General features: G+C 38.4%; 1 pseudogene; it reads right to left on the bottom strand.

Annotated features, from left to right (window-relative positions):
- Positions 1-25279: 25279 nt before the first annotated feature.
- On the bottom strand, positions 25280-54254 carry LOC125104365 (cAMP-regulated phosphoprotein 19-like; annotated as a pseudogene).
- Between the last annotated feature and the right edge of the window lie 17835 nt (positions 54255-72089).

Here is a 72089-nt window from a genome sequence, read left to right as displayed (position 1 = left end):
AATTCTACCTTATCAATAATTACTTTTAATGTGTATTACTAAACATTTCAATCAAAAGACAAGGGATGATGGGCACCTGGATAGCTCAGTCGGTTAAGCATCTGCCTTGGGCTCGGGTCATGATCTCAGGGTTCTGGGATTAAGTCCCATGTGGGGCTCCCTGCTCAGCGGGGAGCCTGCTTCTCCCTCTTCTCCCCATCCCTGCTCTCTCTCTCATTATCTCTGTCAAATAAAATAAAATCTTAAAAAAAAAGAAAGACAAGAGATGGCAGAATGGGTATAAAAACATGATCCAGGGGCACCTGGGAAGCTCAGTCAGTTCAGCATCTGACTTTTTATTTTGGCTCAGGTCATGGTCTCAGGGTCATTGGACCCTGTGTCTGGCTCCACACTGGGCATAGGGTCTGCTTGAGGTTCTCTCTCTTCCTCTCCCTATATGCCTGTCTCTCTCTCTTTCTCTTCCTAAAACAAAAACAAAAACAAACAAAAAAACATGATCCAACTGTATGCAATCTACGAGAGACAGCTTTAAAGACACAAATGAGGGGCGCCTGGGTGGCTCAGTGGGTTAAAGCCTCTGCCTTCGGCTCAGGTCATGATCTCAGGGTCCTGGGATCGAGCTCTGCATTGGGCTCTCTGCTTAGCGGGGAGCCTGCTTCCTCCTCTCTCTCTGCCTGCCTCTCTGCCTACTTGTGATCTCTGTTGGTCAAATGGATAAATAAAAATCTTTAAAAAAAAAAAAAGACACAAATGTGTTAAAAGTGAAAGGATAGAAAGACCTGTACCATGCAAAAAGTAAAAAAAGAAGGAGTGACTGTATTAGTATCAAACAAAATAGACTTTTAGAATAAATTGTTACTAAACACAAAGAAGAACATTTATACTGACAAAAGAGTCCATCCTTCAAGAAAACATAACAATTAGACACATATATTCACATCAAAACTGAGCACCAAAACAGTAAAAATTTACAATATTGAAGGGGAAAAAATAGGGAATTAAACAATAATAAATGAATATTTCAACAAATCCACTTTCTATGATGGCTAGAGCAAGGCAAAAGATCACAAGGAATTAGAAGACTTGAATACCACCGTGTTCAGATAGACCCAACACATCTGTATCTCACCCAACAACAGTGAAATATACATCCTTCTCAAGTGCACATAGAACATTCTTTAGGATGGAATTGTACATTCAGCCACAAAACAAGCCCTCAACAAATTTAAAAGTGTTGAAATCATACAAAGTATGTTCTCCAACTACAGTGGTATTAAATTAGAAACCAGCAACAGAAGAAAATTTGGGAAATTCACAAATACATGGAAACTAAAAGAAACACTCCTAAATAACCAATGAAATGAAATCATGCAAGAAATTAGAAAAAACTTTTGATGAATGAAAAAAGTATAACATAAAACCTAAATGCAGCTAAGGCAGTGCTTAGAAAAAAATTCATACTGGGAACACAATATTGGAAAAGATAAAGGAGCTCAAATTTATAGCTCACTCTTCCAGCTTTACAAATTAGAAAAGAAGAGCAGATTAAACCCAGAGCAAGCAAAAGGAAGGAAATAATAATGATTAGAGTGTAAATAAATGAAAAGAGACTAGAAAAAACAATATAGAAAATCAATAAACAAAAGGTGGTTCTTAGAAGAGTTCAATAAAATTTTAGACGAATCTTTAGCTAAACTGACCAAAGAAAATAAAGATAGAAGATTTAAATTACTAAAATTTGGGATGAAAGAGAAGAAATTACTACCAATCTTGCAGAAATAAAAAGCTTTATAAGGGAATACTATGAGTGATTGTATGCAAACAAGTTAAAAAACATAGTTGAAATGGAAAAATTCCCAGAAAGACCAGACTACTGACACTAACTCAAGAGCACACAGAAAATCTGAAAATAACCATAATAAATAAAGAGTTTGGATTAAAAACAAAAAACAAAAAAACAAACCTTTCCACCCCAAAAAGCCCAAGTCCAAAGGACAAAGGTTATATCAGTGCTGTTTACTGAAGCTCTAGTACCCAGAACAGTGCCTGGTATATAGCAACACTCAATAAATATTTGTTGAAGTTGAGTGAGGGCATGAATACAAAGTGAAAGACTTTATGACTTTCTTTTCTTTTAAGATTTTATGTATTTATTTGACAGAGAGAGCACAAGCAGGGGGAAGGAAGAGGCAGAGGAAGAGGGAGAAGCAGGCTCCCCACTGAGCAGGCTGCTGGATGGGCAACTCATCCCTGGCAACTAATCCCAGGACCCTGCGATCATGACCTGAGCCAAAGGCAGATGCTTAACTGACTGAGCTACCCGGGTCCCTCCTCCGATTTATTTTCCATCTGTCTAATAGATTGCAACTGTGAATTGTATAGCACTTCTCTAAGAGAGGCCTGTGACTAATGCCAACATGCTTCACATCCTTGTTTACCTCAGCAACCACCTAAAGTCCAAGCCCCTCCAGTCAACCAGTAGCATCCAGATTTATTGCTTCATTCATCTCAGGTTAAGGTGACCCAAGTTCCATCCCTCCCAAAGCAATCTATCTGTTTTCTGGAATGCCCTATCTGTGAGCAAGCCCCACTCCCCTGTGACCTTAGCACCTTGTTGGAATATTCTCTTTAGCTGCTATCCTTGCTTGACATCCAGCTATTCCCCAAGTCAGTGTTTCTTCCTGCAGCCCTCTACAGCAGAAGGTGTTTTCTCTCTTGGACCCAGCTTGCCTCAAAGAAGGCCAGAAGGTGGGGTAAGTTTCCTCCTTGCTAATACTGCCTCTTTTAAACCATGTCTTGCTCCTTTTCATACCAAAAACAAAACAAACAAGAAAACCCTAAAAACTGGACCCTCTGAATTTTATGTTCTTAATCTATACCATCTTCTCCCCCTCTCTTCATTATCACATACTGACTTCCTCTCTTTTTCTATGCTGGCATACTTTTTAATGACTTCAACATCCATGTGGATGGACCATCAAACACTTTGGCCTCTCAGTTCCCTGGCCTCATCTCTTCCAATGACTTTTTCTCTGTTCCACCTCAACCTCCCTCTCCTGTGGTCTTACCTTAGAGAGCTGGCTTCACAAACTCAAAAGCCAATAGAGTAAGGCATTTACAACAGTCAAGCAGGCCAGGTGTTAGTCACCAGGGGTTGGTGGAATCTGTGACCTGCCTACCATTTTAGAAAGGAGCAGCCACTACCCAGCACCTGCCAACTGTTGTCTTGTGGAAATATTACACCAGTATTTCCACTCCTTCCAATTCATGTCAACAAAGATTTTCCGTCCTGTCTTTTAAATCTTGATATTAGTAACAATATGGACTTTCAGTTTTAAGACAGTAACATTAAAAACATTTCTTCCCTTTCTTCTCTTGAAAATCAGTTCAAAAGAACAAGCCCAAGAAAGAGAAATAAAAATACCATCTTCATAGAAGCATGGAGATATTGGAAAACCTATTTCAGAAGTTGGAAAGCAGTGGAAGAACAGTAAATGTCTTAACAGTAGAGAGAGGACAAACCTAAGTGGTTGTTTAGGGGAATACCATGGAGAAGGGAGTTCATTGTCACTATAGAACTGCAGAGATGCTAAGTGCTAATTGGAGGGACCAGGTACCACAAAAGATGTATGTAAATTGAGGGAGATGGGAAGCACTGAGACTAGGTTTTTATCTGAAATCTGGAACAGAAACTGTTTTCTCTTATATCCTCTCCTACCCCATTAGTTAGGCAACTACCTTTCCCCTATCCTGCAGAAATGGAGGTATATTCTCTGGAGAGAAACTAGAGAGTAGAATCAGAACAACAGGGTAGACTGACAGACTGAAAAGGGGGTGGGGTATGGGAGAGTCTGTGTATTGAGTGGTGAGACATCACATTCTTCTTTCACCTCATTCCAGAATGCTTGCAACCTCAGGCAGGAGATTTATTTATCCTCCATGTAGATCAACATATTTGGTTAAATCCCTATATTTGTTTATTGTGATGAAAATTGTTTAGTGCTGACCTTGGTATTATACCATTATTTTATTTCCTTTCTTATACAACTTTTTATTTTATCTGGAGTTAAACATTGCCTTGTTTTTCAACTTGTTTTATTTTCCTAGAACCCATGGCTAAGTGCTCTCGCCTCTGCAATTGTTATATGAAACACTTTGCAATTCAGTTTTCCATACACTCAGACTGGACAGAGAGTTTATAGATTCCATTATTTCCTGGATCCAGCACTCTTGAAGCCTTCCATTCTGCTGCTCCAATCTGTAAAGATTTGCTCTCTAGGCTTCTGCCCAACTGTTGTCCTGTGTCTCTTCTCTGTTTCTCTCTTTTGTTGGGTCCCCTGTATTCTGGACCTCATATCTTGGTTTACTTCCTTGTTTCGATGGATAATCTCTTCTAGTAACTTCTGGATGAAGAATACATGAGACCTAGATAGGTCTTGCATATCTGAAAAGTTATGATTTTGCCATCACTTTGATTTATCATTTGGCTGAATATAGAATTCTAGACTGTGAATAACTTAACTCAAAATTTTAGTCCTTGTTTTATTGCCCTCTAGTTTCCAATGTTGCGGTTGGGAAATGTAGTGTACTCTGTGTCCTGAATACATTGTTTGCTTATTTTCCGATGCTTTAGAAGTTTTTAAATCTTCTGTTCATTTCATTGTTCTAACATTTCATAATGATATTTCTTGAGTGGGTCTCTGGTCAGGCACTGTGGGCTTTTCATTAGAAAAGTGTATATTCTCTGGTTCTGGGGTATTTTCTTATATTACTTCTTTAATATTTTCCTCTCTGTTCTTTTCTTTCTTGACTTTTTGGAGCTAACTTCTTATTACTTAAATGTCTGATGTCCTGGTTCAATCCTCTAATTGTATTACCTTAATTTCTTAGGGTTTGTTGTTGTTGTTGTTGTTGCTTTGTCTATTCATTCTACTTTTTGGGAAACTTCTTCAACTTTATCCTTCAAACCTTTTACTGAATTTAAAATTTTGCTATTACATGGCTTAAACTTTTTCTTGTTTTGATTGATTGTGTATATGTAATTTTATTTCATGTATGCATATCTTTTATTTATTTTTAAATATTTTATTTATTTATTTGAAAGTGAGAGAAAGCACAAGTGAAGAGGGGGAGGAGGAGCAAAGAGAGAAGGAAAAGCAGACTCCACACTGAGCAGGGAACCCAACACAGGACTCCATCCCAGGACCCTGGGATCATGACTTGAGCAAAAGGCAGATGCTTAACTGACTGAGCCATCCAGGAGTCCCATATGCATATTTTAAAAATATCTCTTACAATCTCTCTGTGACAGTAGTTACAATTCATTCTTCCCATTTTCTGTTATTTGTTTCAGTCTCTAGCTCGTATTGAAGGATTTGCTCATATATTTGAAAACATTTGTCTTTCCACTCATATTTAACTGCGAGGCATGAAAATCCTGGTGGGGTGGATTTTGTTTACTGGTGGGCTTTATTGAGGGTAATCTTTATAATTTTACATCCTTCTCTCCCTCTCCCCAGCACAAAGATCATAATCTATAGATATTTTCTTCTCCAGGACACTTCCACTTATCCAGAAAAGGAACCTCTAAAAAGAGGGAAAGGAGGTGTGAGAATACTAAAAATGTGCATATTCTATAGCAGAAAGTAAATAAATAATTGAATCAAGAAATGGTAACATCTGCATATTGTTTAGAAATAGGAAGATAAATACTTTTTTAAAAAGCTTAAAATTGAAAGGCTACATTTTTGGAGTAGGTTGGGAGAGAGTACTGGTAGAGTTGTTGCCTTATAAGCCTTTTCTTTAAAGAGATTTTATTTATTTGACAGACAGAGATCACAAGGAGGCAGAGAGGCAGGCAGAGAGAGAGGAGGAAGCAGGCTCTCTGCTGAGCAGAGAGCCCGATGCAGGCCTCGATCCCAGGACCCTGGGATCATGACCTGAGCCAAAGGCAGAGGCTTTAACCCACTGAGCCACCCAGGCACCCCCCACCCCCACTTACAAAGCTTTTAACATGATTGTACGTGTATTGTGATTAAAGTTTTAATTTTTTATTTTTTTAAAGATTTTGTTTATTTATTCATTTATTTGAGAGAGAGAGCATAAGCAGGAGAGAGAAGGAGAGAGAATCTGAAGCAGACTCTGTGCTGTGTGCAGAGTTCAATAAGGGACTCGATCCCACGACTTCGAGATTATGACCTGAGCCAAAACCAAGAGTCGGACACTTAACCAACTGAGCCACCGACATCCCCCGTCATTAACGGTTTCTTTTTTTTTTTTAAGATTTTATTTATTCATTTGACAGAAAGACAGCACAAGCAGGGGGAGCAGGAGAGGGAAAAGCAGGCTCCCTGCTGAGCTGGGAGCTCAATCCCAGAACTCCAGGATCATGACTTGAGCCAAAGGCAGGTCTTAACTGACTGAGCCACCCAGGTGCCCGTGATTAAAGTTTTTAAATGATTTTTAAACATTCAAATAAACTTCTAAAAGTTAATCATATCTAATAACAAAGCCGCCAAAAAAGAAATTAAGAAAACAATTCCATTTACAATTGCACCAAAAATAATGAAATACCTGGGAATAAACTTAGCCAAGGAGGTGAAAGACCTATACCCTGAAAACTATAAAACATTGAAGAAAGGAATTGAAAAACAACACAAATAGGACACTATCCCATGCTAATGAGTTGGAAGAGTAAATATTGTTAAAATGTCCATATTACCCAAAGCAATCTACAGATTTAATGCAATCCTCTTCAAAATACCAACAACATTTTCACAGAACTAAAACAAATAATACCAAAATTTGTGGAGAATCACAAAAGACTCCATAGCCAAAGCAATCTTTAAAAAGAAGAACAAAGTGGGCGCCTGGGTGGCTCAGTGGGTTAAGCCGCTGCCTTCGGCTCAGGTCATGATCTCAGAGTCCTGAGATCGAGTCCCGCATCGGGCTCTCTGCTCAGCAGGGAGCCTGCTTCCTCCTGTCTCTCTGCCTGCCTCTCTGCCTGCTTGTGATCTCTCTCTGTCAAATAAATAAATAAAATCTTAAAAAAAAAAAAAGAAGAACAAAGTGAAGGTATAACAATTCCAGATTTCAAGATATACTACAAAGCTATAATAATTGGAATGATATGATACAGGCACAAAAATAGACACATAGATCAATAGAACAGAATAGGGAAGCCAGAAATTAATCTATGCTTATACAGTCAATTATTCTTCAACAAAGGAGGTAAAATATGCAATGGGGAAAAGACAGTCTCTAAAATAAATAGTGCTTGGGAAACTGGACAGCTACCTGTAGAAGAATGAAACTGGACTACTGTCTTATACCATATACAAACACAAGTTCAAAATGGATCAAAGACCTAAATGTGACACCCGAAACCATGAAAATCCTAGAACAAAACATAGGCATGAATCTCTGTGACATTAGACTTAACAAAATAATTATGGATATATCTCCTCAGGCAAAAGAAAGAAAAGTAAAAGTAAACTACTGAGACTACATCAAAATAAACAGCTTTTGTACAGCAAAGGAAATCATCAACAAAATGATAATGCAGCCTACTGAATGGGAAGAGATATTTGCAAGTGATATATCCAATAAGGGGCTAATATCCAAAATATTTCAGAACTTATACAACTCCCCCACATAATCTGATTAAAAAACTGGCAGAGGACAGGAATACACAGTTTTCCAAAGAAGGCATACACACAACAGACACATGAAAAGATGCTCAACATCACTAATCATCAGGGAAATGCAAATCAAAACCACAATGAGTTGTCACCTTACATCTGTCCAAATGGCTAATAACAAAAAAGCAAGAAATAAGTGTTGGCAAGGATGTGGATAAAAAGGAATCCTCATGCCTTGTCGATGGGAATGTAATTTGGTATGGCCAGTATAGAAAAGCATATGGAGTTTCCTCAAAAAATTTAAAGCAGAAATACCATATGATCCAGTAATTTCCACTTCAGGATATTTTCCCAAAGTAAAGGCAAGCACCCATCCAAAAATCAGATATATGCACCCTATGTTTATTGCAACATTATTGACAATAGCCAAGATATGGAGACAAACTAAGTGTCCATCGATAGATGAATGGATAAAGAAACTGATTTTACACACACACACACACACACACACACACACACACACACACACACACACAGGAATATTACTCAGCCATAAAAGAAAAATAGATCTTGCCATATGTGACAATATGGATAGACCTAAAGGGTATAATGCTAAGTGAAATAACCTGGACAGAGGGTGCCTGGGTGGCTCAGTGGGTTAAGCCACTGCCTTCGGCTCAGGTCATGATCCCAGGGTCCTGGGATCAAGTCCCGCATCGGGCTCTCTGCTCAGCAGGGAGCCTGCTTCCCTCTCTCTCTCTCTCTGCCTGCCTCTGTCTACTGTGATCTCTGTCAAATAAATAAATAAAATCTTAAAAAAAAAAAAAAGAAAGAACCTGGGCAGAGAAAGACAAATATCATATGATTTCACTTAGATGTGTAATCTAAAAAAAAAAAAAGCAGAAATAGGTCCATAAATAAAGAGAACAAACTGGTGGTTGCCAGAGGAAAGGTGGGTAGGAGGATGGGCAAAATAGGTGAAGGTGAGAGACAGGTGCAGGCTTCCAGTTATGGAACGGATAAGTCATGGGGATGAAAGGGGCAGCACAGGGAATATGGTCAATAGTATTGTAATAATGTTGTGTAATGACCGATGGTAGCTACCGTTGTGGTGAGCACAGCATTAATATAGAGTTGTAAAATCACTGGTGTATACCTGAAACTAATGTTACATTGTATGTCAAAATACACTTCAACAAAAAAGTAATTTCATAAAATTATATTAAAAAATAAAACAGTTACATACAAAAAAAATCAAATCATGATATTCCCTACTCAAATACTTTCCAAAGTCTTTCCATTACACTTAGAATACAACCCACACTCTTGCCCATGGCCTAGGAGGACCAGCATGATCTGGCTACTACCCACATTGATCTCATCTCCTGTCACTCTCCTTTTCTCTTACTATAGTTCTGTTTGACTGGCTCCTACTTACCCATCAAATACCATCTTCTCAAAGATGGAGTTCCCTATTTAAATGGCTTCCATCCTTTACATTCTGAAAGGGAAGCCCATCTATTTCCTTCTTCTCACAAACTTCTCACAATCTATAATTCTCTCTCTCTTTGGGTTATTTTTCATTTTATATAAAAAATATATTTTATATACATGATTTTGTCTTTCCCACTAGAATATAATTTCAGTAAACTCAAAGTGGTTTGTGCAATAGAAGATTTTCCCCCATAAAAGCATGGTAGGACCCCAAATGGCTACATCCTCATTGTAGGGTATACCAAAAATTTTTTAGAAGATTTATTTATTTAATTGTCAGAGAAGAGAGCACAAGCAGGGAGAGTGGCAGCCAGAAGGAGAAGCAGACTCCCTGACAGTAAGGAGCCCAATGCGGAACTCGATCCCAGGACCCTGGGATCATGACCCAGCTTAAAGGCAGATGCTCAACCGAATGAGCCACCAAGGTATCCCAGGACATACTACATTTAAATCTACTCTATATCCATGAACAGGGCAAATAACTACAAGGAAAAAATATATCCCTCATATGAATGTGCAATCTAATTCACCTGTGTAATCTGAAGTACTTTCAAGTATGAGTTTGGCTTAAGGTGGCTCCAGCATCTGGGGGAGCTCAGTTGGCTAAGTGTCTGCCTTCGGCTCAGGTCATGATCCTGGGTCCTAGGACTGAGTCCTGTATTGGGCTCCCTTGCTCAGTTTGGAGTCTGCTTCTCCCCCTTCCCACTCCTGCTCATACTTCTCTCTCAAATAAATAGATAAAACCTTAAAAAAAAAAAACAAAAAAGAAAAGAAAAGACTGGAAATGTGGTCCTAGAATGGTAAGTTCTGGCTGCTTGGCAGGAGCAAATGCAAATCTTTTTAGAATAGGTCTCCATACTAGGCCTTAACAAATTACAAGTAATTTTTCCAGAACAAATCATAGTTAACATTAAAAATTACTTATATAGGGACGTCTGGTTGGCTCGGTTGGTTGGGTGGCTGCCTTCAGCTCGGGTCACGATCCCAGCTGGGATCGAGTCCCACATCGGGCTCCTTGCTCAGCGGGGAACCTGCTTCTCCTTCTGCCTCTGCTGCCACTCTGTCTGCCTGTGCTCTCTCCCTCTCTCTCTCTCTCTCTGACAAATAAATAAATAAATAAAATCTTTAAAAAAAAATTACTTATATACTAGGAAACAAGTTACCATGAATGAGAGTCATAGACACAACAAATAACAAAACAGAAGCACAGAGTCTTCAGAAATTGGAATTAACATATACAACTTGTAAAATAACTATAATTACTCTGTTAAAAGAAATAAAAGAAAAACTTAGAAATATGTGATGAAAAGTATAAAAACAACATAATTTATATAATCCCAAAGTATTTTCCCACACATTACTTCTACATTATAAAGGATGAAAAATCTGCTTTTACAGTGGCAGAATGTATCAATTGTCTTAACTAGATCATCAAAATTAACCTCACCAATCATGAGACAAACTGACATCAAGTGCCTCCTGATATGATGGAATGAAAAGGAAGTAACACCAGTCCTATAGTATTCATGCCAAAAATGTAGGAATTCACACATACATTGAGAAGGCTACTATAAAAGAAAGAAAGAAAAAGAAAGAAAGAAGGAAAGAAAGAAAGAAAGAAAGAAAGAAAGAAAGAAAGAAAGAAAGAAAGAAAGAAGAAAGAAAGAAAATAAGGTGTTGGCGAGGATGTGGAGAAATTGGAACCCCTACGTACTGTTGTTGGGATGTAAAACAGTATGGTGGTCCTCAGAAGATTAAATATAGAATTACCTATAGGATCCAGCAAAAGCAGGGTCTTGAAGAGATATTTCTACACCCATTACATACAATAGCTAAAATGTGCTAGCAACTTAGGTCCATCAACTGAAGAATAGATAAGCAAAATATGATCCATACAATGGAATATTATTCAGCCTTAGGAAGGAAGGAAATTCTGACACATGATATAATGTGGATGAACCTTGAAGACATAATGCTAATTGAACTAAGCCAGTCACAAGAAGACAAATACTATGTGATTCCATTTATACAAAGCACTCAGAATAGTCAAAATCATAGAGACAGCGGGCTGGGGAGAAACAGGGAATAAGGCGTTAATGTTAAATGGGTAGAGAATTTCACTCTTACAAGATGAAAGAGTTCTGGAGATGGATGATAATGCACAACATTATGAATTTATTAATGCCACTGAACTACCCACTTAAAAGTGGCTAAGATGGTACACATGTATCATGCCTATTTTACTATAATAAAAAATTGAGGGGGATGCAGGAATTGATTCATGAAGGATACTCTACAAAACAATAAGCCTATACTATTGAAAATTGTCAAAATCATATAACAAGGAAAAACCACAGAACTGCTCCAGATTAAGAGACAAAGGGGTAAAAATAAAGATACAGTGAAAGACAGCACTGGAATAATTGTCTAATTTGAATATGAACTACATATTAGATGATAGTATCATATCAATGTTAAATTTTCTTAATTTAGCCATTTCACTATAGTTCTGGAGGAGAATGTCCTTGATTCCAGCAGATACACACTGAAATATTTAGGGCAGGATTATTACCTCTGCAACTAACTCTCAAATGGTTCAATAACAGAAGTAATAAAAATGACAAATGACAAGACATATTTGAAAATCAACCAAACAAAACATCTAGAAATAATACACTGAGGGATGCCTGGCTGGTTCAGTTGTTAGGGCAGCTGACTCTTGATCTCCAGGTTGTAAGTTCAAGCCCCACAGTAGTCATGGAGCCAACTTATAAATAGATAGATAGATAAATGTAATTCACTGAAAATTGAAATAAAAATGTTTAGTAGAAAATTAGATGTAGCTAAAGAGAGAATTATTAGTAAACTAGAAGTAGCACAAAGAGAAAAAAGGATGGCTAATATGAAAAAGCAATTAAGAGACATGCAAACTGGAGTGAGATCTAACATGGTAGACACCTGAAGCAGAGGAAAGGGATATATGGGGTAGATGCCACATTAAGGGAGATATTCATGAGTATCTTCTAGAACTAATGAGAGGACCAATTTATGGTTTCAGATAGCCCAGAAAACCCCATGTAGGATAAATAAGAAGAAATCCACACTAAAATATACCATAGTGAAACTGTAGAACACCATAGAAAAAGAGAAACTCTTTAGCAAGCCAGAGAAAAAAGAAAGTTCACATTCAAGGAAGCAGCAATTAAAATGAATCTGGTCTCTCAAGAGCAGTAATGGAAACCAGAAGACCGTGAGATGATACTCAATGTGCGGGAAGAAAGTAACAGCCAAGCAGAATCTTATAACCACTGAAAATATCTTTTAAGAATTATGGCGAAATAAAGACATTTTCAGACCTGTGAAAATGTAGAGTTTGTCCCTAGCCAATTCTCAATAGAGATAATTCTGAATCATGTACATTAGTCAGAAGGGAAGTTTTCTCAGATGGTAGGTATGAGAGACAAGGTATAAAGAGTATAGAAAGGAGTAAATATGTGAGTGAACCTAAAAAAATGCTGATTAATAAAATGATAATAATAGTATCTTACAGGATTAAAAAATAGTTGAAATATAAGGAAAAATAATTTGTAGGTTTTGAAGTAGATAAAAAGAATTAAACTGTTCCAAGTTTCTTTTACTATGACAGAGGAATTTAAGTGATTTGTTAACTTTAGACTTTATTATGTTAAGGAAGCATATCACGGTTTCTTTTTTTTTTTAAGATTTTATTTATTTATTTGACAGACAGATCACAAGCAGGCAGAGAGACAGGCAGAGAGAGAGAGAGGAGGAGGCAGGCTCCCTGCTGAGCAGAGAGCCAGATGCAGGCTTGATCCCAGGACCCTGGAATCATGACCTGAGCTGAAGGCAGAGGCTTTAACCCACTGAGCTACCCAGGCGCCCCCATATTACAGTTTCTAAGACAACTATTAAAATAAATGAACAGAATGCATAACTCTTAAACTACTTAAAGGGAAAACATTGGTATGACTAAAGCATTTGGCAAATCCAAAATAAGTTAAGAAAGGAGAAAAAAAATGAAACAGATGTCATAAATGAAAAGTACAAAATACATTTGCAGATTTAAGCCAAATATACATACGATGTGAATTGTGTCTTTAGGAGTGGTGCAATGTCCATGGCCTTAACAATGTAGTATTAATTATGTTTCATATAAAGGAACTAAATGCTCCAGTTAAAAAACAAAGACTTTCAAACTTGATAATAATAAATTGTATTTTTTGCTATTTATAAGAAACATGTCTTTCTGTATCCTTATACAGAAAAATTGAAAGTTGAATGATTAGAAAAAACATACCAAAACAGGATGCCTGGGTGACTCAGTCAGCTAAATGTCTGACTTCGGCTCAGGACATGATCTCAGGGTCCTGGGATTGAGGCCTGCATGGGTGTGTGTGGGAGGGGAGGGGGATGTCCCTCTGCTCAGCAGGGAGTCCGTTTCTTCCTTTCCCTTTGCCCCTTCCCCCACTCATACTCTCTCTTCTCTCTCTCCCTCTCTCTGTCAAATAAATAAATAAAATCTTTAAAAAACAAGGTTGCCTAGGTGGCTCAGTCATTAAGCATCTACCTTTGGCTCAGGTCATGATCCCAGGGTCCTGGGATTTAGTCCCACATCGGGATCCCTGCTTGACGAGAGGCCTACTTCTCCCTCTCCCACTACCCCTGCTTGTGTTCCCTCTCTCACTCTCTCTCTCTCTCTCTGTCAAATAAATAAATAAAACCTTTAAAATAAAAAAAAAAGAAAGAAAAAGAAGATGTGCCAAAACATTCTAAGCCAAAGAAAGTGTTACCTATTTAAAAATATACCTTTAAAGAAAATAAGATTAAAGTAGTAAAGAAGGTTACTTTGTGGTGATGAAGGGAACTATATGACAGTTTTAAATCTGTATGTATTCTGGATGCCTGGGTAACTCAGTCAGTTAAGCGTCTGCCTTCAGCTCAGGTCATGACCCCAGAGTCCTGGGATTGAGTCCTGCTTCAGGCTCCCTGCTCAGTGGGGAGTCTGCCTCTGCCTCTGCCTGCTGTTCTCCCTGCTTGTACTTGCTCTCTTGCTCTTTCTCTCTCTGACAAATAAATAAATAAAAATCTTTTGAAAAAATTTTATATTTCCAATATATAACCCTCAAGATATATAAGGCAAGCAATGACAGAACTTCAAGGAGAAATAGAAGTACAAATACAAATACACAAGTATAGATGGAGTGATTTTTCATAATACATCTCTCAATTACTAACAGAAAAAGCAAGCAAAAAAAATCAGTGAAGATGTAAAAGATTTTTATTTTCATTTTTTAAGATTATTTATTTATTTATTTGACACACAGAGAGAACAAGAGAGAGAGCATAAGCAGAGGGAGTGGGAGAGGGAGAAGAAGACTTCCCACCGAGCAGGGAGTCTGACGTGGGCCTCTATCCCAGGACCCTGGGATCATGACCCCAGTCGAAGGCAGACGCTCAATGGATGGAGTCACTCATCTTTTACATACATCTTTTACATACAAAGATGTAAAAGATTTTAATAAGATAATAAAATTGACATAGTGTGATCTCCACCTAATCACTGCAGAATACATATTTTTAGGCATACAGAACATTTACGAAATATAAACAAACCATAAAGCAAGTCTCAATACATTTTAAAAGTTTAAAATTATACAGAGCATGTTCTTAGATCATAAGACAAATTAGAAATCTGCAAAAATTAGAATGAGGTAAAAAATAACAAACCCATATATTAGAGACTAAAAAAATCAGACATCAAAACAAGATCATTAAAATATTACAAAATATATTAAGCAGAATAGTAACAAAGTAATTCTATATCAAAATTTATGACATGAGTACAGAAAGGGAAATTTATAACCTCAAAATATGTATGTTTAGAAAATTTGAAACTTAACTAACTAAACATTCATTTGAAAAAATTAGAGGTATACCAGAAAGAAGAAAATAATGAAGATTAAAGGAGACATTTTGAAATAGAAAACAATTATAAAATAGAGAGGCTCAACAAAGCCAAAAGATGCTCATTTAGTTTAATAAAATTAAACTATCTCTTTCAAGAATGATGAAGAAACTGAGAAGGTACAACAAATAATCAACATCCAGAAACAAAAAGACATTATACACTTACAGATATTATAGGTATAAAAAGACAATATAAGATTAACACAATCAACAAAGTTAGAAAAAAAAACACATTGAAAAGAAAAAAATTAACATGAAATCTTTATATCAATAAGCTTAAAAGTTAAGGCAAAATGTACAAATTCCTACAAAACACAACTTACCAAAGTTAACACAGGAAGAAGTAGGAAATTTATAATCAGAAAGAGGCTATCTTATCATTATGGTGCCCATATGTCCCATTTTGTGCAGAAAAGTCCAAGTTTACACCTATTATAGATTAAAATCCATTAATTATTTTCCTAACCCCTTTAATTTTCAAAAATTTCCCATTTGGGAGAGAAAGCTTATATCCATCCTTTCTACTTATAATAATTACAGAAACTAAATCTATAATCCAAATGTTTCTCCTAAAACAATTCCACACCCAGATTCACCAGCAAGTACTACCAATGGAAGAACTAATTTTAATCTTAAACCAACTCTTTCAGAAAGTAGAAAAAGAAGAAACACTTCCCAACTCTTGAGACTAGTATAACTTTGATACTAAAATATGGCAAAGACAATGCATGAAAAGAAAGTTATGGGACATCTCACTCATGAACACAGATGCAAAAATCCAAACCAAAATATCCACAAACTGAATCTAGTAGCATATAAAAGGACAATACATCGTGTCCCAGGAATTCAAGGTTGGCTTAACATTAGAAAATCAACAAATGTAGTCCACTGTGTTACCATATTAAAAAAAATTACCATCTTCTAAGTAGATAAAGAAAAAGCATTTGATAAAACTTAACATACATTCATGATTTTTTTTAAAAGATTTTATTTATTTATTTGACAGGGAGAGAGAACACAAGTAGGCAGAGGCAGGCAGAGAGAATGGGGGGAAGCAGGCTCCCTGATGAGCAGAGAGCCCAATGCGGGACTCATCCCAGAACACTGAGATCATGACCTGAGCCAAAGGCAGAGGCTTAACCCACTGAGCCACCCAGGCGCCCACATTCATGATTTTTTAAAAAAACGATTTAGTCATCTATTTGAGAGAGAGAGAGAGAGCAAGAGCGAGAGAGAGCACCTGCATGTATGCACAAACGGGCAGGAAGGAGGGGCAGATAGAATTGTCAGCCTAATTCTACCTGAGCAGGGAGTGCCATGTGGGGTTTCATCTCAGGACCCTGAGATCATGACCTGAGCTGAAATCAAGAGTTGGACGCTTAACCAATTGAGCTACCCAGGTACCCCACATTTGTGATTTTAAAAAAAAAATCTTACCAAAGCGAGAATGAAAGGGACCTTCTATGATGAAAGTTAACTTCAAAGATCACACAGAAGACTGATATCAACATCATGGCATTGTGAATTGCTTTTTTTCCTCTCCCTTTTTATCTACAACTAATCAGACATCCTCAACTGAAAAAAAGTGCCTCTGCATAGCACACCGGTACACCTGAAAGGTCCATTCATCTGCGCACCCCAAAGTGGGTGGATTGGACTGGGGATGAGGCTGGGAAGCAAAGGGAGTGGTGGCAGAGGCAGCAGCAGAGAAGGTGGTGGAAGGTCTGGCAACTGGCCACCATGACCTTTTTGGCAGAGGAGGTGGGGGTGAGTAGGAGGTCGGCCTGTCTATGTGCACTGTAGTTTTGGGGGACCCATTGTTCTCTCTGAGGAGACACCACAGTGACTAGAGGTGAAAAGGGGGGAAAAGTTGGCAAAGAGAGCTAAAGGTAAATGTCTCCTGCTGTCCGCTCTGGGATTCTGGCAAGATGACCATCCATGGAACTCTGGGACCATCACCACCACCCTACTTTGAGGATCCTTTTACCTGGCTGTGGGCATACCCAAAGCCCTATATGCTAAGTACGTACCTCCCCCCAGTCTACCAACACCCTTTTTCTTTTCTCCACCACCTTTATTTCTCTGTATGTGCAGGCTCCCAGCATTAGGGGCTGATATTTTCCAGCATCCAAACCCAAAGACATGGCATATTGTTATCTATTATTTACCAGTTATCTAAGAGATAAAGAATTCAAAATAGCTATTATGAAGAAATTCAATAAGCTACAAGAAAACTCAGAAAGACAACACAAAGATATCAGGAATAAAATCAACAAACAGAAGGAGTACTTTATTTACCAAAGAGATTAAAATTCTAACAAAGAACCTAGAAATTCTGGAGCTGAAGAACTCAAATAAATGAATAAAGAACACATTAGAATCACGGTATAATGAATATAGACTGTAATACTGTACAATAATTATGTAATGTGATACATATATCAGCAATCACATTGCAATATATAAATGTATCAAAGTAATATGCTATAATTCTTAAACTTATACAATGTTACCTGTCTATTCAACAAAAGTAAAAATAAAATATATAGAGAATATCACTTTTTTAAAAATTCATGTTTTTAAAAGATTTTATTATTTATTTGAGAGACAGAGAGTGAGTGTGTGTGTGAGAGACAGAGAGCGAGTGTGCAAGTGGAGGGAAGGGGCAGAGGGAGAAGCAGACTCCCGCTGAGCAGGGAGCCCAACCTGAGGCTTGATCCCAGGACTCCAGGATCATGACATGAGCCAAAGTCAGATGCTTAACCTACTGAGTTACCCAGATGCCCCAGCAAATATCATTCTAAATGGTGACATTTTTAGTTCAGCACAAGACAAGGGTTCCTTCTATCATCACCTCTACTTGATATAGTAGTGTGTTCTGAGCCAATAAAGTAAGATAATAAAAAGAAATAAATGGTGGAAAAAGTAGAAAATAATATTCTTATAAAATTGAAAATTCAAATTAAAACTAAAGATATTAGAACTAATAAGAAGAGATGAACAAATTTTCTGAATATAAAAAAAATCCGGGCACCTGGGTGGCTCAGTGGGTTAAGCCGCTGCCTTCGGCTCGGGTCATGATCTCAGGGTCCTGGAATCGAGTCCCGCATCGGGCTCTCTGCTCAGCGGGGAGCCTGCTTCCCTTCCTCTCTCTCTGCCTGCCTCTCTGCCTACTTGTGATCTCTGTCTGTCAAATAAATAAATAAAAAATCTTAAAAAAAAAATCCATTGTATTTCTATACACCAACAACAAAATATTGGGAAATGAAAAAAAAAAAAGATTCCATTTGCAATAGCACCAAAATATGAGATGTACCTAGGAAAAAAATCTAATAAAAATGTTATGGATAAAATTATAAAACTTTATTGAGGAAATATAAATAGAATTATAACAATTTATGGATTAGAGGACTGAATATTGTAAATATATGTTTTCCTAATCTATTTCCCTAACCTATAGGGTAATATGGTTTATAATATAGTTAAATAAACCATAGATTAATTATATAATTATGTTATAGTAAACATTCAATGTATTTATAGTACATCATACATTATTCATAATAAAAAATAATAGTTCAAGTCGTTGAACTTGGCAAACATTCTAAAGTTTATATGGAACTGGAAAGGGCCTAGAAAGCTGAAACAAACAAGGTTGGAATATTTGCCCTATAAGATGTCAAGACTTAATACAACACTGTAATAATTAAGAAGGTGTGGCATTGGCTTGGGGATGGAGAGATCGATGCATGGATCATAGGGAGTGCACAGATATAAGCCTAGACACATATGGACATTTGATGTATGACAGTTAGCATTGCAAAGTGACGAAAAGATGGATTTTTTTCATCAGCGGCTGGTAAAACAATTGGGATTTCATATGGAAAAAAGAATGAAAATGGTCCTGTATCTTACATTACACACAAAAATCATTAATAGGCAAATTATATGGGAAAACCAAAACTATGACACTTTTAGAAGATAATAGAGAAGGATATCTTCAAGACCTGGGAGTGAGAATTTCTTAAATATTATATAAATACCCCTTTAGCCATAAAGGAAAAGATTAGTAAATAGGACAAGATTAAAATTAAGAATTTCTCATCATCAAAAGACACCATCCACATCATCATAAGACCAGAGACTAGGAGAAGATATTTACAATAGATATAACTGGCTTATATCAAGAATATATATATATATATAATATATGTTATATATTATATATATATATATTTTCAAATGCCTGCCAATCAGCCAATCAATGAGAAAAAGACAGATAATTTAGAATAAAAATGCACATAGTATTTGAGTAGGCTACTCCTTCAAAAAGAGGAATTCCAAATGTCTAATAAACATATCAAAGGTGTTTAGCATCATTTGTATTCATGGAAACACACCTTAAAATCACAGTGAGACCCCCTTATAATCCTATTAGACTGGCCAAAATTATGAAATCTGAAATAAGTTTGGGAGAGGCTGTGGGGACTATTTTCATACACAATACCAGAAAAATTGTAATAAAAACAGGAATTTACTGTAGTGGAAGAGTCCTGGGATTCTGGGGAGGGCTGGTAAGCACACTTGCTCACTTCCTGCATTGATGATTTGATGAGGGGCAGGACAATTAATTCTGCCTCTTGTCAGTCTCCGTGCTAAATTGTTCAGCTACCGTTTAGTGGAGGTAACAGCTGTCATATTGCTTTAATGGTTTCCTTCCACTGACATGAAATGAGGAATTTCTTCTATGAGAATGCTTAAGAGTTGGCAAAACTCCTAATGGCATCCTTCAGTTTCAGCCTCTAGTGGCTCTTACATTTGGATGAATTATGTAGAAAGCAGTTAGAAAGAAGGGACTATCAATCATATGAGCCTCTCTCTCTCAAGAAAACACACCATTTCCCTGTCTTCTGAAGACAGTGATGGCGTCCCCCTACCCCCTGCCAAGTGTGCTCAGTTTAAAACCTGCACACTGCACCTTCTTCAGGAAACTCTCCTAAGCTAATGTCTTTTTTAAAAATGATTTTATTTATTTATTTATTTATTTATTTATTTATTTATTTGAGAGAGAGAGAGACATAGCAAGAGAGGGAACACAAGAATGGGGAGCCAGAGTGGGAGAAGGGGGCTTCCTGCTGAGCAGGGAGCTGGTTGCTGGACTCCATCCCAGGACCCTGGAATCATGACCCGAGCCAAAGGCAAACGCTTAACAACGGAGCCACCCAGGTGCCTCATCCTAAGCTAATGTCTTACTGCCAGCTCCTCTCTGACCTTTTTACTTTCTGTCTGGTTTGCTTATGGTAGGCACACATGTTTTAGCTCCTTCAGAAGATCTCTTGGAAAACAGGATGTTTGTCAGATCCATTTTTTTAGTTCTCCACAATGCCTTTTCCAGTTTCTGGTACATAGGCGGGGCTTAGTAAGTATCTTTTTTTTTCATCTCATGTGAAAAAAAATGTCATGATCTGCTACTCTGGTGTTAGAACAGTGGTTCCATGAAGCATGAGAGTCATGGGCACTTTTAAATTTCTGCTCTGCATTCTTCAGCTTGTCGCTTCCATCTTTGAGGTCACAAAATGGCTACAAGATCTCCTATCAGCATGTGCGCATTTTAGAAGACTAGAAAGGGACAAACAGGCTCTTCTATCCCTTTAAAGAATTTTGGAAAACACCGACCAAAGATTTCTACTTAAATTTCATTGAATACCCCCTTAACTGTAAGGGAGTTTGGCAAGTTAAGTTTTTTAGTTTGATGCACTGACACTCTGATACAATCTGAGTTGTGTTGAGTTGTGTTACTAAGGAAGCATGGGAGAGAAGATATTTGCTGAAGCACCTGCAGTCTTTGACATTAAAGGCTCTAAGTATTTGTTAGCAATTATTCACATTTTTTTTTTACAACTGTTAATTGTTTCTTTAAGATTTTTACATTTCTCTTCAAAATCTGTGGGGAAATTATTGAAATTTATTCAGATTCCAGCTTTCATATCCAGGGTTTTAATGCAGTACAATCTACTCAGTACCCTCCCCTCATCAAATGAGCTTTGTTTGTTTCCTCTATCCCTAAGTAGGTATGACACCATCTGGTGTTTTCAGCTTTTGACCCAGAGCCATGGCTGGCATCATCAGACTAATCAAGAGGTGGGAGGGGATGGGTCAGGAATGAGTTAGTGACACAAATCATTTGGCAATTAAATATTCATTGGTTATGATATTTGCTCCTAGCACAATAAAATATCCATCGAGGGATTTTAATAAAATTCTGTTGTTAATCATCAGCAATTGGAAGCTCAGAGTGTGAGTCTAATTGGCAGACTGATGCTATGGTTGATATAAAATATTAAGTTTCAGAAAGACAACCAAAGGGGCAGTTAAAGAACATTTATTGTGTGCTCATTTTTAGCCTACTTTTCTCATATATGTTAAATTCCTCCAAAGTAATAACATGTAATAAATAACAGTTAAAAAAAATCTCCTAAATAATTTGGATGACCAAGGTACAAGTAATGAAAGATAATTATTGATCTATTTAATCATCCATTCCATTCAACCAATAATTGTTGAAGGTATATTATTTTCTAGGCACTGTGCTAACTGCTAGAGGTCTAAATGAGAGTTTTTCAAATGTAGACATTTCAGAGGTAAAGATAGGTTGAAAGGCTAAAATGGGCAGCAGGGAACTGAGATGAGTAATCTGAAATCAGCTGTCATAGGCTAATAATTCCAGAAAATTAGCAGCAGAAAGTAGGCTTGGACATTTTGTAATTCTCTTCCAGTCATATGAAATTAAATTATAAAATCTCAGATGATTCAGGCATAGATTTTTAATATGAGATTTTGACATATGCAAATTAGACAATCTTAATGAATAAAGAAAAGAAATAGAGTGACTCATTTTTACAGTATGATATAGAAATGAGGTGTCCTAGAAGTCAACTAATCTGCTTAAAAGATAAGAAGTTTTAACAGGTTACATCTGAGTATGTGGCTTAATGTTCTATTAGAATATTCTTAGCAGGAATTTACACAAGAGTTACAGAAAATTAAATTTAAAACCAAGATCTGGAAAGGACTCATTAATTTAAGGGCAGACCTTTTTTTTAAAGATCACTGGATTGTCAGAAATTGAATTTGGTTAATCCTTTTTTTTTTTTCTTGACAGAGAGAGAGGGAGAGAGTGAAAGGAGGGGGAGCAGCGGGCAGAGGGAGAGGGAGAAGCAGGCTCCTAGCTGAATAGGGAACCTGATGCGGGGCTTGATCCCAGGACTCTGGGATCATGACCTGAGCCAAAGGAAGATACTTAACCAACTGAGCTACCCAGACATCCCTGAAATTGATTAATTCTAATTGACTAATTGATACAATTGGTCAAATCTCAGATGAAAGTCATGAATTTGGAGACTGCTGATGCTATGGTAAACAAAAGTTGCTTATAAAAAGACATCCAGCCCAGAGGTATGGGGGTCTTCTGCTCCATGGGTCTCTCATGTATTTCATTTGAAGCTCAGGCTATTGTCCTGAGGTGTTGACCTTGGAACATCAGTTGGTCTGACATGCTTGTTTTGTTCCCCTTAGTTGGATGAATTATTTATAATCTCTTAAACTCAGTGTACTCTTACGTAAGTTGTGTTTAAATATAACCATTGTGATGTCCTGTACACACTCTGTTAATTTTTTAAATGATTTTGAAAGGCTTAAAAGGATTTTATCTACAAAATTTATAAGGATGATAATTTAGTAGATTGTCAAGGGTGATTTAAATGCTTAGGGAGCTTTTGTTTTTCACATTTATCATGTTCCCTTGCTATATATATGTTTGAGAGAGTCAATTATATTAAAATTGTACTTTGAAATAGCCAAGGGAATGTGATTAAATATGTAAATATATTAAATGTAGGAGTTAACTCAGAAAGGACAAGTGAAAATGATTATTCTTAATTTGATTAAAATAATAAGATTTGTAAATAAAGTAAGAGTGCAAGGTAAGCTTAAATGTTCATTGGAAACAAGATTTTTACCTTTTAAACTATAACAATATAATATTAACTTAAATAAATAATTATAAGGGTTTCTTTTTGTGCACAAAATCCCAACTAGGGCAATAAAAGCCCAACTCGGGATCAACCAATAACAAAAGTGGAAGTGTGGGCTGTGAATCAATCACTAGGATGCTTTAAGAAAGATCTGGATCCATAAGAAATAGCATGGAGGACATGGGGAGATGGAGAGGAGAAGGGAGTTGAGGGAAATTGGAGGGGGAGATGAACCATGAGAGACTATGGACTCTGAAAAACAATCTGAGGGTTTTGAAGGGGCAGGGGCTGGGAAGTTGGGTGAGCCTGTTGGTGGGGTTTAGGGAGGGCACATATTGCATGGAGAACTGGGTGTGGTGCATAAACAAATTCTGGTATAGAAATTTTAAAAAATAAAAAATTTAAAGAAAAAGAAAGAAAGATCTGCATCCCTAACCAAGGTCAGTGGGTCTCCACACACACCCTGCCTCCTAATTTATACACAGAACACAAACTGGCAGAAGAATAATGCCAGAGGACTGCTCTTTGTAGAAAGACAATCTGCATGGAGAGGGGATCCAGGTGTGAGGTCTGGAATTAGAGCAAGACACCAAGCAAAGCTTAAGGTAACTCCAAAAGTGTTTACATCAGACATTAAGGTGGACAAGTAACAGTGAGACCACTAAAGTACTTCATCTCCAGAACAAAAACCTCCTAACTTTGACTTGTGGAGTTTCTAGGCTGTCCACCTTCACCATACCCACCACCCTCAAACCTGCTGGATAATTCCCTTGCCCACTGGCACAGAGGACACATTTAAGCCTCCTGGTGATGGGGAGGCCTTTGAGAAGCTGCAGCTCCCTTTTCTAATCATCTGATCATTTACCCATAATAATGAACTGACCCTTGTATTACTAGATACTGGACAAAAAGACCAGGGTGGGGATGCCTGGGTGTCTCAGTTGGTTAAGTGTCTGCCTTCAGCTCAGGTCATGATCCCAGGGTCTTGTGATCAAGTCCCGCATCAGGCTCCTTGCTCAGCAGGGAGCCTGCTTCTTCCTCTGCCTGCCACTCATCCTGTTGTGAACACACTCTCTCTCTCCCTCTGACAAAGAAATACAATCTTAAAAAATAAAAAAATTAAAAAAATTTTTAAAGAATAAAAAAACCACTAAGGTGATAAAAAATTATGTTAACTAAGCAAAACACAAACAAAAATTGTGCAATTTCAGTTATATGAGGTTCCTAGAGTAGTCAGTACCTAGGCTGATGCATTGCAGGATCGAGAGAAGTTCATACAAGCTTAAGAATTCTGCCACAAGAGAGACCAAGAAGTGTGGAACAGGTGTATAGAAGTTCTGAGAAAGCCTGAGCATCCCTAACAGGGCAGATGGAAGGTGTTTCCCAACATCAGCAAGTAAAGACTGAAGGAGGTGACTGCTACTTCAAATGTTAAAACAGCAACACAAGACTTCAAGGAAAATGAAAAATCAAGGAAACATTACACCACCAAAGGATCACAATAATCTTCCTGTTCCTACCCCAAAGACATGGAGATCTGCAATTTGCCTGATAAAAATCTCAAAATAGCTGTTCTAAGGAAGCTTGAATGAGCTACAAGAAAACACATACAATTCAAATAAGAAACAATACAAAAAAATGAGAAGTTTAACAAATACTTAGAAATCATAAAAAAGAAACATGGAAATTGTGAAGCTGAAGAAAACAATGTAATGAAAACATGTAATGGAGAACATCAATAACAAACTGGATCAAACGAAGAAAGAATCTGTGGATTAGAAGATAGGACCTTCGGAATTATCCAGCAAAGGAGAAAAAAGAACAAAGAATGAAAAAAGGAAAAGAAAGCCTGTGTGATCTGCATGATGCCATAAGAAGAAACAATCTGTGAATTACTGGAGTCTCAGAAAAAGAAAAGAGAGAGAAGGGGTCAGAAAACTTGTTTAAAGAAATAATGGTGGAGAATTTCCCAAATATGGTAAGAGATTTGGATATCTAAGTTCATGAAACTCATAGGTCCCCAAACAAACTCAATGTAAAGAGATCTTTTCCAAGATAAATTATATAAAACTGTCAAAAATCAAAGACAATGTTAAGAGCAGCAAGAAAAAAGAAGCTTGTAACTTACAAGGGAACTCCCATTAGGCGATCAGCAGATATCTCAGCAGGGACCTTACAGGATGGGAGAAAGTGGGTGACATATTCAAAATGCTGAAAGAAAGAAAAAAAAAAAAACTTGCTGAGAATACTCTATTCAGCAAAGCTGTTCTTCATAAATGAGGAGAGATATTTCCCAGACCAACCAAAGCTGAGGGAGTCAATCACGAGCAGACCTGCCTTTTAAGAAATGCTGAAAGGAGTTTTTCAAGTGGAAATGAAAGGGTGCTAATTAGTAACATGAAAACATATTGAAAATACACATTACATTAGTAAAGGTAAGTATATAGCCAAATTAAATAAATATACTCTAATACTGTGATGTGGTGTGTTAAACACTGCACTCTGGTATAAAGGTCAAAGGCAAATGTATTAAAAAGAACTATAGGTACAATAATTTGGTAAGGAATACTCAATATTAAGAAAAGCTAAGCTAAGACATCAAAAATATAAAAGATGGGGGACTAAAAATGTAGAGTTTTTGTATGTGATCAGGGTTAAGTTGTTGCCAGTGTAAAATAGGCTGTTATATCTATAAGATGTCTTACATACCTACTGTTTGCTGTTAACCACAAAGCAAAAACCTACATTAGATTCACAAAAAGTAAAGACCAGGGAATCAAAGCATACCACTATAGAAAACCATCAATTCACAAAGGAAGATGGCATGAGAGGATGAAAGGAACAAGAGAACTATAAGACAGCCAGCAAATAATCAATAAGATGGCATTAGTAAGTCTTTACCTATCAATAATTAATATAAATGCAAGTGGATTAAATTCTCCCATCAAAATGTACACAGAGGGTTGGATAGATTTTTTAAAAAGGGCCAAACTCTATGCTGTCTATGAGATTCACTTCAGCTTTAAGGGCACACATAAGCTTAAGTTGAAAGATGGAATAACAATACTCCATGCAAAGGGAAACTAAAAGAGAGCAGGGACAGCTATACAGATATCCGACAAAATAGATTTTAACTCAGAAGGTGTCACAAGAACAAAGAAGTTCACTGTATAATGATAAAGGAGGATAATGATAAATGCACCAAAGAGAATATAAAAATTGTAAATATATATGCACCCAACATCAGAGTACCGGTATCCCCCTTTTTCTGAAAATTGCATTATGCTATGCACTTTGCTTATACAAAAGACCCACATTAGTACTTGTTTTGCTAACTGAACACAGCCAAAGAGGACTTTCACTTTTATTTTAAAAAGGCAAATGGAAAATAGTGTTACTGTTTCTTTTGCGGTGAACCATGATAGAGGAAGAGCCTGAGCAGCAAGAGTGGGGCCACCAATCTACCTCCCTGAAAACTGCACTTAACCTCAGCATTAAGCCTCCATGGCTTTGAACTGTGTCTGTGAGCATCCATGCTTTATCCAGGTTTGTTTTGTGCATTCATTAGCAAGATGTGTCCTAAGGTATCAGAAAAACCTAAGAGAACTCATTTTTGGAGTCTAAGAATGCTCTAAATTTTCCCATATAAATTAATGACAATTGCCTTTTTGCTTTATACCATTTTATCTTTTAAAGGTTTTCATAGAAGTGTCTACTTTCAAATAATGGGAGAAACCAGTACCTAAATAAATTAAGCAAATACTGAGATCTGAAGGGAGAAATAGACTAAAATATTATAATAATAGGGGACTTCAAAACTCTACTTTCAAAAATGGATACGTTATTCAGACAGAAGAATAATAAGGAAATGTTGGACTTGAAACATTCTTCAGATCAAATGGACCTACCACACATTTACAGAATACTTCCTCCAATAGCACCAGAGCACACATGCTCCTCAAGCATATATGAAACATTTCTCAGGATAGATAATATGAGAGGTCACAAAAAAAGTCTTAGTAAGTTTAAGGAGATTGAAATCATGCCAGGTATCTTATCAACATAGCATGGAATGAGAAATTAATAGCAGGAAGAACACTGGAAAATTCACAAACAGATGGAAATTAAGCAAGCACTCCTAAACAATCAATGGGTCAAGGCAGAAGTAAAAAATTACCTTGAGAAAAACAAAAACAGAAACACAACATATCAACACTTACAGGATGTTGTAAAAGCGGTTTTCAGTGGAAAGTTCATAGGAATAAACAAATATAAAAAAAGAATAATCTTTAAAACAGCCTAAATTTACACCTCAAGGAACTAGAAGAAGAACAAATTAAGCCAAAGTTAGCAGAAGTAAGAAAATAACAGATCACAGAGGGGAAAAAAATGAATAGAGACTAAAAAGACTATAGAAAAGATTAATGAAACTAAGAGTTGATTCTTTGAAAACAGAAACTGGAAAATTTTTAGCTAGACTCAGCAAAAATGGGGGAAACTCAAATAAAATCACAAATGAAACTAGAGACATTACAAGTGATATCGCAGTAATACAAAGGATCATAAGAGACTACTCTGAATAATTATAAACTAACAAATTGGCTAACCTAGGATAAATGGATAAATCCCCACAAACATGCAACTTCTTAACAAGCTAAATCATGAAGAAATGAGAAATCTTAACAGACCAATAACAAGTAAGGAAATTGAATTGGGGAAAAAAAAAAAGAAAAAAAAAAGGAAGAAAGAAAGAAAGAAAGAAAGACCCCACCACCTCTCAACAAAAGAAAACTCAAGACCAGATGGTTTCATTGTGAATTTAACCAAACATTCAAAGCAGAATTAACATGATTCTTTTCAAACACTTCTAAAAAAATTGAAGAGGAGGGAAAACACCAAATTCATTTTACAAGGCCTATATTATCCCAATACTGAATCCAGATAAAGACATAAGAAAAGATAACTATAGGCCAATATCCTTGATGAATTGGTGTAAAAATTCTCAACAAAATACTAGCAAACTGAACTCAGCAGCACATTAAAAGGATCATATATCATGATAAAGTTGGATTTATCCCTGGGAGGCAAAGATTCTTAAACATATGTAAATCAATAAATGTGATACATCACATTAATAGAATAAAAGATCAAAATCTATGATCATTTCAATAGATGCAGAAAAAATATTAAAAAAATTCAACATTCATTCATGATTAAAAACTCAACAGACCAGGTGGATATGGGGGAACATACCTCAATATAATAAATGCCATATATGACAAACCCACAGTTAACATTATACTTGATGTTGAAAGGTTGGAAGATTTTCCTCCAAGATCAGGAAAAAGACAAGGGTGCCCACTCTCACCACTCTTATTTAACATAGTACTGGAAGTCCTAGACAGAATAATCAGGTAAGAAAAATAAATAAATAAAAGGTATCCAAATTAGAAACGAAGAAGTAAATTGTCTCTGTTTGCAGATTACATGATTTTAAGATACAAAATATCCTAAAGACTCCATCAAAAAAACCCACAAAACTGTTAGAACTAATCAACAAATTCAGTAAATTTGCAGAATACAGAATCAGCATACAGAAATCAGTAGCATTTCTGTACACTTACAGTGAAATATCTGAAATAGAAATAAATAGTACCACTTACAATAACATCAAAGACAATAAAATACTTAGGAATAAACTAAGTAGGTAAAATCTGTATATTAAAAACTACAAGACTTAGATGAAAGAAATAGAAGGGAATTTAAACAGAAAGATATCCCATGTTCATGGACTGGAAGAACTAATAGTGTTAAAATGTCCATACAGTCCAAAGCCACCTATAGATTCACTGTAATTCTTATAAATATTCCAATGGCATTTTTTTTTAACAGATATAAAGAAAGTCAATCCTAAAATTCATTTGGAATGACAGAGACCCTGAATAGCCAAAGTAATCCTGAGAAAGATGAACAAAGCTGGAGGCATCATACTCCTTGATTTCAAACTGTATTCTAAAACAATATTACTCAAAACAGTAGATATTGGCATAAAAACAGACATATAGTCCAGTGGAGCAGAACTGAGAGTCCCCCAAATAAATCCTCATATATACAGCCAACTAATATTTGACAAGTATACTAAGTATACTCAAAGGAGGGAAAGGACAGTCTGTTCAATAAATGGTGCTTGGGAAATTGGATATGTACATGCAAAAGAAGGAAACTTGACTAATATCTTATATTGCTCACAAAAAATGGATTACAGACTTAAATATAAGACCTGAAACCATAAAACTCCTAGAAGAAAATATAAGGAAAATGCTCTTTGACATTGGTCTTTGCAATGATTTTGGGGTTATGACACTTAAAGCACAAGCAACAAAAGCAAAAATAAACAAGTAGGACTACACCAAACTAAAAACCATCTACACAGCAAATGAAACAATCAACCAAATGAAAAGGCAACCTAGAAATGGCAGAAAATATTTGCAAATTACATATCTGATAAAGGGTTAATGTCCAAAATATATAAACAACTCCTACCATTCAATAGCAAGAAAGCAAGCAATTCAATTAAAAAAAAAATAGGCAGAGGGCCTGAATAGACATTTTCCCAAAGAAGACATTCAAATGGTCAACAGGTACATGAAAATGTGCTTAACATCACCAATTATTAGGGAGACGCAAATCAAAACCACACTGAGATATCACCTTACAGCAGTTACAATGGCTACTATCAAAAGACAAGAGATAATAAATGCTGGTGAGGCTATGAAGAAAAGGGAACACTTACGAACTTTTGGTAGGAACATAAGTTGATTTAGTCACTACGGAAAACTGTATGGATTTTCCTCCTTGTCCTTTGCTGGTTTTGGTACTATCATAAGTTCTCTTTTTCTTTCAAGATTTTATTTAAATTCGAATGAGTTTACCTATAGTGTAGTATTCGTTTAAGGTGTAGAATTCAGTGATTCATAAGTTGCATATAACACCTAGTGCTCATTACATCAGGTCCTTCCTTAATCCCCATCACCCAACTACCCCACCCCCCACCTCCCCTCCAGCAGCCCTCAGTTTGTTCCCTATATTTTAGAGTCTCTTATGGTTTGCCTCCCTCTCTGTCTTTATCTTATTTTATTTTTCTTTCCCTTCCTCTATGTTCATTCCTGTTTGTTTCTTAAATTCCACACATGAGTTCCACATATGAAATCATATGGTCTTTTTTATCTATCATAAGTTTTTAATTTCAGACAAGTCAAAGATGTCCTTTTCGTTATGAATTTTAACATATGTTATGTAAAGAAAGAAGTTTTTTTTTTTAACATTATAGAGAGATCCAATACATTTTTCTTCTACTCCTTCCTTAAGGGGTGGGAGAATGGGTGAAGGTGGGCAAAAGGTACAAACTTCCAGCTAAAAGATAAATAAATTCTGAGTATGTAAGTATAGAGCATGGTGACTATATTTAATAACACTGTATTGTATATTTGAAAGTTGCTAAGTGAGTAGATCTTAAAAGGTCTCATCACAACAAAAAGTTTCTAGTTATATAAGGCAATGGATGTTAACTTATTGTACTAATGATTTCATAATATACACATATATCAAGGGGCACCTGGGTGGCTCTGTGAGTTAAAACCTCTGCCTTCAGCTCAGGTCATGATCTCAGGGTCCTGGGATGGAGCCCTGCATCGGGCTCTCTGCTCAGCAGGGAGCCTGCTTCTTCCTCTTTCTCTGCCTGCTTGTCTGCCTACTTGTGATCTTCGTCTGTCAAATAAATAAATAAATAAAATCTTTCAAAAATATGTATATACATATATAAGAACATTATGCTGTATGCCTTAAACTTATACAATGTTATATGTCAATCACATCTCAATAAAAACAGAAAAAATTCATTTTCATTCATTTAATCCATATTTTCCTTTATATTCTTTACCATGTTCATGGCAGTTAAAATCCCTTTGTACTAATTCGAGTAGCTAGAATACTTGTGAGTTTTCTTTATTATCTTTTTTTCTCTTGATTTATCAGTCATGCGTTCTGCATTTTCTTTATGTCTCATATTTTTTAATACATGCTGGATATTGTATATAAATGAACCATAGTGACTGAGGAAGTTGATATTTATTTTTCTCAGGAGATGGTTCGTCATTTTCTCCATGAGACAGAGCTGAAAGCCTGATTACTTCAATCCAATCAGGGGTTGAGCAGTTTAGGGTTATGTAGGTTTGGCTCTCCTAGGCTTTTGACCTCAGTTACCATGGTTCTTTCATATATACAATAACTAGCACACAAAATAATAGTTGCTCTCCCATACAATATAATATTGATATTACATAATGTCTAACAGCAAAGTCACTTGATAAAAGATTTCCCATATTTGTTTTGTATTCTCTCTGAACATAATATTTGCCTTTAACTTTGAGGCTATTTTTAAAAAATTACTTATTTATTTGAGAGAGAGGGAATGAGCAGGGGGAAGAGCAGAGGGAGGGGGACAAACAGACTCCATGCTGAGAGCCTGATGCAGGGCTCATTCCTACGACCTTGAGATCATGACCTGATCCACAATCAAGAGGTAGGCTCTCAGTCGGTGACTTAGCCACCCAGGTGCCCTGAAGCTCTTTTTACGTCTCTTGGAAATACAGTGGCTTATACCTGGTTTTAAAGACTGCAGTGATAATCATTAGTGTGATTTTTCTTTAGAGACACAATTCACCAAGTTTGTGCTGAACAGCATTATTGGCTTTGTAAAAATTCCATTGTCTTACCAGATAGTAGCTCACTATGCTTTCCTCGAAAAGTAGGTAAGAACATTGATGGATCATGTCATTATTTGTCAAATTTTTATAAATGGTGATTATTGGAAGAATAGACTGCCCACCCCCCCAAAAATCCCAATTTTTGTACTTTCTATTTATCTGTTGATGTCACTTCTTTGAATTCTCTACACTGGCAGATAATAGAGTCCAAGCATACACTGATTCATGTTTTAAATTTATATTGGAGTCCTATTCACAATTTAACCTTACATTTTTATAATTTTTTAAAAGATTTATTTATTTGTTTATTTGACAGACAGATATCACAAGTAGGCAGAGAGGCAGGCAGAGACAGAGAGGGAGAACCAGGCTCCCTGTGGATCAGGGAGCCCGATGTGGGGCTCGATCCCAGGACCCTGAGATCATGACCTGAGCCGAAGGCAGAGGCTTTAACCCACTGAGCCACCCAGGCGCCCCTAACCTTACATTTTTATTTTTATTTTTTTTAATTTTTAATTTTATTTGATTTTAACCTTACATTTTTAAATAAGCTTTTATTTAAATTCCAGTTAGTTAACATACAGTGTAATATTGGCTTCAGGTATATAATTTAGGAATTCAGCATTTTCATACATCATCCAGTGTTAATCACAAGTGCACTCCTCAATCCCTATCACCCATTTAATCCAACCTCACCCTACCTCCCCTCTGATAACCATCAGTTTATTCTCTACAGTTAAGTAAGACTCTGTTTCTTGGTTTGACTTTCTCTTCCCCCATCCCCTCATGCTCATTTGTTCTGTTTCTTAAATTCCACATATAAGTGAGATTATATAGTATTTGTGTTTCTCTGACTGACTTATTTCACTTAACATAATACTCTCTAGCTCTACTCACTTTGTTGCAAATAGAATAATTTCATTCTTTTTTTTTTTTTAAAGATTTTATTTATTTATTTGACAGAGAGAGATCACAAGTAGACGGAGAGGCAGGCAGAGAGAGAGAGAGAGGGAAGCAGGCTTCTCGCTGAGCAGAGAGCCCGATGTGGGACTCGATCCCAGGACCCTGAGATCATGACCTGAGCCGAAGGCAGCGGCTTAACCCACTGAGCCACCCAGGCGCCCTCATTCTTTTTTTTAATGGCTGAGCAATATTCCATTGTATATGTATACCACATCTTCTTCATCCATTCTTACATTTTTTAAGGTATATATATCTTTTCTTTTTGAACACTGCTTTTAAGCTCTCATGAACTAAGTCATTGATCTATTCTGAGAATTAGGGTTGTATTATAACAAAATGTTGTCAAGAAAAACATGTAAAAATGGTCAATGTAAAAAAATAGCATAGTTGAGATGAACTGCTGTTTATGAGACAAATTACCCAATGAAGAAATATTAATAGAACTAGCAAGGAATGCTTGATGTTGGGTATCAAACAGTCATCAAAGTGATCTTGTGGTGCCTACAACCTTGTAGGAAGGGAAAAGTACCAAGAGCCTTGCAACATGATAATTGGGGGCCCACTGTCTTGAGGAATAAGTTTAGAGTCTTGCTAATAGAGAGAACATATTTTCTTCTAATATGGATTTAGATTGAAGTTTGCAAATTCATGCTCTGAGGGCTGTATTGCATCACAAACATCTTTGACTTGTCTGTACAGTATTTTAAAAATTTTGAAGTTTCATATAAAAATCTGGCACCTTTTGAACCAAGAGAAATCAGTCCCTCATATCAACCACTGGAGCTGGGTAGAAGTTGTCCTTAGTTAGGACCTGCATGTTCCAGTTTGCCGGTTAGCATCACTTCTTATTTTGAAACACTTATGGGGTATTTGGAGGGCTCAGTCAGTTAGGCGTCTGCCTTTGGCCCTGGTCATGATCCTGGTGTCCAGAGACCGAGTCCCACATCGGGCTCCCTGCTTGGCTGGGAGTCTGCTTCTCCCTATCCCTCTGCCCTTTCCCCTTGCTTGTGCTCTCTTCTCTCAAATAAAGAATTAAAATCTTAAAAAAAAAAAAAAAAGAAAGAAAGAAAGAAGAAAGAAAGAAAGAAAGAAAGAAAGAAAGAAAGAAAGAAAGAAAGAAAGAAAGAAAGTCAGACAAACACTTGGCTTGCTTTATGCCCTAACATTACTTACCTGGCTTCTGTAAGCACTTGTGGTTTTAACTTACATTTTCCTGATTGGCAGAATTGAGCCTTTCCTGTTTTCTCTTTTGTGAATGGCCCATTTGTCTCTTATAATTTTTCTATTCCGCTAGCTTTTTCTTATTGATATGCATATGTTCTGAATTAGTCCCTTGAGGTTTATAAGTGTTGTGAAGGCTTTCTCCTAGTCTTTCCTTTTCTCCTGATTTTTCTTTTCTTTTTTAAGTCTGCATTTCCCCCCCCCACTGCTTTTGTGCTCTTCTTTGTAATTATATTTCAAGTTCCTTCCAAAATAAGGCCCCAGGAACCCCCAGGTTTAAATACATCCCTGAGCTTGGTTGACTGTTGTCTTGTATTCATGCTTGGATATTCGTTCACCAACATTAAACCCCAGGATAGAAGACGGGACATAGCTGGACTCCCTCTTCCATGGCATGAGTCCTTTGCTGACTCCAGAGATGGCAGTGGTAGCCAACGTAGAAAAAGGACTGGAACTTGTCCTTGGAACTGGGCTGTGATAAGAAGTACCTGCCAGGAACATCATCATCTGCTCCTTCTTATCCAAAAGTACCTGCTTTGCTTAAGTGGCTTTAAGGTCTTGATAAGCCTTCCTCTTTTACAGGAGATTTTCTGGAACCAAAGGGATCTTTTATCTTTGCTCTTGCTCTACCATGTTTCCAAAGCTCTAAGTGCACATTTCGATAAGTAGAAGTTTCGTATTTTCAGGTAGTTCAATCTATTAAGCCTCCCTCTTTATAGTTTGTGCTTGGTTTTTGAAATACCAAGAGCCATTTTGGCAATATTTCAACAGCTTTGTCTATGTGCCACAATGCATTTTATATACATATATACAAATAGGTCAAAATCATAAATATGACTAAATTATACAGCTGTGACTGCTTTAAATATTGTAATTAAAATTGTACAATTAAAATAAGCAGGCCAGCCACTGGTTTAAAAAAAGTTGCACTTTGGTATTTATTTAGCTGTTGAGCTACTGAAATCAACAGCGAGAGTGAAGCAATTATCTGATGCCCGTGGGTGGCAACCTTGGAGAATCTCAGCATCTTCCACCATCCCACCCTATTTTTGTCTTTCATAAGAGATATTTATCTCAATTTGAGATTATATTATTTTCTTTATAATCATAATCTTAAAAAGCTTAAAATAGTACTAAATTTCATATGGAATAAAACTTCATATTCTCAGCATCTTACTGTTCTTAGTGATTTATACTTTCATCTTAAATATAATTATGAAAACTCTTATCTAAATCATTGTTTTTACTTAGTGCTATCTAAAAGTAATGGAAAAAGGAAAACAGGGAGCCCAATTTAACCATATATATAACTGCCTCTGCTTTCTGAAGAAAGCAACACAATTCATATCAGCAAAGAAAGAAATCTCTCTGTGGCATTTTTCTCCTAACATACACTAGTGGAAGAAAGAGAAGGGCCTGAAAAATTCGAGTTTTGCAGAGTCTTTGGATATTTAAATGGAGTCCCAGAGCTGGGTTCTCCAGACCAATGGCCAGAGATTTGGGGGTAGAGGACAGAGAAGAAGAGAGGGGAAGAGAGGGCTAAGTAGTTTGGCAGAAAGCTGGAGCCTGAGCTGGTAAAATACGTTCAAGGAACTTCTTAAAAAAAGAGATTGAAGATTCAAGATGACTCAACCCTCACTGTTAATTCAGATCTTTGTTATAATCTGCTTTATATACGCATGCCTGTGTGAACAATGCTTTTGAGAAAAGGAAATCTGTTTTATGTGATGCAAGGTGTAACAGGGACAACATGTGTGGGATAGTGAGATGATCCTTCTACGGAACCAATTCAGCTGTGAAAGATGATACATGCAAATAGGAATTGGGTGGCTTCGTGCTCCTCAAAGACATTGAGAAGAATGTGTGCCTTCAATCACCCTCAGCAAGGGGCTCAGACAATTTGCGGGGCAGGGGGCAGGCTCAGGCAATGTTATTAGGATCTCCTGTTATCTGAGGGATACAAACTAAGGAAAAGAATAGGAAACATATAGTGGTCAATTGTCCTTTGCAGTTCTGAAATCCAGTCAATCACATATCTACAGGGATAACAAATGTTGGTTCCCTGGTCATTATTTGAAGCTCTTGAATTTATCCTCTGTGGTCTTGTTTCTACCCTTTTGTCTTTTATTTTCATTAGAAAGTATTTTCTCAACCTGCTTCCTGCCCATAAAAAATGTGGACCTAGAAAGTGCTATTCATTTTGAACCATCTCTATACCTTTTAGTTAAAACTTATGGTACTTTAGTAAGTATTTGTCTTAAAAATGTTCTATGTTCCCTATGAATGTTATTAGGTATCACACCATAGCAAAAACAAACAAACAACAACAATAAAACTATTTCCATAATTTTTTCTAAAATGAGCTTCCCTTTGGGCCACAGGCAAGGCTGTTATGGGAAAATATGCCCCTAATATTCTTAGAAAGTGTCCAGATGGGAGGGTCTACTAGATGCTGCCATTAGTCTTATAGAGATTTTAACCACGGATTTTTAGCCAAACCCTTGATTTAACCTTAACTCTGAGGCTATTTCTTACTTTGATGTTTTGCTGGCCCAAGAGTCTGTCCTGCATTTTCTATATTTCTTCTTTATCCTGCCTAAAAACTAAACAGTTCTTTGTTTAGTTAATCTCTCTCTCAGTGCGGCTAATAGAAGACTATTGTACTTTCAATATTTTGCCTGGGATTCTCCATATCCACATCAGCAAATTCAGAGCCATTGACTGGAGGCCTAGGAGGTGAGAGAGAGTGGTAAAACCAAACAGTTCTGGAGCTGGGGCAGTGGTACATCAACCAGACAGGTGATACCCTCATTTGCTCAAGTCAGTGAGTTCATTAGCTGCATCTCCTATCTTCCATGATCCCACAGGTGATACTATAGCCAAAAAATTCTACCACTCTAACATAGCTTACTCTCTCTCTCTCTTTCTTTTTTTGAACCTCCAAGGGCAATTTTCTCACTGTTATTCCAGGGTGACCTGACAGCTTCCCCTCTGAACTTTGTCTTGCCACCCAGTGTCAAAACCAATGACAGGGGTTTTAGGTTTCTGTTAGAGCAGCAACCCACTTCCAGATACCAATTCTGTTTTGGGGTATCTGTTGTTATCGCTGTGTAATAAACCAGTCTAGCATTTAGTAGCTTAAATCATGCCCATTTTATTGCTCACAATTCTGTGAGTCAAGAATTTGGGCAAGGGTTGGTGGGAACAGGTGGTGTAGATAAGTTTGGAATATCCGTGCTGTCTGCCAGTTGGTGCTAGCTGTCAGCTTGGGCAACCTGGCTCTCCTCTGTTTGAACTCTTATCATCCAGGCCCATCTCTTTCCAGGTGGTCTCTCCAATAGGGTAGACTGGAATTATCTACAGAACCGTTGGCTTCTAAGAGGGCAGAAACAGAAACTGCAAGAAATCGCAGTATCATTTGTGCTGCATTCTCTTGGCCAGAGAAAGTCACAGGGTCAGTCCAGATTCAAGGGAAGAGGAAAGAGACTTCATTTCTTTTTTGGTAATGTTGCAAAGTGAAGGGCATACAGGATGGGACAGAGGAGTGTGGCCATTTTTGGAAACAACCAGCCTCACAGATAGAAGCAAAATGTCATGAAACCAAATGCTCTCCGAGGCCACTGTATTTCCTAATCCAACCATAAACCTGATGTTCAAGTTACCCTTAGAAGTCTGGCTCATAAAGCCAAATGAGGTCCGCAGGGAAGTAAGGTGTTAAGTAGCCAACACAGACAGCTTTTACAATATTCCTATATATACTTGTTCAAACATTTTGAAAGACCAACCGCCTCAGAAGGTGACCTGTTCCCTTGTTGAACGGCTCTAAATTCTAAAGAATTCTTCCATTTGCGAAGGTGAAGCTGCCTTTCTGGTCTCCTCCGAGGGTCAGATATCTGCCCCCTGAAGCCCCTCACAGGAAACCTACCACTTTACAAGTATGGCTGACCATCTTCAGATTTAGATATTTTAAGATTTTAGGTTCAGTAACATTTTAAGAGTGTCTTCTTGACTCAACATCCACCAACTCCTTTACTTGACTATCCCAAATCGTGATTTCTAGAAACATGTGTTTATGTGTATAACATATAACTCATGGAATGAATTTTGCCCAGTATGATATGTTTAAGAAGGGCTTATAGAAAATTTAAAAATATCTGACAATGCAAGTAAATGAGCCATTTACTGAAAGTGGATTAAACGTTTGCCTGGCTTAACTATTCAGTTTGATCTTAGGGAAATTGTGTGCTTGAAATTTGTCTTGTCGCAACTTTTTCATAACTTACTTGCTGTTTACCAAAATAATTATCTAAATGTAGCATCTTCCATAGCTGGGATTCAGTAGATGGTAAAAGCATCTGAGTAGTAAGACACAACTTCTAAGAAAAGCTGAAAGCAAAGTTTGCTGTTAAAACTGATGAAAAACCTGCCCAGAAAAAAATCAAATCAAAGATTTGATACAAAGATTTTATCAAAGATAAAAAAAAATCAAAGTTGGTTTGATGCTTTGTATGCCAAAATGAAAATAGGAAGCATGTATGACTGGTTGAAGAATCATTTCTCTCTGTGGATGGTGCTTATGAAAGATGGTGTCTCAGACCCAAAATCAGGATGAAGCTTTTACTAGTCAGGGCGGGTGGCTATAAAAAGATAAGAATAATGAAAAACTACAACCAACAAGTAGAACAAGAACTTAATCACAGCCTTGTTGACCCACAACAAGGGGTCATGTCTGATATGCCTTAGTCATGTCTTATCTCATTAGGACAACAACCCCAAATTTTCCGACAACATTTTTTTGGTGCCAATTTTTTTTTTTTTTTTTGCCACTGAGTACCAGCCCCCTAATAAATCCAGAAAGCTTTCAAGTGTGTGCGTCTGTTTTATAAATAGAAATATATTTGGGGATATATGAAAGGAGCAAAGTATTTATCTCACCACACAGTAAAGGACTTTAAAAATATTCATTGTTGTATAATGGTTTTTAAAGCATTAAAGTGGGACAGTTGCTTTGAATTTATGAAGACTAACACATATATAATTAATGGCTTTCCTCTTCTATTTGTATTGTACTTGCTTAGATTTGTTTAGGCTTAGTAAAAAAGCTATGTAAAGGGGAAAAAACAATGTGCATAAGTAATAATAAGGATATAATGGGTACTATTAGAGAATCAAAAATAGTCCTGCGTATACAATTAGCCTAAAGACAGTTCCAGATAGTTCTTTGCCTTCACTTTCCATCATAGTGCATAAGTGATGTGAGAAGATCTTTAAAATTGGAAAAACCAAATGCATCCTGGTTGAACACAAAATGTAAGAAAACATAATTTTCCTAAATACATAATAGAGGATAGAAGATTGTCAGAATTACAGAAATCTTCCTAAAAATTGATTCTGAAAACAGTGGTGATGATTGTTAAACAATGTGAATGTACTAAGTGCCTCTGAATTGTGTAGTTAAAATAAATTTAAAATAGTTAAAATGGTAAGTTTGTTTTATGTATTTTACCATAATTTTAAAAAAATGCTCCTTCAAAATAAAACCCATAACACATCTAAATATGCCTAAAAACCTACGTGGGTAGGATCCTAAAATCTAGCAGATTTTAGGGAAAGAAAGGAAAAAGGATAATCCCACACTGAATTTGCTGGGATGGCCCATCCTTTTCTTTGTTGACAACCTGCAAAATTTTTGTTAACTTCCGGGCAAGTGTGAGTTCAGCTGGTACAAGCAACAAAGAAGTGATGTGCGCTTGGACCCAGGCAGACTTGTTCTCAGGGTATCTTTGGAAATTTAATTGGTCTGAGTTCACTGTTGAACCAGTTGCAGACAGGAGCAGGCAAGTTCAAGGGCTACTGATGCTCAGAGTGTCCAGAGAGTCAGCTGATTGTAAACGAGACCAGCACAAGTGGCCCTTTATATGAGTCCCTGCTGGCCACACAGAAGCACAATCCCCCATTCATTTGTTCCTTTGGACTTTTGTGGTCTTGGGGCCTTTTGGATTTTCATTGCAGCAGATGACAGAAAATAGGAATGGGTGAATCTGATAGTAGGATTTTCTTTAGGGAATAAAGTTGGGTTAAAAATAAAATAACAAGAGCATCAAATGGGAAAGATAGGCAACACCGGGCAGTGTATATCCTGAGCAAATAATTCCAGCTTTTATCTTAAAATGTAGGCTGACCTAGCATAACCCCAGGCCTGGTGACAGACTCTATTATACTATCACAGACTGTAATAGGAATAATTGAGATCACCTGATATTCTGGCTTTCTCATAATTACTAGGCAGCTCAGTTGATGTGGTTGAAACCCAGGCTGGGGAGGAACATGATGGTTCTTGGGTAGAGAAGTTTCTAGGTTCACCACAATGGGAAAGTACAAATAGGAAGGGTTTGTGTCATTGAGGCTGGGATGCTAATAAGTTGTGCCACTGGGCGGGGGTGGGGGACAGTCTAACTACAAGAAGCTGTCACAAGATTGTCTGGGGTATTCTCTAAAGTACCATGTCTCAAACTTTAATTATGGATGGATGAAGTGAGGGTCCTGTCAAAACCCAATCTTTGATTCTGTAGATTGTACATTCCTAACAGTCTTCTAGGTTATACTCATGTTGTTGGTCTGAGAATCACACTTCATGTAGAAAGACTCTAAAAAAAATTAGGGCCAACTAGGGGGAGACTAGCATGATTCCAGTTGAATCTAGTATTTCCACTAATGGATTGAAAGTTTAAAAATCTAACATTTGCTCTAAAGAATTGATTACAAACATGAAATTCTTACATTAATGAAGTGCTCTGAAATCATTCATTTATATGTCTCAGGCTAGAGCTAGTGGGTTTCAGTGGAAAGAAGGATGACTTCCAAGAGGGCGTTCAGAAATGTATAGAGAGTTATCTCTTGCTCTGATAACATAGAAACGCTACTGTGATTTAGTGCCTGGAGGCCCCAAACTCTTATTGTCTGATAATGTGTAAGAGAGTTCTGAACAAAGAATTATCCCGAGTCAAGAGAGCCCCCATTAAGGTATCTGACCAACACTAATGGAGACAAATGCTGTACCCATACCCGAAACCTCAGCCAATTAGTTTTTTTTAACCTATTTTAAAATGCAGAGCCTGGAACAGTACACCCTACACGTGTGCTTCAGCTCATTTTTTAGAGTTTTGGCTGCCTTTGGGATTTTCCAGTGGGAAGCGAGGCCTTTCTGTCTAGTGGCTTACATGCAGTACCATAGCTTGATAAAGTCATGGCCATTCTCACAACGGAGAATGAGCTCAACAGGAAGGACTTCAGAAAGTCCTACAGAGTCTGGATTCCTTGACATTCTGCATGAAAAATCAGAAAACAGAACTTCCAGAGTCCCCTTGAGGTAATGACACTCTGTTGGTGTTGGTGCTCACCTTCCTCCAAACATGGGGCCATGACCAGTGTGCCTAACTCCAAACACAAATGCCTCCAAGTCTCTCGGGTCTGTCAAATCCCCACCAAATGCTTTTACAAAAGGGAGAGTCCCAGAGTCCCAGATTTGTTGGCCATAAAAAGCTTTTCTAAGGTCAAAACAGATTCTGACCTCTGGTCCCAACAGATACTGTTGAACATTACCGTGAGTGTATTAGAAATTCTTGTGGTAACTTAGTTATGACCAAAAAAAGCTGTGATATGAGAAATATCATAGATATTCTCATATCTCAGATATGAGAAATAAAACAGAAAGAAGTGACCTAGGACCATGTTCAAGAGAGAAAAGAAGGAAAACCCAAATCAAGTTAGCATGGTAGAAAGGAGGCTTTCACAATTGTTATTTCAGAGACTAATTTTTAAAAAAGGATGAAATAATAGATATTGCAATAAACATATTCAGTACAATATAAGGGAAAAATTGTATAACTTTCTGAGCTTCCATATAAAGTTCAAGGGATGGGCAACTTCTGACAGGATTTGGCAGGGTCAGTCCGATTCCATCTGGGAAAAGCTTTCTTCATCCTGGCTTGGTCTTGGGTATTGCTAGATTGATGGGAAATGTGTCTGGCACCCCAGGGGATCAGTTTCCATGCCACGGCCCCAAGTGTCCCTGACCACATTGCAATGACCTGAAGGAGATACTCTGTCACTGATCACTACATTCTAAAAACTGTAAGATCAGTAAACGTTGACCTGATAAAAAAGTAGTTATATAAGTAAAATAATACGCACATAACACAAATAATCATCTGTATACATGAAAATGTTCATTCTTTGAAGTGTTGTTAAACAGCAGTAATTACAACAACAGTTCCTATGGGGCACCTGGGCGGCTCATTGATTAAGCGTCTAACTCTTGATCTAGGCTCAGGTCTTGATCTTAAGGTTGTGAGTTCAAGCCCTGCACTGGGCTCCACCCTCTTGTGGAACCTACTTAAAAAAAATAATTCCTTAACACAGACTCCCTGGAATGCTAGAAAGCTGGCTGATTCTCAGGGCCCTGGGCGCTGGCCCTCATTGAGAGTTGGCTGTACTGAGGCCAAGTTAGCTTCAAGAACCAGGAGCTCTCCATGTTGGTGAACATTCTCTTAAAATGGCCAGTGAAAGTTCTTCTGAAATGGTGCCATGAGCCCCACTGCATGAGCCTTAACAAAAATTTGACAGAACATCTTTTTCAGGAAAAGCTTTCACTGGTAGCTGCGAGCCCTGGAAGGAACTTTGGGGCAGGAGAAAGGCATGCAGAGAAGGCTGTGTCTGCTTTGCTCTGCTTCGAGGTTCACTTCTGTTAAGTTCTGTACCTGGTTTACAATAGGCGTGTGTGTGTGTGTGTGTGTGCGTGTGCATATGCACATGCACCCTTCCTGTAAACCTATAAGCTACCTGTAATGGTACAGGCCATAGTTTGGAAGGGCAGAGAACATTCACTTTTTATTTTGTATAACTTCTTGCCTTCTTTAAATACTTCCCATTTCTCGCAGGGAAACAAAACAAACAAACCTACAGAACCCAACTAAAAGACCCATCAAGTGTAAACCTTAGATGCACATAGTATGTAAAACTTAGATGCACACAGTATGTAAACCTTAGATGCACACAGTATTTTGAACTGCGCTGTGGGTACTGCTCAGCCTGCCCGTTTCCTTCTGACCAGGCATTCTTCGTCTGCTATGGTCTTCCTCTGGGTCCTGGTGATACAGGCGCTTGGCTACCTGATAGCTCTCTTCCCTGCTGGCTTCTGAGCTGTGGCCTGAGCTGGCAGACTTGGCTGGCCTGACCTTCAAGCTCAGGACTTATGCCCATGGACCATGGTCCCTGAGGACCTGCTCTTCCTCCATCTCACTGGCTGAGGCCTCTCTAAGAGCCCATGGTGCCCTCCATGCAACCCCATTGGGCCCTCTGCAGCCTAGCCTCATCCTGCCACCACTGATGCAGGGCCAGCCCAGTGGACCTCAGCTCAGGGCCCTGCTGGGATTGGAAAACTCTCTGGTTGACCACTCTGCTCAGTGCTCTTAAGTAGCCTGGGCCACCTCATGTTGGTTCAAGGGACCCCACTGCACTGCTCCTTGCAGAGCCCATGCATTCTGCATCCTTTCCTGCTAGGACTTCATGAAGCAGGCTCAGCACCAGCACCAGGTAGACCATTTGGCCAGACCCTTCTTGTTCTTCTTCTACCACCTTCCTTCAGAGGGAAGGAGGCAGGCTTTCTTTTGCATCTCCTCTCTGAGAGCTTTTTATCTGTCAGACTGAACAAAGCCCCAAGGCTCAGCAGAGACAGATGGTGGGACTCTCTTCTCTCTTCACTTTAAGAGATGGTTTAAGCTGAAAGTCAGGTGTAGGCCATTTGAATGGCACAAAAAAAAAAAAAAATCAACCAAACCCACAAAGCCTGGATTTCAAGTCTAGTATCTTGCTAAAGAGGGCACATACCCGACAATAAGCCTTTTGACTCTCCTTCAAGGTGTGAGAAGTTCAAATGAAATATGGCTTAAGGATAAAATACGTTGCTTTTTTATTTGTAGAATACTGTATTTCATTACAACTGCTTTATAGGATTTTGCAGGAGAAAACAAGACCAAGCAACAAAGAAATACATAATTCAGCACCTATAATGGACAACAAGAACCATTTCCTAAAGAACAGGCTTTCTGTCACCAATTAAGTAGTAATCATATTTTGAATATCATCTGTACGTTTGACTCTGCCTGCACAATTAGAATGTTGGTTGCCACTTGTACCTGCATTTGGATTTGCCAGTAATTCTCCTGTCCTCTTTTCGACCTCCCACTGTTAATTTATGTTGACCCTCAAAAAAGAAAATGAGGACTTGAATGTCAAGGCATGTGACTTGCATTCTAGGACATATTGTAACTTCCAGAGCACTGACTCAGCAATCTCATGGTTTAGGCTTCATACTCCTGACAGCTGTTTATTTCTTTCAGTGGAATTTCAGAGGAAAATATCCAGAAGGGATTTGCTGCCCTAGATCTATCAGAAAACATATTTAAGATATTCTGTAGTTTTATAATACAAAAACTGAACACTAAACAATCATATCATGAAAGGGTTATAATTTCAATAGCAGTTTATCTGAAATCAGGCAGAAAGGTATTTAAAGCACACACCTCTAGGCAGTATAGACAACTGCCTAGAGCAATCTATACTTTTAATGTCATTCCAATCAAAATTCCACCGGTATTTTTCAAAGAGCTGGAACAAATAATCCTAAAATTTGTATGGAATCAGAAGAGACCCCGAATCGCTAAGGAAATGTTGAAAAACAAAAATAAAACTGGGGGCATCACGTTACCTGATTTCAAGCTCTACTACAAAGCCGTGATCACCAAGACAGCGGTACTGGCATAAAAACAGACACATAGACCAGTGGAACAGAGTAGAGAACCCAGATATGGACCCTCAACTGTATGGTCAAATAATCTTCGACAAAACAGGGAAAAAATATACAGCGGATAAAAGTCTCTTCAATAAATGGTGCTGGGAAAACTGGACAGCTATATGCAGAAGAATGAAACGCGACCATTCTCTTACACCGTACACAAAGATAAACTTAAAATGGATAAAAGATCTCAACGTGAGACAGGAATCCATCAGAATCCTAGAGGAGAACATAGGCAGTAACCTCTTCGATATCAGCCACAGCAACTTCTTTCAAGATATGTCTCCAAAGGCAAAGGAAACAAAAGCGAAAATGAACTTTTGGGACTTCATCAAGATCAAAAGCTTCTGCACAGCAAAGGAAACAGTCAAAAAAACAAAGAGGCAACCCACGGAATGGGAGAAGATATTTGCAAATGACAGTACAGACAAAAGGTTGATATCTAGGATCTATAAAGAACTCCTGAAACTCAACACACACAAAACAGACAATCATATAAAAAAAATGGATAGAAGATATGAACAGACACTTGTCCAATGAAGACATACAAATGGCTGTCAGACACATGAAAAAATGTTCATCATCACTAGCCATCAGGGAGATCCAAATTAAAACCACATTGAGATACCACCTTACACCAGTTAGAATGGCCAAAATTAGCAAGACAGGAAACAACAAGTGTTGGAGAGGATGTGGAGAAAGGGGAACCCTTTTACACTGTTGGTGGGAATGCAAGTTGGTGCAGCCACTTTGGATAACAGTGTGGAGATTCCTCAAGAAATTAAAAATAGAGCTTCCCTATGACCCTGCCATTGCACTACAGGGTATTTACCCCAGCGATACAGATGTAGTGAAAAGAAGGGCCATCTGTACCCCAGTGTTTATAGCAGCAATGGCCACGGTCGCCAAACTGTGGAAAGAACCAAGATGCCCTTCAACAGACGAATGGATAAGGAAGATGTGGTCCATATACACTATGGACCACTATGTGGTCCATATACACTATGTCCATATACATATGTATATGGACAATATGGTCCATATACACTATGTATATGTCCATATACACTATACACATGTGTATATGGTCCATATACACATATACATAGTGTATATGGACCATATACATATACACTATGTATATGGTCCATATACACTATGTATATGTGGTCCATATACACTATGGTCCATATACACTATGTGGTCCATATACACTATGTGGTCCATATACACTATTATGCCTCCATCAGAAAGGATGAATACCCAAGTTTTGTAGCAACATGGACGGGACTGGAAGAGATTATGCTGAGTGAAATAAATCAAGCAGAGAGAGTCAATTATCATATGGTTTCACTTATTTGTGGAGCATAACAAATAGCACAGAGAACAAGGGGAGATGGAGAGGAGAAAGGAGTTGAGGGAAATTGGAAGGGGAGGTGAACCATGGGAGACTATGGACTCTGAAAAACAATCTGAGGGTTTTGAAGGGGTGGGGGGTGGGAGGTTGGGGGATCCAGGTGGTGGGTATTGGAGAGGGCACGGATTGCATGGAGCACTGGGTGTGGTGCAAAAATAATGAATACTGTTACACTGAAAAAATAAAAAATTAATAATAAAAAAAATAAAGCACACACCTGATACTTTGTAGAGATTTAATGAGATAATGCACAGGAACCATAGAAGCTAAGAAACGTTTCCAAAACCGTTTGCAGACAATTAGGGAATAATGGAATTTGAAAGAAACTTCAAAATTATCTGGTTCAAATCTCTGCTTTCTGTACCTAGAAAAGTTTACTTGACTTTTAGTAGAATAAGTAGGGCTGCTCAAAGATTAGAAAGCCTTGGGATCACAGTCAGTGACTGCAAAAGGAAATCATGCACACATATGTAATGGAATATTATGTAACCATGAAAAAGAACAAAAGCTTGCCATTTGCAATGACATGGATAGATTTCCCTTTCTTTCTTCCTTCCTTCCTTCCTTCCTTCCTCTCTCTTTCTTCCTTCCTCTCTTCCTTCTATCTTTCCTCCTTCCTTCCTTCTTCCATCCCTCTCTTCCTTCCTTCCCTTTCTCCTTTCTTTCCTTCCTCCCTTCCTTTCTCTCTCCATTTTTCTTTCTTTCTTTCTTTCTTTCTTTCTTTCTTTCTTTCTATCTTTCTTTCTTTCTTTCTTTTGTTTAGCTCTTTTTTTATTATTTGATTAATTTTTTATTTTTTCAGCATAACAGTATTCATTATTTTTGCACCACACCCAGTGCTCCTTGCAATCCGTGCCCTCTACCATACCCACCACCTGGCGCCCCCAACCTCCCACCCCCCACCCCTTCAAAATTCTCAGATCGTTTTTCAGAGTCCATAGTCTCTCATGGTTCACCTCCCCTTCCAATTTCCCTCAACTCCCTTCTCCTCTCCATCTCCCCTTGTCCTCCATGCTATTTGTTATGCTCCACAAATAAGTGAAACCATATGATAATTGACTCTCTCTGCTTGACTTATTTCACTCAGCATCATCTCTTCCAGTCCCGTCCATGTTGCTACAAAACTTGGGTATTCATCCTTTCTTTTTTCTTTTTCTTTTTTTTTTTTTACAGCTTTATAAACATATATTTTTATCCCCACGGGTACAGGTCTGCAAATCGCCAGGTTTACACACTTCACAGCACTCACCATAGCACATACCCTCCCCAATATCCATAACCCCACCCCCCTCTCCCAACCCCCCTCCCCCCATCAACCCTCAGTTTGTTTTGTGAGATTAAGAGTCACTTATGGTTTGTCTCCCTCCCAATCCCATCTTGTTTCATTTACTCTTCTCCTACCCCTTCAACCCCCCATGTTGCATCTCCTCTCCCTCATATCAGGGAGATCATATGATAGTTGTCTTTCTCCGATTGACTTATTTCGCTAAGCATGATACCCTCTAGTTCCATCCACGTCGTCGCAAATGGCAAGATTTCATTTCTTTTGATGGCTGCATAGTATTCCATTGTGTATATATACCACATCTTCTTTATCCATTTGTCTGTAGATGGACATCTAGGTTCTTTCCATAGTTTGGCTATTGTAGACATTGCTGCTATAAACATTCGGGTGCACGTGCCCCTTCGGATCACTACGTTTGTATCTTTAGGGTAAATACCCAGCAGTGCAATTGCAGGGTCATAGGGTAGTTCTATTTTCAACATTTTGAGGAACCTCCATGCTGTTTTCCAGAGTGGTTGCACCAGCTTGCATTCCCACCAACAGTGTAGGAGGGTTCCCCTTTCTCCGCATCCTCGCCAGCATCTGTCATTTCCTGACTTGTTAATTTTAGCCATTCTGACTGGTGTGAGGTGATATCTCATGGTGGTTTTGATTTGTATTTCCCTGATGCCAAGTGATGTGGAGCACTTTTTCATGTGTCTGTTGGCCATCTGGATGTCTTCTTTGCAGAAATGTCTGTTCATGTCTTCTGCCCATTTCTTGATTGGATTATTTGTTCTTTGGGTGTTGAGTTTGCTAAGTTCTTTATAGATTTTGGACACTAGCCCTTTATCTGATATGTCATTTGCAAATATCTTCTCCCATTCTGTCAGTTGTCTTTTGGTTTTGTTAACTGATTCCTTTGCTGTGCAAAAGCTTTTGATCTTGATAAAATCCCAATAGTTCATTTTTGCCCTTGCTTCCCTTGCCTTTGGTGATGTTCCTAGGAAGATGTTGCTGCAGCTGAGGTCGAAGAGGTTGCTGCCTGTGTTCTCCTCAAGGATTTTGATGGATTCCTTTCTCACATTGAGGTCCTTCATCCATTTTGAGTCTATTTTCGTGTGTGGTGTAAGGAAATGATCCAATTTCATTTTTCTGCATGTGGCTGTCCAATTTTCCCAACACCATTTATTGAAGAGGCTGTCTTTTTTCCATTGGACATTCTTTCCTGCTTTGTCAAAGATGAGTTGACCATAGAGTTGAGGGTCTATTTCTGGGCTCTCTATTCTGTTCCATTGATCTATGTGTCTGTTTTTGTGCCAGTACCATGCTGTCTTGATGATGACAGCTTTGTAATAGAGCTTGAAGTCCGGAATTGTGATGCCACCAACTTTGGCTTTCTTTTTCAATATTCCTTTGGCTATTCGAGGTCTTTTTTGGTTCCATATAAATTTTAGGATTATTTGTTCCATTTCTTTGAAAAAAATGGATGGTACTTTGATAGGAATTGCATTAAATGTGTAGATTGCTTTAGGTAGCATAGACATTTTCACAATATTTATTCTTCCAATCCAGGAGCATGGAACATTTTTCCATTTCTTTGTGTCTTCCTCAATTTCTTTCATGAGTACTTTATAGTTTTCTGAGTATAGATTCTTAGTCTCTTTGGTTAGGTTTATTCCTAGGTATCTTATAGTTTTGGGTGCAATTGTAAATGGGATGGACTCCTTAATTTCTCTTTCTTCTGTCTTGTTGTTGGTGTAGAGAAATGCAACTGATTTCTGTGCATTGATTTTATATCCTGACACTTTACTGAATTCCTGTACAAGTTCTAGCAGTTTTGGAGTGGAGTCTTTTGGGTTTTCCACATAGAGTATCATATCATCTGCGAAGAGTGATAGTTTGACTTCTTCTTTGCCGATTTGGATGCCTTTAATTTCCTTTTGTTGTCTGATTGCTGAGGCTAGGACTTCTAGTACTATGTTGAATAGCAGTGGTGATAACGGACATCCCTGCCGTGTTCCTGACCTTAGCGGAAAAGCTTTCAGTTTTTCTCCATTGAGAATGATATTTGCGGTGGGTTTTTCATAGATGGCTTTGATAATATTGAGGTATGTACCGTCTATCCCTACACTTTGAAGAGTTTTGATCAGGAAGGGATGCTGTACTTTGTCAAATGCTTTTTCAGCATCTATGGAGAGTATCATATGGTTCTTGTTCTTTCTTTTATTAATGTGTTGTAGCACATTGATTGATTTGCGGATGTTGAACCAGCCCTGCAGCCCTGGAATAAATCCCACTTGGTCGTGGTGAATAATCCTTTTAATGGACTGTTGAATCCTATTGGCTAGTATTTTGGTGAGAATTTTTGCATCTGTGTTCATCAAGGATATTGGTCTGTAGTTCTCTTTTTTGTTGGGATCCTTGTCTGGTTTTGGGATCAAGGTGATGCTGGCCTCATAAAATGAGTTTGGAAGTTTTCCTTCTATTGCTATTTTTTGGAACAGTTTCAGGAGAATAGGAATTAGTTCTTCTTTAAATGTTTGGTAGAATTCCCCCGGGAAGCCGTCTGGCCCTGGGCTTTGTTTGTTTGGAGATTTTTGATGACTGTTTCAATCTCCTTACTGGTTATGGATCTGTTCAGGCTTTCTATTTCTTCCTGGTTCAGTTGTGGTAGTTTATATGTCTCTAGGAATGCATCCATTTCTTCCAGATTGTCAAATTTGTTGGCGTAGAGTTGCTCATAGTATGTTCTTATAATTGTCTGTATTTCTTTGGTGTTCGTTGTGATCTCTCCTCTTTCATTCATGATTTTATTTATTTGGGTCCTCTCTCTTTTCTTTTTGATAAGTCTGGCCAGGGGTTTATCAATCTTATTAATTCTTTCAAAGAACCAGCTCCTAGTTTCGTTGATTTGTTCTATTGTTTTTTTGGTTTCTATTTCATTGATTTCTGCTCTAATCTTTATGATTTCTCTTCTCCTGCTGGGTTTAGGGTTTCTTTCTTGTTCTTTCTCCAGCTCCTTTAGGTGTAGGGTTAGGTTGTGTACCTGAGACCGTTCTTGTTTCTTGAGAAAGGCTTGTACCGCTATATATTTTCCTCTCAGGACTGCCTTTGTTGTGTCCCACAGATTCTGAACTGTTGTGTTTTCATTATCATTTGTTTCCATAAATTTTTTCAATTCTTCTTTAATTTCCTGGTTGACCCATTCATTCTTTAGAAGGATGCTGTTTAGTCTCCATGTATTTGGGTTCTTTCCAAATTTCCTCTTGTTATTGAGTTCTAGCTTTAGAGCATTGTGGTCTGAAAATATGCAGGGAATGATCCCAATCTTCTGATACCGGTTGAGACTTGATTTAGGACCAAGAATGTGATCTATTCTGGAGAATGTTCCATGTGCACTAGAGAAGAATGTGTATTCTGTTGCTTTGGGATGAAATGTTCTGAATAGATCTGTGATGTCCATCTGGTCCAGTGTGTCATTTAAGGCCTTGATTTCCTTGTTGATCTTTTGCTTGGATGATCTGTCCATTTCAGTGAGGGGAGTGTTAAAGTCCCCTACTATTATTGTCTTCTTGTCGATGTGTTTCTTTGATTTTGTTATTAATTGGTTTATATAGTTGGCTGCTCCCACGTTAGGGGCATAGATATTTAAAATTGTTAGATCTTCTTGTTGGACAGTTCCTTTGAGTATGATATAGTGTCCTTCCTCATCTCTTATTATAGTCTTTGGCTTAAAATCTAATTGATCTGATATAAGGATTGCCACTCCTGCTTTCTTCTGATGTCCATTAGCATGGTAAATTCTTTTCCACCCCCCTCACTTTAAATCTGGAGGTGTCTTCGGGTTTAAGATGAGTTTCTTGTAGGCAACATATAGATGGGTTTTGTTTTTTTATCCATTCTGATACCCTGTGTCTTTTGATTGGGGCATTTAGCCCATTAACATTCAGGGTAAGTATTGAGAGATATGAATTTAGTGCCATTGTATTGCCTGTAAGGTGACTGTTATTGTATATTGTCTCTGTTTCTTTCTGATCTACTACTTTTAGGGTCTCTCTTTGCTTAGAGGACCCCTTTCAATATTTCCTGTAGAGCTGGTTTGGTATTTGCAAATTCTTTCAGTTTTTGTTTGTCCTGGAAGCTTTTAATCTCTCCTTCTATTTTCAATGATAGCCTAGCTGGATATAGTATTCTTGGCTGCATGTTTTTCTCATTTAGTACTCTGAATATATCATGCCAGCTCTTTCTGGCCTGCCAGGTCTCTGTGGATAAGTCTGCTGCCAATCTAATATTTTTACCATTGTACGTTACAGACTTCTTTTCCCGGGCTGCTTTCAGGATCTTTTCTTTGTCACTAAGACTTGTCAATTTTACTATTAGGTGACGGGGTGTGGACCTATTCTTATTGATTTTGAGGGGGTTCTCTGAACCTCTTGAATTTTGATGCTTGTTCCCTTTGCCATATTGGGGAAATTCTCTCCAATAATTCTCTCCAATATACCTTCTGCTCCCCTCTCCGTTTCCTCTTCTTCTGGAATCCCAATTATTCTAATGTTGTTTCGTCTTATGGTGTCACTTATCTCTCGAATTCTCCCCTCGTGGTCCAGTAGCTGTTTGTCCCTCTTTTGCTCAGCTTCTTTATTCTCTGTCATTTGGTCTTCTATATCGCTAATTCTTTCTTCTGCCTCATTTATCCTAGCAGTGAGAGCCTCCATTTTTGATTGCACCTCATTAATAGCTTTTTGATTTCAACTTGGTTAGATTTTAGTTCTTTTATTTCTCCAGAAAGGGCTTTTATATCTCCCGAGAGGGTTGCTTTAATATCTTCCATGCCTTTTTCAAGCCCGGCTAGAACCTTGAGAATCGTCATTCTGAACTCTATATCTGACATATTACCAATGTCTGTATTGATTAGGTCCCTAGCCTTTGGTACTGCCTCTTGTTCTTTTTTTTGTTGTGTATTTTTCCGCCTTGTCATTTTGTCCAGATAAGAGTTTATGAAGGAGCAAGTAAAATACTAAAAGGGTGGCAACAACCCCAGGAAAATATGCTTTAGCCAAATCAGAAGAGATCCCAAATTGTGAGGGGCGAGAAAGGGGATAAAAATGGGTTCAAAAAGAAAAAAAAAAAAAGAAACTATTTAAAAAAAGAAAGCCGATAAAGAAAAAATATAAAAAGAGGAAAAAAAATATATATATATTAGATAAACTATTTTAAAAAACGTTAAAAAAAGAAAACGGTAAAAGTTAAAAAAAATTTAGCAGAAGAAGAGAAAAAGAAAAAAAATTGAAAATGAAAAAAAAATTAAATTAACTGCAAGGCTAAAAAATCATGGGGAGAAAGCCATGAGTTCCGTGCTTTGCTTTCTTCTCCTCTGGAATTCTGCCGCTCTCCTTGGTATTGAAACAGCACTCCTGGGTAGGTGAACTTGGTCCTGGCTGGGTTTCCCGTTGATCTTCTGGGGGAGGGGCCTGTTGTAGTGATTCTCAAGCGTCTTTGCCCCAGGCGGAGTTGCACCGCCCTTACCCGGGGCCGCGCTGAGTAGCTGAGTAATCCGCTCGGGTTTGCTGGGTTTGCTTTCGGGAGCTTTTGTTCCCTGAGCGCTTTCCGTAGAGTTCCGGAAGACGGGAATGAAGATGGCGGCCTCCCGGTCTCCAGCCTGAGGAGCCGATAGCCCGGGGCCCCACTCCTCAGTGCGCCCCCAGAGAACAGCGCCCAATGACTCCCGTCACCCTGGCCTCCGGCCGCGCTCCGAGCTGACCGAGCCTGCGACCGTTCCAAGGCAACCCCGAGCTGAGAGTCACTCCTCGGCTCTGTCTCTGCAGCCGGCTTCCCCGTTCTAATACCGGTAAGCTCTGTGACACTCAGACACCCCTGATCCTTCTGCGACCCTGCGGGACCTGAGGCCGCGCTGTCCTCGCCTGGGCTTCACCCCAGTTAAGCCTCTGGAGCGATGTCCCTCAGCGGAACAGACTTTTAAAAGTCCTGATTTTGCTCCGTTGCTCCGCTGCTCGCCGGGAGCCGGCCCCTCCCCCCGCGGTCTATCTTCCCGTCGCTTTGGATTCACTTCTCCGCCAGTCCTACCTTGCAGAAAGTGGTTGATTTTCTGTTTCTAGAATTGCTGTTCTTCTTCTCTTCAATCTCCCGTTGGATTTGTAGGTGTTTGCAATCTTTAGATAAGCTATTTAGCTGATCTCCCGCTACCCGAAGTAGTCTCAGCCTGCTACTTCTCCGCCATCTTGACTCCTCCCTTCTTGTTTAGCTCTTTTAATCACTAGCTGGCTTGCTAGCAACAGGGATAGTTTCTGTTGAGGAAGGTCCTGTGGAGTGGGACTATAGTCACCAGTGACCTCTGTCTTGTCCAGAACTACAGTAGGAAGTTGCTTGTTCATTTTTGCTTTAGCCATGTTGTAATTCCCAGAATCAAAATAGTTTTGCCTGTTCTGCAATTGTCACCTTAAGAAATTTGAACCTCCAGGCTTTTGTGTCAGATGGGGATTTGGGGATTTTCCTTTTACTTTTGCTTCTTCAGCTTTTTCTAGACTAGCCACTTTATCTTCTATTTCCTTCTGCTCCTCCACAGAGGCTGCCTCGGTGACTTCTGCGGACATACTGCTCCCTCTTACCCCACTTCTCCGTCTCTGCCAACATGGATGGATCTTGAGGGCTTTATGCTAAATAGGTTAGGCAGATAAAGATGAATACTGTATGATCTCACTTGTAGGTGGAATCTAAAGCAAAGCAGACCAAAAACAAAAACCTAAAAGCAAACTACAAGATGCAGAGATTGGGGGTTTCCCGAGGTGAGTGGTATGGGGTGAGTGAAATGGGTGAAGGTGGTCAAAAGGTACAAACTTCCTCTTATAAAATAAGTCATGGAGGTGTAATGTACAGCATGGAGACTGTAGTTAGTAATACTATATTTTATACTTGAATATTGTTAGTGGAATAGATCTTAAAATTTCTCATCACAAAATATTTGTACCTCTGTGTGGTAATGGATGTTAACTAGATTTATTGTGGTGATCATTTTGCAACATATACAAATATTGATTATTATATTACACCTGGGATGAATGTAATGTTACATGTCAATTGTATCTCAATTAGAATAAATCCCAATTCTTAATTCCTGGTATATAGAAAAGCAATTGACTCAAAAGTCATATATTAAATTTATGTCCTGCAAGCTTCTTACACTCACTAGTTTGTTCGGGGAATTTAGTTTGTTGTTAATTAATTGAGACATTTCTACATAAATAATCATGTCATCTGTAAACAAAGACAGTTTTATTTCTTCCTTTCCAATCTGTATACTTTCTATTTTTCTTTCTCATCTTAATGTATCAGTGAGGGCTTCCAATATGATGTTGAATAGGAGTGGAAAGAGGGGACATTCATGGTTTTTTTTTCCCTGTCTTAGGGGAAAAGCTTCTATTTTCTCACCACTGAGTATTGCATAGAATTTTTGTAGATATCCTTTATCAGTTTGAGGAAGTTCCCTTTATTCCTAGTTTGCTGAGAATTTTTAGCTTGAATGGATGTTGGATTCTGTCAGATGTTTCTTCTGCATCTATTGATATGATCATGGTTTTTTTTTTTTCTTCTTTAGCCTGTAGATGTGATAGATTACATTAATTGATTTACATTGATTAATTAATTGATTACATTAATTGGTACAGAACCAGTATTCCATTCTGGAATAAATGCCAGTTGGTCATGGTGTATAATTCTTTCTATACATTGTTGAATTTGACTGGCTAATTTTTTTAGTATTTTTGCATGTATGTTCATGAGGGATATTGATCTGTAATTTTATATTCTTATAATGTCTTTGTCTCGTTTTGGTATAGTGTTGTGCTGGTTTCATAGAATGAGTTAGGAAGTGTTCTCTTTGCTTTGATTTTCTGGAATAGATTACATAGAGTATTGATATCACTTCTTACTTAAATGATCAATAGAATTCACCCATGACACCATCTGAGTTGGATGCTTTCTGTTTTGAAGGTTATTAATTATGAATTCAACTTCTTTAATAGATGTAGAACTATTCAGGTATCTATTTCTATCGAGTTTTGGAGATTTTGTCTTTCAAGGAGTTGGCCCATTTCATTTACGTTGTCAATTATGTGAACATATTTGCCTGTTCTATGTATTTCAATGTTATGGATTCAATTTTTATGTTCCCTCAAGATTTATAGGATAAATTTTACCTCCTAGTGTGATGGTATTAGGAGGGAGCAACCCTGGGAGGTGAGCAGGATTAGATGAGGTCATATAAGTGGAGCCCACATGAATGAGATTAGTGCCCTCAGAAGAGTCATGAGAGAGCCTACTTAATTTTTTCTCCTCTCTACTACATGAAGTTACAATGAGAAGTCAGAAGTCTGCAACCTGGAAGATGGCTCTTACCAGAAACCAGCCATACTTGCACCCTGATCTCAGACTTTCCAGCCTCCAAAATTGTGAAAAATACATTTCCCTTGTTTATAAGCCACTTAGTTGATGGTATTTTTTTATAGCAGCCAGACCTAACTAAGACACTTAATGTAAGTGGAATCATACAATATTTGTCTTCTTCTATCTGGCTTATTTCCCTTAGGAAGTTTTCCATGTTGTGCCATGTATCAGAATTTCATTCCTTTTAAAAGCTGAATAATATTCCATTGTATGTATTTATCACATTAAAAAATGCATTTGTCTGTTGATCAATGTTTGGGTTGTTTCTATCTTTTGGCTATTGTGAATAACGCTACGAGTATGGTATACAAATATCTGTTTGAGTCCTTACTTTCAATTCTTTTAGGTATATACCTAGAAGTGGAATTGCTGGATCCAATGGTAATTGTAAATTTAATTTTTTGAGGAATGCCATACTGTTTTGCACAGTGGCAGCACCATTGAACATTCCTACTAAAAGATGTACAATGGCTCTAATTTCTCTTCACCTTTTCCTGCTTTTTTGTTTTGTTTTGTTTTAAGATTTTATTTATTTATTTGTCAGAGAGAGAGAGATCACAAGCAGAAGGAATGGCAGGCAGAGGGAAAAGCAGGCTCCTCAAAAGGCAAAGAGCCAGATGTGGGACTCCATTCCAGGACCCTGGAATCATGACCTGTACTGAAGGCAGACGTTTCAGTGACAGAATCACTCAGGTGTCCTATTTTTTTTTAAAGATTTTATTTATTTATTTGAGAGAGAGACAGTGAGAGAGAGCATGAGCGAGGAGAAGGTCAGAGGGAGAAGCAGACTCCCCATGGAGCTGGGAGCCCGATGCGGGACTCGATCCCGGGACTCCCGGGACTTGAGCCGAAGGCAGTCGTCCAACCAACTGAGCCACCCAGGCATCCCCTATTTTTTGTTTTTTAAATAATAACCATTTTAATGGGGGTGAAATGATATCTTATAGTGGTTTTGATTTACATTCCTTTAGTGATTAGTGATTTGAGCATTTTTCATGTGCTTATTGGCCATTTGTATATCTTTTTTGAGAAATGTCTGTTCAAATCCTTTGCTCACTTTTAAATTGGATTGTTAACTTGTTGTTGAATTTTAGGAGCTCTCCATATATTCTGGGTATTATTCTCTTATCAGATAAGTGATGTGCAAATATTTTCTCCATTCAGTGTCATCTTTCCAGTCTCCTAATAGCATCATTTGATGCATAAAATTTTATATTTTGGTGTAGTCTAATTTCTTCATATTTCCTTTGTTGCTTATGCTTTTGGTGCCATATTCAAGAAATCTTAGGCAAATCCAATTTCATGAAGACTTTCTCCTTGTTTTCTTCTAAGAGTTTTATACTTTTAGGTCTTTGATCCTTTTAAGTTGATTTTTGTGTATGGTGTAAGGTAAGGGTTCAACTTCATTGTTTTGCATGAGAATTAACAGTTTTTCAGCATCATTTGTTGATCCATCCCTTTTTCTTTTAATCCATTTGTGTTTTTATATTTAAGGTGGTTTTCTTACAGACAACATATAGCTGAGTTTTCTTTTTACCTACTGTAATACTATGTCTTTTAATTGCTCTATGTAGATCTTTCACATATAAGTGATTATTGACATAGTTGGATTAATATGTATCATACTTATAACTGCTTTCTATTCATTACCCTTATTCTTTGTTTCTTATTTTTCCGGTTTTTTTTTTTGTTTGCGTGTCTGTGTGTTTTGTATTTCACACATTTTTTGTCTTTTCTGGCTTAATAAAAAAATTTATATAATTCCATTTTCTCTCCTTCCTTAGCATATCAATTATACTTCTTTAAAAACATTTTTCAGGGGCGCCTGGGTGGCTCAGTGGGTTAAGCCACTGCCTTCGGCTCAGGTCATGATCCCAGGTCCTGGGTTCAAGCCCCACATCGGGCTTTCTGCTCAGCAGGGAGCCTGCTTCCTCCTCTCTCTCTGCCTGCCTCTCTGCCTACTTGTGCTTTCTCTCTGTCAAATAAATAAATAAAAAATCTTTAAAAAAAAAACAAACATTTTTCAATGGTTATCCTAGAATTCACCATACACATTTATAATTAACCTAAGTCCACTTTCAATTAGTACTGTACTACTTCATGGATAGTACAGGTACCTTATAGCAGTCTTTCCAACTCCTCCTTCCCATTTATTACAACATTGTTGTCATTCATTTCACTTATCCATAAGCTCTAATCATCTATTATGATGTATATTATTATACAATTATTATATTATTAAGTATCTTTTTATATTTAATCTAATCTAACATATTATTGATTGTATTATTATGTAATTATTATATAATCTATGTTATTATTTTGAACACACTTTTTTTAATCTCTCAAGTCAAACAAGAATAAGAAAAAGAAAAGATTTTCTTTTAGTCTCATTTATTCTTTCTCTAATGCTTTTCCTTTCTTTGGGTAGATTCAAGTTTCTGGACCATATTATTTCCTTATTTCTGAAGATCTTTTTAAAGACATTTCTTGCAAGTCATGTCTCCTGTCAACAAAATTCCCCCACCTTTTATTTTATTTATTTATTTTTTGGTCTGAGAAGGCCTTTATTTCTACTTCATTGCTGAAGGATAATGGCACTTGACACAAAATTCTACATTTTTTTTCTTTCTCTTCTTTAATATTTTCTTCCTTTCTCTTCTCATTACATGGTTCTGAGGGGAAGTTTGATGTAATTCTTATCTTTGCTCCTTTATAAGGAAAGTGTTTTTTTCTTCTTCATCTCTGATAATTTTCGTTGTTCTGAAGTTTACTGATATTAATATAGCCACTCTTGGAAAAGGTTATTCCAATGCCATTTAAGCTGTTCTAAAGAACAGAGGAGGAAAGGAATCTTTCTAATTTATTTGCCCATGCTAATGTATTGACATCTAAAACCTGACTTAGTTGGCTCTCATACACATATGCACACTCACAACACCCCTCTTTTGAAATCTCACTTGTGGATTTAGTTAAAAATGTCTAACATTGGAGCACTTGACCAGCTCAGTTGCAAAGCCATGTGAACTCTCGATCTCAGAGTCATGAGTTTGAACCCCACTTTGAAGGCAGAGACTACTAAAAATAAATAAATAAACTTTAACAAAATCCAACATATACTTGAAGAAAATGTGTTACAAGAGACACACAGTTTGGCTAAGCAAACCTTAATTTATGAATGAAAGAATCTGGGGTGCCTGGGTGGCTGAGTCAATTAGGCCTCTGACTTCAGCTCAGGTCATGTTTCAGGGTCCTGGGACTGAGCCCTGCATTGCCTTGAGCCCCCTGTTGAGTTCCCTGTCTCTGCACTCAGTGGGGGGTCTGTTTATCCCTCTCCCTCTACCCCTGACCCTGCTCATGCTCTCTTCGTCTCTCTCTGTCTGAAATAAATAAATAAAATCCCTTTTTTAAAAAAGAATCCTTTGACTTAGAAACTCCATTCATTGATAATTAATAATGAAAGCTTATGATCATCTTAATCAATTCTATGAAGCCATTTGAAATAAATTCAATTTGTATTACTGTAAAGACTTTCAAACCCTAGTGCAGCAGAATGATTTATTATTTTAATAGATAGTACTAGGGTGTGTTTAATGATGGAATGGTCTCACTGTTTTTGACAATACTTTGATTGGAAGGCAAAGCCCTGAGGGAGTGGTTTGTTCTGGAATGACCAATAAGGAAATAGTGATAATACTTGGCATAAAAGCGAAACAGAAGTTCAGGGAAGGGGATAAAAGATGGGAGGGAAACCAAATAGGATTGTGTGGTTGAGCAAACTGGGTAGAAGCCTAAGACTCTTGGAGAAATTTGTCAGTGATTAATTTCCAGTGGGTGACTTGACCAAAGGACTTTATGAACAGACATGGCTACTGTTCAGTATACAGTTGGTGCTGCAGCAAGAAGCGTCACGTCTCACTCAGACCCTATACAAAGGTCTTCCTTGTGTGAAGCACAAAGGAAAGGGTAAGTTGAGTTCTCATCTGCTGATGAAGCGGAGAGCAGAACATGGCACCGGTTAGAGGGTACAAGGGATTACAAGAGTTCCACCAGAGCAGAGAATCAGGGCCGGCCCCCATGGAGCCCACAAAAATTTTGGAAAGGGTGTTGGGCTTCCTTTCAAGTGTGCAATGGGGATTCAAGTCAATTTTCTGATAAATATCCAAAGACAGAATTACCTCAACTGAACTCTGCCTTATGTGAAGAATACACATGATCTCTTTGTGATTCCTACAATGTTAAGATACACAAACATCTGCAAATCTAGTATACAAATTTCAATCATTTAAAAAGAAAGCTCTAAAAATTAGGTTTTACCATGAGAATCTGCAAGAAGGAAATAGAGGTAAAATTTTTTAAAATAATCTTTTATACAGAAGAACTTCCTAAGGATGACTTCAGATCAAGAAGCCAAGTAGGAAAAGTCTGATAAATCTGAGAACATAAAAATTAAGTTCCTTTGCACAGAAAGGAAAGTACAATAAAACTATAAAAGATAGGGGCGCCTGGGTGGCTCAGTGGGTTAAGCCGCTGCCTCAGCTCAGGTCATGATCTCAGGGTCCTGGGATCGAGTCCCGCATCGGGCTTTCTGTTCAGCGGGGAGCCTGCTTCCTCCTCTCTCTCTGCCTACTTGTGATTTCTCTCTGTCAAATAAATAAATAAAATCTTAAAAAAAAACTATAAAGATAAACTTGACAAAATATTTATGATATATGTTAAGTAATGGGTAAGTGTTCCTAGTTTAAAAAAACTGTATAAGCCTAAAGAAAAGAATAAACAATCCAATAGAAAAAATAGGTAAGTATCTCATAGAAAAAGAAACACAAAGAGCAAATACAAACACATGTAAAGATGCATAACTTCATTCTTAGGAGATGAAAAATAGAAATAATAATGGTTGACTACAGGATTTTAAAAATTCATTATACCCAGTGTTGTTGAGGATGCAGGGAAACAGTGACTCTCAAGTATATTCGCTGGAAAAATATATCAGGATAGTCTTGTTTGGCGGCCATTTGGCAATATCTCCTGGCAATTATGGGCCTGCAGGAACACAGAGGGATATGATGGTTTGAATGTATGCAGACAGGACAGGGTACGGCTAGGCACTCAGGCTCTGGAACCAGACTGCCAGGGATCAGAGGATACCTCAGCAACTTCCCAGCTGTGTGACTGTGGCAAGTTGCTTTATCTACATGGGCCTCATCTGTAGGGCGGAGATAATAGTTTAGTTCTCTCATAGAGTTGTTGTGAAGAGTAGAATATTTACACACATTAGAAGAATGCTTAGCACATAGGTATTGATCATTGCAACATTAATCGAAAGAAAACACCTAATTGCTCCTCATAGCATGCTGCTGAAGTTAAGTCCATGGGCTACCATGTTCCATTCAAGTGAATGGAACAAACCTCCCTTTGACCAGGTGATCAATGTCCCCCACCTTGTTAAATTCTGGGGCATTGCTTATTCTAGGATATCATAACTTCCCACATCGCTTTCTTTATTTGTATCAGAATTCTAGTAAGTTGGGAGTAAGACAAGTGGCAATTCCGAAGACAAGTATTTTAAGAAGTGGTGGACATTGAGGGTTTGATTCTTAGGCTCTTTCTTGTACTTTTTGCCTTAGAGAAGAGTTTCTCAAAAATGGCACCATTGACTTTTTTTTTTTTTTAAAGTAGGCTTCACGCCAAGTGTGGAGCCCAGTGCAGAGCTTGAACTCATGACTCTGTGATCAAGAACCAGAGTTGAGATCAAGAATTGGATGCTTAACTGGCTGAGCCACCCAGGCATCCTGACATTTTTGGAGGGATAATTCTTTGTTGGCGGCTGTCCTGTGCATTTAAAAATGTTTAACAGGGGGTGCCTGGGTAGCTCAGTGGGTTAAAGCCTCTGCCTTTGGCTCAGGTCATGATCCCAGGGTCCAGGATCGAGCCCCACATCGGGCTCTCTGCTCAGCAGAGAGCCTGCTTCCTCCTCTCTCTCTGCCTGCCTCTCTGCCTACTTGTGATCGTTGTCTGTCAAATACATAAATAAAAAAGATCTTTAAAAAAAATGTTTAACAGTATCCTTGTCCTCAACCCACTAAATATGCGTAGGATTGTCTCCAGATATTGTCAAAGATCCCTTGGGGGGGTAGGTGTGAAATCACTGTGGGTTGCTTCAGAGGCTGGGAATGGTAGCAGGGGCATGTCACCCCTCTGCATAATCAAGAAAATTATTCTCTCCAGCAGAGGGGGAGGTTATAGTTCGGATTTGAAGCAGTTAGGAAAAGATCTCCCTCCCTAAATATGAACTCAGACACTGCTTTTGGAAATTAATGTCAGAGTGTGTGTGTGTGTGTGTGTGTGTGTGTGATTATTTGACCCAACAGTTATCCACTGGGCATAGCTTCTACTTAATCTGTAGCCAAGTCCTTGAAAGAGTCCGGATTTGAAGTGTCAATGTCCATCACACTTTCATGCTTTGAAAGCCCACTTTTATTTTTAATTTTTTAATTCATTAATTTTTTGAATCAGCAGTATATCATATGGTTCAAAATTTAAAAGGTATAATGAGTGTAGAGTGAAGTTTTTTCCCCATCTCTGTCTCTAGACACCTGAGGTCCTTCCCATGAGGTAGTCACATGAACAGTTTTCTTATTTATTCTTCTAAATATATTTATGTGTATACAAATATATATACATATTTTTTTCTCTGTTTTTTTTTTTTTAACCAAGATGATCGCTTACTTGATATACTGTTCCGCAGCTTCATCCAGTCTCTCCTATGCATGTACGGCATATAGTCACCATTCCCTCCTTCCTGACAGAGCTCTGTTTTGGGGCAGTTCTCCCTATACCTCCACCCACGGAACCCCCATGTGCCTTAAGAGGAGTGGATTCCAACCCCAGACTTGGGAGATGGCTGGTCAGAGGGGACCCTCTCCTCCTTGCCCTAGATCAGTTCACAAATGGGCATAAGATCCAATTCAGGGCTAGTAAACAGGCTGAGAAATTTGTTAGGCAGTCCAGGAAAAATCTTTTTCTTTTGAGAGAGCTACAGAAGGGAATCTTTCTCACTTCCTCCATACCTCAAAGCGAAGATGAAGCAGACATTTTAGGGCATGGCCACTGGAGGAACTGGAGTGCCTGGATTAAGCCAGTCCTGAACCTTGATCTACTGCTGTCCATCCAGGCATAGAATGGAGGGGTGATGTCACTTTAGCAGTCTAGGGTGGGGTCAAGGGGCAGCGATGTGGGAGTTATAATTTTAAACATGAAGCCTTTCAGGTCCAAGTCTGGTGTGCTGGTGGGCTTTTGGTTTACAGCAGAGAATCCTCTCTCCGATGTGCAGTATGTTTCAGTAAAGAAACATTCAGATCTCATTTGAGAGTAAGCATGCAAGGCAAGGCCTATCTCCCACTGCACAAATGAGGAAAGGAAAACACAGTGGGCAAAATGCTTGCTCAAGGCCACACGATTTATAAGAGGCAGATCTGGATCTGACCCAACTTTGTTTCCATATCAAGGTTACTCTCCCTGATTTTCCTCCAAACTCCAGGGTGCTCTGGCTCACAGTATCTGTGCTCACAAACACATAATAGGGCCCACACTACCCTGGAGCAGCAGGACCAGGAAGCTTGGGAAGGTCAGGGAAGAGGCAGGAAGAGCCCTGATGGGATACAGCTGCAGTCACTGAGACTGCTGTCACCATGACAATATGACCTCTGACCCCCACCCCATTCCCTGTGTCATGACACTCAAGATTTGGTGTCCTGGAAATCAATGTGGCAGCCTTCTGGCTACAGTGGGACAGAAGAGAAGGATCTGGTGCCCCCTGATGGAAGACTCCCATGGACATTGGGGTGCTGTGCTGGAGGAACCCCAACAAAAACTGTTCCCATTAACTCTGAGGCTCCTGCCGCCTCCCAAACTCTAGTGGCAAATAAAATGAGTACCCTTCAGGGACCTCCTTTTGTTAGCAAATTTTCTTTTCCCTTTTTCTTATAAAAGATTCAATTCTTATAAAGAATTTCTCCTAAAGAATTCAATCCCAAGGTTGAGGGTATCGTTGATGTTGGGGTCAGAGAGCTGACCTCAATCAAAAGTGGGGGGAAAAAAACCATGTGTGACCAATAACTTCCCTGGTCTCAAATGTAGTCACAGAACTTCAGCTGGCTCTATAAATGTGACATGTGGGCACGTGCTAGGCATTGCACACCACCCTTTTGTTCCTGCACGAAGCTAAGCATGCCACAATGGTGTGGCTGCATTTTGTTTTTAATCCTAGGTTCATTTTTAGATCCTAAAACCAAAATGGAATTTGGGAAGTGTGAATTTACTTGAACCAAACTGAAAAAAGGTTTTCTCAGCCTCTGTAAAATGAAGCTGTCGAATTCACAAGAGTTTTAATTATAACACACTAAATAAACACAATAAGCTGCGCTTTGCTCTGAGGTTGAAATCTCTATTTTATCTCCGAGCAAATAAGAGACCAGAAGGGAAAGTTACTACATTATGAGTGGATGATTGAACTTAAGCATCAACAAATTCTTTGACATTATTCTGTACTGTCTGCTAAGGAATATCACTTACTAGGAGCCATTACTATAAACAAACTGAACACAATTTTAGGATTTTTGAGAAAAACATTTTCTTCCAAGAGGCAAAGGGAACTTGAGTGCATTAGACACTGCTCTGCATTTTTGTGGTCTATGAGTTCTGACACCTGTTACAATGTGGATGAAGCTTATGGTTCACGGAGGATATTGTGTTCAGTGAAATAAGTCAGTCATTATAAAGCACATACTGTATGATTCCATTTAGATGAGTTTCCTAGAGTAGTCAAATGCATAGACACAGAAAGTAGCATGGTGGTCCCAGGGGCTGGGAGAAGAGAGGAATGGGGAGTTAGTGTTTAATGGGTGCAGAGATTTGGTTTTGCAAGGTGAAGAAGTTCTGGATGTGGATGGGGGTGATGGCTGTACATCATGAGTGTATTTAGCCCCACCCAACTGTATACCTGAAAATGGTTAAGATGGTGAATTCTATATTATAGGTATTTTACCACAATAAAAACAAAACAAAAACCCATGTTATTCTGAAATAACTTTAAACATAATTCTCATTTTGTATTTCCATAGAGCCCTGGAGAGAGGGACAAGACTCTCCCTTTCTCACCTCCCACAGTCTCCGGGGCCTAGACCTCAGGCCATGAAGATGAGGATCACTCTCGTAACTGTTACACCACGGCTTGGAGGAAATTGGGGATCCAGGAACCGAACCCTCTGAGAGTTGGTGGCTGGGTCCTTGGTGGGCTGCAGGGCAAGGCCAGGCCTAGGGGAATACTGTCCCGTGTGCCTCCCCTTGGCCTCACTTTCTTGCTCTTCTAGAAGAGCCTATTAGAACTAATTTGTTCCCAGGCGGGCCTGGGATGATGACTCTGGGCTGAATTCTTCCCCTGTATTTGGGGGTCACATCAGGAACCTGCTCTTCCATACCAGCATAAGAGAGGGATTTTCATCCTTCCAAGAGAAGAGAACAGACATGGATGTTTCTACTTTCTCCATTTCTGAAGCAACCCATACCACAGATGGGAAAACTGAGGTCTGTGGAAGTGAAGAGGCTGAAGTCCACACTTCACTGACTGGCTGAAGCCAATTTGAACCCAGCTTTGTCTGACTCAAAACTTTAACTTACACTAAGATCATTTTTTTAAAAAGATTTATTGATTCATTTGAAAGAGAGAGTGAGGCAGGGGGTTGACTGGGGGGGAAGGGTGGAGGGGGAGGGAAAGAGAAACTCAAGCAGACTCTCTTCTGAATGTAGAGTCTGATGTGGGACTCGAACCCAGGACCCCAATATCATGACCTGAGCAGAAACCAAGAGTCAGTTGCTCAACCGACTGAGCCACCCAGGTGCCTGTAAGATCATTTCTAAATCAAAAGTTTGATCCTTACAGTTACAAAAAAAATGAACAAGTCATCCAACCAATTTGATTAGGAAGTTCAGGCAAATGACTGTCTGAGAAGTTTTATACAGAGGCCCTGTCAGTTTGAAAACTTAAACCAATTTTACCGCAAACAGTTATTAAATCACGTTGTGAAAATTTCGGAACCAAATGGGGACATTTCTTTATGATACATTTTTTTTTTTTTACCACACAGATGCACAGCTTTAATTCTGAAATCCCCAGTATATTTGTCTTATCCTTTCCCCCGAAACGTGTGACGCATTTTTAATGAAAGGAAAACATGAACCATTATTATTCATCATAAATATAAACCAGAGCGATTTCGCAGCCAATCAAACCAGAGTTTAGAATTGGATGCCCCAGCACTTCTCACCACACTCGGGTCAAAGCACCCCCTTCTGCAGGCTTCCCCGCACCCCTGAGGACCCAGGACCGCCAGGGGGCGCTGCCTGCGTGTTCAGCCGGGGGCACCTGCTGTGGCAAACATGGGGCTTGCTGCCATAACCGCTTGATTTACTCTAAAGATTCATCAATTCAACAAAAATACGTTTAAGCCGCAATGCTTGGCTTGGAACTTTGAAGATCAGTGGTATCTATTGTTAGGACAGTCGTGGGACTTTCCGACTTCTTTTTATTTACTTTTTTTTTTTTTTTTTTTTTTTTTTTTTTTTTTTTTTTTGGTGGTACTGATGCCTCAGGGCTTTCTGCACATCACAGCTTACTCTGCGGTGCTAAACTTCTCCGCAGACTCTCGGCTGTTCTTGCCTCTCCGCTCACACCCTTTTGGACCTGAGCTTGTCTGTCCTGTTCATACCCTGAATTTGGAGCCTGCGATCTCTCCTCTCATCGCTTAGAGAGCTTCGCATGCCTTTTCCGGTTGAGAGCTGTATGGTGGAACCGTGTTAAGTTGTCATTTTTGTCCTGGAAAAAGGACAATTTCATATCCTTCATTTTAGTGCCTCTGGCGTGTAAATCTATCTACCTGCTTTTGTGACCTAAGACAGGGGACAAATAGTTCCTCCCTCAAAGTGTTTTTCTGAGCAAAACGGTATTAGTTTTACCCATATTTCCTCATCAGTGACATGTATGGCACAGTCGCAAGGCTTCAATGCCAGTTTCCTGGCATGGAGGACTAAAACCCTTCCCTGCCTTCCCACGGGAAACCCCTTGTCCTCTTTGTGGCTAGTTGCTTTCCTCTGGGCCACTGAGACATCTATCTCTGAGGGTATGAAGACAAGAATATCCAAATATTGTTCCTGTTCAGTTTAAGCAGTAAATTATACTTTCTTCCATTTTCTTTTTGCCTGAAACTTATATAATGTTAAAATTTCTTCTTAATTATGTAAACAACAAAAGAATGTAACATGTGAGTTCTCTGTTTTGGGGGGGTGTTCGGTTGTATCAGTTCTTTATATAGTTGGAGACTAATCCTTTATCAGATATGTCACCTTCTCCCATTCCACAGGTTGCCTTTTAGTTTTGCTGTTTCCTTCACAGTGTGGAAGTTTTTTATTTTGATGTAGTCCCAGTAGTTTATTTTGCTTTTGTTTCTCTGCCTCAGGAGGACCTATCTAGAAAAACATTGCTATTGGCAATGTTAGGGAAATTACTACTTGTGCTCTCTCTAAGGATTTTTAGGGTTTCAGGTCTTCCACTTAAGTCTTTAATGCATTTAAGTTTATTTTTGTGGGTGGTGATTGTACTACTGTAATGTAATTGTACTTTTGATATTATCCTCAAAATACGAAAATAGTAATTCAAAGGGATACATACACACCTGTGTTTCTTGCAGTGTTATTTACAATAGCCAAGCTATGGAAGTAGCCCAAGTGTCCATCAACAGATGAGTGGATAAAGAGGTGGTATGTATATATGTGTGTGTGTATATATTATATAATGAATAATACTCAGTCATAAAAAACTAATGAAATCTTGCCATTTCCAATGATATGGATGGAGCTAGAAAGTATATGCTAAGGCAAAATAAGTCAATCACAGAAAGACAAATACCATATGATTTCACTCATATGTGGAATCTACAAACCAAACAAACAGCCAAGTGGGGGAGCGAAACAGAGAGAATCCAAGAAACAGACTCTTAACTCTAGAGAACAAACTGATGGTGAGCAGAGGGGCGGTGAATGCGGGGGGGAATGAGTCAAATAGGTGAAGGGGATTCAGGAGTATACTTATCAAAAGAATGTGACATGTACCTTAAGTGTTTGTTTGGAGTTGGAAACATCACTGAGCCCTTTGTTTACTGTCTTAGATTCTCATTAAGCACTTGATAAATCTATTTATTTCTAAAAAAGGAACTTGAATAAACAAGTTTCCACAAAGCTGGGGCCCATGCACAAATGCAAAATTTCATCCCTGGCCAGTGTTGGCCCAACTTGGAGAAACTCAAAGACCTCTGTCAAATAAATAAATAAAATCTAAAAAAAAAAAAAAAAAAAGGGTCACCTGGCTGGCTCCGTTAGAAGAGTGTGTGACTCCTGATCACAACTCTTGCTGTGAGTTTGTGACCTTGAGCCCTACATTGGGTTTCGAAATTACTTAAATATATAAGACTTTAAAAAACAGATCTTGTTCAAATTATCTCCTCCCTGACATCTCTAAGACATTTTCTGTCACCTTTTTGTAAAGTTTTATGGTTTTACTTTTCATATTTAGGTATTGAATCCAAGAGCACTTTGCCTTTTCTGTACAGCGTGAGGTAGGGATCCAACTCAAAGCCATCCATTTATTGAGATGGTTTTCCCCATCATTGCTGCTAACACGTCAGTCTTTCTCCTTTGGTCTGGAGTCCCCTGCTCCCCTGTGCCTGTCCCAGGGCTGCGTGTGGTAGTTTGGGAGCTCACTCACAGGCTGCATTTATCTCTTTGTGTTTCTTCTGCCAGACCAGATTTCTTTTTGCTTAACTTTGTGGTATGACTTCAAAAACGGGGAGTGCCTTGCAACCCCCTGGTCCTTCTTCTGCCAAAGTGTCACACCTATTTGTGGACCTTGCACATCTAGACACATTTTAAAATCCATTTTTTGAGTTCCCCCCAAAAATACATGTAGAAAGTCAGCAGTCAGTCACTAACAGAATACTGTCTTTTAATTAAACAATAGTGTATGTGTGGGGCAAACTCTGTGATGTACTTCTGAACCCAAGAATGAAGCTCCAAGTATAACAGTGACTTAAAATCCATTCCCTGGAGTGTCAGTTAGTCTGGGGTATCTTTAAATGCTCATTTTCAAAGTGCTTTGCCTTTGGAGGCTACTAATGCATGCAGTGTGCTGCCATGGTAACGGTTACTTTTAGTTAGTACTTTTATAGATTAAAGTGTTACACCCTGGAGTCGCTTCATGTAAAGAAGAAATCTTAAGACAGTGTGATCTTCTTTTAATGTAGATATTTAATGACACAGAGTCAGACTTAGCCTACTGGAATGGAACATCTTCAGCCTTTATATTTAATATGGACATGCATTGTTACCAGAACAAGAACAGTCTCATTAACATTTCTGTTTTCTTTTTTCCCTTACAAAATGCAAGTTAACCTTTTCTATCCATTGGAATTTATCAGCATTGAATAAATAGTGGCAGAAATGTGTATGTCTGCCTGGGGTTTGTACATGTCACTATGTTTTCTACCCTGGGGCAAAATCCCCAGTTATTGTGGGGAGCCAAAAGACTCAGGGAGCATGGTGTCTCATAATCCAATAGGGAAGACATCATAGGGCACTCTGGGTAGAAAGAGCACATGGGCCTGGGTTTGGGTATTGGCTCTGACCTTTACTAACTGTGTAGCCTTGAGCTTTGGTTTCTTCAACCATAAAATGAGGATTATTATATTTACTTCGTTGAGCAATTGTGATAATTAAATGTATCTTTGGTTAGTGATAAAAATCTATGATTTTTAAGAGTGACCAGATAATGATTTCAAGTCAATATTCAAGACAGGAAGAGGGATGCAATATATGCAACACAATCATGCTGAAGAAAGTAGGAGTGAGCAGTCATGGTAGGTACAAGAATCAGAGGACAGACCCATGTCATCTTCTTCCAGGCACAGAGGGAGAAGGAGCACCAGGGCAAGACCTCAGGAAGGCCATAGGTCTGGGCAGAAGGGCCAACGGGCTGGTGGGGTTGGGAATCGGTCAATGCCATGGTGACAGGAGGCCCCAAGTGTGGGGTGAGAGCTCTGTACCTCACACAGAAAGTGACATGATGATAAGAAGTGTTTCAGAAAGAAGATATGGCAAAACTAAGTGGCACGTGGAGACAAGCATGAAGGCTGTCTGTGTCCTTGGCCTGAGAAGAGAAGGGCCTGAACTCAAGGACCAGAAGAGTGAGATGAAGGTACAGATCTCAAAGTCATGAAGAAGAGACCTCCTCTTGGGATGTGGGGATTAGCTATCCTGGGAACAGAAGGAGTAGAAGAAGCCAAAATGAATCTTGAAGGGTTTGATTTTTCTGATAAACAGTTTTTAAAGCATAGCAATGAGATGGGTCTGACTGGCTCAGTTGGAAGAGCATGTGACTCTTGATCCCGGGGTCCTGAGTTCAAGCCCCATGGTGGGTGTTGAGATTACTTACATAAATTTTAAAAACTTAAAAGAAGGTAGAGCAACAACCATGATAGTACCACTACGTGGTCTGAATATCTGACATTTGTCCTTTTAAAAAACACTTTTCAAAATGCATTTATGAACATTATTGCATTTGGCTCCCACAAGAGCTTCGAGATAGAACAGGCAGATGTTACATCCTTGTCTAAAATAGGATGAGACCATTTCTAGAAAAGTAACAACAGCAATCAAGGCAAAACAATTTTTAGGCCTTATTCTGTTTCAAAAAAAAAAACAAAACCAACATCTAAGTGGCTTCCTTCGCCTATGTGGTTCAACACCATGGCCAAGGTCAGTTTCATCAGTTCTCTAAGAATCAGGAGAGAACTGATGAAAAATACACATCGCCAGGAAGAGTTTTTAGAGTTCTCAAGGACAGACCTGATTGTCCAGATAGCAGACCAGTTTATTGTGCAGACGCATGTAATGAAATTAAGTGTACCAGTCCTGCACATGGTCAAAATGAGAAGCTTCCTAATCTAGGACTCCAGCTTGCCTTCGTGCTTGAGCTCTCAATGGCTCCAATTGTTGTGGGTTGTGGTTCTGGGTCTGGCCCCATTACTCACATTCACCAGGAATACAACTCAGCTCTTCATCTGAGTCCCTAAATGACTTCCATCCTATTACCCTACTGTGGTCCATGATATTTCTCTTCTTCCAGTCCCCTAGTGGTAGGCAGCTTCTCACAGGGCTCCCGATGATTCCCACTTCCCAGTATTAACACCTGTAGTTCCCTTCCCTGTGTACCTGAGCTGAACTTAGTGACTTGATTTTAATGAATAAAATATAGTGAAGGTGATGGGATGCCAGTTTTGTGATTAGGTTATATGAGATCAGTCCCCATCTTTTTTTGTATGCTGTGTCTTTCTGACTCTTTTTGCGTGTTTGCTCTGGTAAAGCAAGCTGAGGAAGTTCACATGGCAAGAAATTGAGGGGAGTCTCTGATCACCTGCCAGTGAGAAATCAAGACCCTCATTCTATCTCACAAGGAATCCTGCCAACAACCATGTGAGTGACCTTGGAAGTAGATCCTTCTCCCATTGAACCTTCAGATGAGGCCACAGACCTGCCTGACAGCTTGATCGAAGCCTTATAAGAAACCTTGAATGGATAACTCAATTAAACTGTGCTCAGATCCCTGAACCACACATACTGAGGAAATAAAAGTTTTTTTAGGCCACTAAGTTTTGGGGGTAACTTGTTATGCAGCAATAGACAACAAATACACCTATATTCCAATACTTGGAGTTATCTTTGATCCTATCGATTATAATAAGGCACGAGATGTTCTCCTGTTCTTTTTAAGACCCTTAAAATTTTGATACTTTAGAATTTGATGGAAAGGAATGTGCTTCTTAGGCAGGAAGAGATCTTTCAGGATATGGCATCTCCAAGCATTTTTTTTGTTGTTGTCG

This window comes from Lutra lutra, chromosome 7, assembly GCF_902655055.1.
Source record: "Lutra lutra chromosome 7, mLutLut1.2, whole genome shotgun sequence".
NCBI classification, from domain to species: Eukaryota; Metazoa; Chordata; class Mammalia; order Carnivora; family Mustelidae; genus Lutra; species Lutra lutra.
This window is presented reverse-complemented; position numbering and strand designations above follow the sequence as displayed.